The 72,089-nt window shown below is 46.2% G+C and overlaps 1 protein-coding gene across 2 annotated transcripts; it reads left to right on the top strand.

Annotated features, from left to right (window-relative positions):
• Positions 1-31,758: 31,758 nt before the first annotated feature.
• Positions 31,759-48,435, top strand: GPR19 (G protein-coupled receptor 19). Of its 2 annotated transcripts, XM_044277980.1 has the most exons (3): positions 31,759-32,051; positions 43,170-43,249; positions 45,949-48,435. In XM_044277980.1, the coding sequence occupies exon 3, from the start codon at positions 46,024-46,026 to the stop codon at positions 47,269-47,271; it is 1,248 nt and encodes a 415-aa protein (XP_044133915.1). In that variant the 5' UTR covers positions 31,759-32,051; positions 43,170-43,249; positions 45,949-46,023; the 3' UTR covers positions 47,272-48,435. The 2 variants fall into 2 exon arrangements, with proteins under 2 accessions (XP_044133915.1, XP_044133914.1); XM_044277979.1 differs by lacking the exon at positions 43,170-43,249.
• Positions 48,436-72,089: the final 23,654 nt, after the last annotated feature.

The following is a 72,089-nucleotide window of genomic DNA, read 5'->3' as shown; positions in this document are numbered from 1 at the left end:
GCTGGAGAAGGCTTTGCGCAGCAGTCAGACTCTACCATCATCAATCCAAGATCTTGGTGAAAAATTAATGCAACACTGGATGGAAATAAATCTTGTGACATTGCAGAAGCTTATCGAAACAATGCCACAGCGAATGCGTGCCGTAATCAAAGCTAAAGGCTTTTTTTTGGATAGGCAATGTATATAATGAAGGACATATGTATGTATGTTCTGCGATCACTCAAAAACGCAACCATCGATTTCAATGAAACTTGGTATACACATCCCTTGCTACCTGAAAAGAAATCTTGTGGGGTCACAGCTCTCTAGGACGTACCGTTCCTGAGAGATTCCCAAAAAATGACCTGCATTAGCCAATACAAGCCTGCAAGTCTTTCTTTTCATATCCCAACTGCTATTACACACGGTCACATGTCCCTTATCAGCCAATAGCAGCTTGCAGGCCCTTAGTCTCCACATACACACAGTTTTACTCCAGATTTCCATAACAACCCACCCATTTTTCTTCACTGCTGTAGGACAGCTTTAGGCTAGGGCTACACGACGACAATAAGTCGCACGACATGTAGAGCACCAATGTTGTGCAATTTTGGATGGATTTTTTGCAGTCGCAACATGTCACAGTGCGACACCATAGCGGAGCCTATCATTATAAAAGTTGTTCAGACAAAATGTTGCGTGACGTGTCGTCGTATAGCCCTAGTATTAAAGGGGCAGGGTGCTGTGGAGGTCACTGTTAAAGGGGCAGGGCGCTGTGGAGGGCACTGTTAAAGAGGCGTTCACTGTAGATGTTACTGTTAAGGGGGCTGTGGAGGTCACTGCTTTTAAATCAGATAAATTTTTATTATTTTGTAAAAATATCATTTTACAAAATTCTTGTGTCATATATTATGTTCAACACAGTGCAAAAATACTCATTGTACAAAGTAGGATAGTCAATAAGCAGGATCCTTAACATAAAGATCCAACAACCAACCCCCCCCCCCCCACACACACACACACACACTGTGAGACCTTGTTGTGAGTAGGAGTAGAGAAGCATAAACATGTGTAAGACCTATTATTTTTAGTAACGGACCATGACATCACCTATGCACTATAAAGCTTCAGCACACTAGGCTTAAACAAACACAATCAGCCCCATCTCTCCCCTCCCGGGCTAGCCCGAGAAGATCCTCAGACTAGATAGCCATGTACTACAAGCTCCAGATCTGTCAATCCAGGGGCCCCAAACGGTATCAAATTTTGACATGCTATTACGCTTCATGTATACTCCTCTTTCCAATCTCATGACTGTATTCATTCTGGTAATGAATTCCGATATGCTTGGGGGAAGCGGCTGTATCCATTTAGCAGCTAGGGTTTTACGTGCCTGATATAAGATTCTGTTGATTCCGATTGTAACATTTAGTGGCAAGTTATCCGAATCTAACATACCAAGCAAGCAAAACCTAGGATACAGTTTATAATTAGCGCTATAAATTTTGTTTAATAAATTGATTATATCTGTCCAATAGCCCTGTAGCGCACTGCAATGCCACAGCATATGGAGCAATCTTCTTTCCCACATTTCGGACACTTGGAGTAAGATCTACAGTATATCCCACCTTCCATAAGAAGTGGAGGTCACTGTTAAAGTGGCAGACACTGTGGAGGTCACTGTTAAGGGGCCACTATTAAAGTGGCAACTGCTGTGAAACTCGCTGTTAAAGGGGCGGGCTGCTGTGAAGGTCATAGTTAAGGGGATGGGCTGCTGTGGAGGTCTCATTTTAAAGTGGGGGGTCAGTGTTAAGGGGTGGGGACTGTGAAGTTCACTGTTAAGGGGGCGGGGTACTGTAGAGGCCACTGTTATGCGGGGATACTGTCGATATCATTTAACGACACACACAACCATTAAATGAAATACACCTGTGCAAAGCCGGGTCCTTTTGCTAGTATCTTTATAAAGTGGCCTGCTTGTAGAGTGTTGAACTCAATGGGGAGATTTATCAAAAGTAGTGCAAAGGAAAACTGGCTTAGTTGCCCCTAGGAACCAATAAGATTCCACCTTTCATTTCTTCAGAGCTCCTTTGGAAAATGAAAGATGGGATCTGATTGGTTGCTATGAACAACTCAGCCAGCTTTCCTTTACACCAATTTTAATAACTCTCCATCACCAGATTTTGGCCAAATATCTCTATGATTTTTATTTGTAGAATACATTTCTTCTTTAGTGAATGACTTGTATAATTGACATAAGTCATATATAACTTCTATTGCATATCAGATGTTTTAGGGGTAGGGGCAGATGGAAAATTAAAGTGGCCCTGGAAAAAAAAAAAACTAAAACTGTCCCCATGTTGTAGGCAGGTCCAAAGTGACAGAAGGCTGGGCAACATAACTAGGTTGGGCAGGCAATACCACAATGCGGCACAAAATAACACCCCAACAAAGACAAATGCCACCCCAACAAAATTCACAGCAAAAAACGGTACTATGGTATACGTTCCACACCTGAAAAAAGTATCACTGCCTTAAGGAACGTTAAAAAATAAAACAATAATTCTTTATTAGGTATCTTGATAAAACTCAAAGCGGGAAGGAATAAGCCTATATCAGTACAATAAGTCAAAAATGTCAAAAATACAATGATAACTGAGGCACCGAAGGGGGTATTTATCACTGCCGAGGTATTCAATCAAACAACCCCGCAGGTGTTCCCCTCCTATAATAATTGATCGAACCCCAGATAACTGATACTTTCACACTAGCGTTCGGGGCTCCGCTTGTGAGTTCTGTTTGAAGACTCTCACAAGCGGCCCCGAACGGATCCGTCCAGCCCTAATGCATTCTGAGCGGATGCGGATCCGCTCAGAATGCATCAGTCTGGCACCGTCTGTCCTCCGCTCCGCTCAGTAGGCGGACAGCGTTCGGGTGCCCGCCTGGCCGTGCGGAGGCAAACAGATCCGTTCAGAGTTACAATGGAAGTCAATGGGGGCGGATCCGTTCGAAGGTGACACAATATGGTGCATTTTTCAAACGGATCCGTCCCACCATTGACTTTCAATGTAAAGTCTGGACGGATCCGTCTGAATACAAATTGCACTTAGACTTTTTTAGTGAAATATAATGCAGACGGTTCCGTCTGAACGGATCCCATTGTTTGCATTATAGGAGCGGATCCGTCTGTACAGATACTAGACGGATCCGCTCCGAACGCAAGTGTGAAAGTAGCCTAAAATGTATAGCTATCTACAGTTGATCATCATCTTATACTGTATATCAAATGTAGCAGACTGAATAATATTTAATGTGACTGGTCCACTGTAGCGCTATTGGGCAAGTAACTAATCAGTCGCTACTATGTGTAAAAAATCAGCTGTAGATGCTACTGGAGTATCCAAAATTCGAGCATAGGGAATAGGCTATTTAATAGGCACCATTAACAAATGGCCTAGTGGTATCCCATTAGAGGTGCATATGTCCCAATCCCCTATTCACGCTCATACACCATATTTTATGGCTCCAGTAGCAATAGCGGCTGCTGCGCCCTCTTTTAAACACTGATGTAACTAACTGTGTATGTATAGCTCTACCCTAACATATGCTCTACGCGTTTCGCAATATAGGCTCATCAGGAGCTGCGGGTATCCAGAGCACAGACAAACACATACAACGCCATCTGCCTCGTGTGGTGAGGCGGCATCGGCGCTATGGTCGCAGTGACGCGGCCGCCGACATGCGCTGATTATAAGGAGGAAGACCCCTCCCACCTAAGCTAGCGAATAGGAGGCGCAGATAAGCCGTGATTCACCACCGCCCCCTATGCAAGCTCACTCTATGGGGCGATCATGCGAGTGTTAAAACACTCCATGTTAACAGGGACTGAAGTGGCGGTGTGTGGTAACCAAAGCAACAATATGGCATCAAAACAATAATGGTAAAAGAGGCTTAAAATCTATATCAAGGAGACTGAAGGTGCATAAATAGCAATGCTGGTTAAAGAGGCTTAATTCATACAAAAAGAAGGCGGCAAATGCATAAATGAAGGGGGTCCACATAAAGGAGATATGATGACCACCTTGGGGTATATCAATCTATATACATGATGGAAATGCATATACCCAGAGCAGAAGTATATACTAGGAGATGTTCAAGCATAGAGGGGAATCAAGAACTACCTGAGGGACAATGGTTCAGTGATATACATGTATGTATCAAAATGTCCCTGACATAGGAATGGACATACAGGGTTAATCAACAAGATTAACCCAAATGACCTGAACTTATCTTAAATAAAGCATACATAGGAAAGGTGCTCATTCAGGCCCTCCGGACACACAGTTCGCACTCTGAAAATCCACTGTGCCTCCTTCTGGAGTAATTTTTTTTATTAAAGTCACCTCCTCTTGGAGACCTTCTAACCACCTCTATACCCTGAACTAGGGATCGACCGATATTGATTTTTTAGGGCCGATACCGATAATTTGTGAACTTTCAGGCCGATAGCCGATAATTTATACCGATATTCTGGGAATTTTATTTTTTTTAAAAAATAAAAAATTCCCACAAATCTGCTGAAAATTAATGTTTATTGTTAATGTGTAGTTTTTTTTTGGTAAATCTTTCTTTTTCATTTATACTTAATATTTTTTTTTACTAACTTTTAGCCCCCTTAGGGATTAGAACCCTTGTCCTTTTCACCCTGATAGAGATCTATCAGGGTGAATAGGAGCTCACACTGTCCCTGCTGCTCTGTGCTTTGTGCACACAGCAGCATGGAGCTTACTATGACAGCCAGGGCTTCAATAGCGTCCTGGCTGCCATGGTAACCGTCAGCATTACACTGCTGGGGCTCCGATCGGAGGGAAGAGGGGATCCTGTGGAGGGGCGCACTGCGCCACCAATGCTTAATACTGGGGGGGGGGGGGGGCGCACTGCGCCACCAATGTCTAATGAAGATTAAAGGGGTTGTCCAAGTTATATTTCTTGATGACCCGGCACCCCCTCCGATCAGCTGTTTGAAGAGGAGACTCGCACGGTGTCAGCGCTGCCTCCTCTTCACTGTTTACCTTCTAGCCGTTGCATCTGCAGTGGTGAGCAGGTGTAATTACACCCAAGTCTTCCTATTGAAATGAATAGGAAGGCTTGGGTGTAATTACACCTGCTCACCACTGCAGATGCAACGGCTAGAAGGTAAACAGTGAAGAGGAGGCAGCGCTGACACCGTGGAGTCTCCTCTTCAAACAGCTGATTGGAGGGGGTGCCGGGTGTCGGACCCCCTCCGATCTGATATTGATGACCTATCCTGGGGATAGGTCATCAATAAATATAACTTGGACAACCCCTCTCTCATTTATTCATATACAGGAGGCGGGAGCTGGCTGCAGAATCACATAGCCGACTCCCGACCTCTATGAGCAGTAGCTGCGATCCGCGGCACCTGAGGGGTTAACTACCGCAGATCGCAGCTACCGCTCATAGAGGCCGGGAGCCGGCTATGTGATCCTGCAGCTCCCGCCTCCTGTATATGAATAAATGATAGATTAATCTTCATTGGTGGAGCAGTGGCCATAGCTCCTCCCCTCCTCCTGTCCCCTCTCTCCTCATTGGCGGCAGCAGCAGCAGCACAGGGGGAGGAGACGCTGCTTCCTTCTCCCCTGTGCTGCTAAGGGGAACACGGAGAGCGCTGTCAGCAGCGCGATCTGTGTTCCCCATACACTATCGGAATATCGGCAAAATAGATGCCGATACCGATAGTGTTCAAAATCCTGAATATCGGTCCGATAATATCGGTAAATCCGATAATCGGTCGATCCCTACCCTGAACCTTCACAACATCTGCATTGTTGTCCTGAACAGTGGCTATATGGCGTGCAATGGGGTATCTGAGCACTTGCGAATATCATTAAGGTGCTCGCCAATCCGTCTACGAAACTCACAACTAGTCTTTCCCACGTATTGTTTGCCGCATTTACGTGTGGCCAAATACACGATACCCCTAGTTTTGCAATTGATAAAAGATCTAATTGCAAACCTCCTCTGAGTAGTAGTGCTGGTAAAGCTATTTCCTACCCCAATGGCATTACACGCCACACAGTTCCCACATTGAAATGTACCCGTGAGATTCGTACTAAGCCAGGTGGTTGCCACTAGGGCTGCAGTAAACGAGTTTACGATTACTCTAGTAAATTAATAAGAAAAAATCTATTAATAGACTGTTTTCCTTTATAAAAACTCATAATACCCCCTGCCATCAGTCCCCAACACCCTTCGTTCCCCACTGTGCGATCATCCCAAGTGCATCAGTTCCCCCCAGTGTCATCAGCTCCACTATCCCCCAGTGCCATCAGCTCTCTCCCATCAAGTGCCATCAGCTCTCTCCCACCCAGTGCCTTTAGCACTCCCCACCCCGTGCCATTAGCTCTCCCCCACCCCATAGCCATCAGCTCTACTCCCCCAGTGTCATAATCTCTCCCCCCTTGTGCCATCAGCTCTCCCCCCTTGTGCCATCATCTCTCCCCCTTGTGCCAGCAGCTCTCCCCCCCATTGTACCATCAGCTCTCCCCCCATTGTGCCATCAGCTCCCCCCTTGTGCCATCATCTTTCCCCCACTTGTGCCATCACTTCCCCCCCTTGTGCTATCAGCTTTACTCCCCCAGTGCCATCATCTCTCCCCCATTGTGCGATCATCTCTCCCCCCTTGTGCCATCAGCTCTCCCCCCATTGTGCCATCAGCTCTCCCCCCATTGTGCCATCAGATTCCCCCCCCATTGTTCCATCAGCTCTCCCCCCATTGTGCCATTAGATCCCCCCCCATTGTGCCATCAGCTCTCCCCCCATTGTGCCATCAGCTCTCCCCCCATTGTGCCATCAGATTCCCCCCCCCCATTGTTCCATCAGCTCTCCCCCCATTGTGCCATTAGATCCCCCCCCCCATTGTGCCATCAGCTCTCCCCCTTGTCCCATCATCTCTCCCCCCTTGTGCCATAGTCTCTGCAGCCCTGCTCCTGCTGATACCCGGATTGCACAGCGTCATTGGTTGCTATGACGCTGTGCACTCCGGGCGCCCAGCCTTAGTCGCGCCCCCACCCCTTTGGTTTCACCAACTTACCTTTCCAGCAGGGGCGCCGCCGACACTCCATCGTTCCGTGCTGCTCTGCGCCTGACGTCACACAGCGTGCTGTGAAGTGTCCAGAGGCTCCCTGCTGAAAAGGTGAGTATTCCAAGCGCAGCGGGAGACCACGAAGCGGGAGTAATAGCAAGCGCTTCACTCCCGCTCCGTGGTCACATGACACAAACGAATCTTTGATGCAAAAAATTTGCATTGAGTATTTTTTGGTGTCAATTTAATCGAGTAATCGCTTCAGCCCTAGAGGAGCAGTAATGACCACAAGCTACACCTGAGACAAGAAGTGTGGTCATTACCAACAACAACACTGCAAGAAGTAAAAACAGACAGGCTGTCTGATGACCTAACGTGCAGCCAGTCTCTCAGATCTTCTAACCTCTGTCACAGGAGGGACCGTGACAGGTATGTGCGGCAGTCAAGAAGGAACACACTGTGTTCCAAGATAAATTGGAGGAGTTCCAGCACAAAATCATTGTGCAACCATAAATGAGTACCTCGCTGCCTCAAAACGGCCGCCACAGCTCCACATCCTTTGTCATGGGGTATGGAGCTGTATAGCGCCTCTACATCAAGACTGGCCAGCATGGTTCGGTTCTCTAGCTGAATACCCTCTAATTTCTTTATCACGTCCATTGAATCACACACATAAGACGGGAGAGCCAAGACTAATGGCTGAAGGATTTTATCCACATAGGTGCTAATGCCAGATCTGATCCTGATGTGGGACACCTTATTGAAGACAAATTGGCAATCACCTATTGCCGTGGACGTAACCTGAGAGATAGGCTGGTGCATAGCTTTCAACAATCTCCAGTGGCAACCACCTGGCTTAGTACGAATCTCACGGACGGGTACATTTCGATGTGGGAACCGTGTGGCGTGTAATGCCATTGGGGTAGGAAATAGCTTTACCAGCACTACTACTCAGAGGAGGTTTGCAATTATATCTTTTATCAATTGCAAAACTAGGGGTATCGTGTATTTTGCCACACGTACGTGCGGTAAACAATACGTGGGAAAGACTATTTGTGAGTTTCGTAGACGGATTGGCGAGCACCTTAATGATATTTGCAAGTGCTCAGATACCCCATTGCACGCCATATAGCCACTGTTCATGACAACAATGCAGATGTTGTGAAGGTTCAGGGTATAGAGGTGGTTAGAAGGTCTCCAAGAGGAGGTGACTTTGATAAAGAATTACTCCAGATGAGCACATTTCCTATGTATGCTTTATTTAAGATAAGTTCAGGTCATTTGGGTTAATCTTGTTGATTAACCCTGTATGTCCATTCCTATGTCAGGGACATTTTGATACATACATGTATATCACTGAACCATTGTCCCTCAGGTAGTTCTGCTTGAACATCTAGTATACAGTCGTGGCCAAAAGTTTTGAGAATGACACAAATATTAGTTTTCACAAAGCTTGCTGCTAAACTGCTTTTAGATCTTTGTTTCAGTTGTTTCTGTGATGTAGTGAAATATAATTACACGCACTTCATACGTTTCAAAGGCTTTTATCGACAATTAGTGGATGTATATAGTGGGCACTCAATATCTGGCACTACATATTGGGTCCAACATATTTATTCCAATAAAACAAAATAAGTATTAGCAATCAATTACATACATTAAAAGATATTAATCCCAATTATATATGACAATATACCAAATATTAAATATTAAAAATAAGTTGAAATATGATTCCTGGAGGTATTAATCACATAAATTTCATAAAAAATCTCATAAAACTTTTAAAAGCTTCCACATTTAAAAATAGTGCAATTGATACAGTATCGTAGATAAAGTGCGATATATGCAGTGCACTTGTTCAACGAACATTGAACAAGTGCACTGCATATATCGCTTTTTATCTACGATACTATATCAATTGCACTATTTTTAAATGTGGAAGCTTTTAAAAGTTTTATGAGATTTTTTATGAAATTTATGTGATTAATACCTCCAGGAATCATATTTCAACTTATTTTTAATATTTAATATTTGGTATATTGTCATATATAATTGGGATTAATATCTTTTAATGTATGTAATTGATTGCTAATACTTATTTTGTTTTATTGGAATAAATATGTTGGACCCAATATGTAGTGCCAGATATTGAGTGCCCACTATATACATCCACTTATTGCTATTCATTATTGTGGTTAGGGTGAACCACAACTTAGTGAGAGCACCTGTCTGTGCTAACAGGAGGGGTGAGCCACTATATACACCTTTTTTTATCGACAATTACATGACATTTATGCAAAGAGTCAGTATTTGCAGTGTTGGGCCTTCTTTTTCAGGACCTCTGCAATTCGAGTATGCTCTCAATCAACTTCTGGGCCAATTCCTGACTGATAGCAACCCATTCTTTCATAATCACTTCTTGGAGTTTGTCAGAATTAGTGGGTTTTTGTTTGTCCACCCGCCTCTTGAGGATTGACCACAAGTTCTCAATGGGATTAAGATCTAGGGAGTTTCCAGGCCATGGACCCAAAATGTCAACGTTTTGGTCCCCGAGCCACTTGGTTATCACTTTTGCCTTATGGCACGCTGCTCCATCATGCTGGAAAATGCATTGTTCTTCACCAAACTGTTGTTGGATTGTTGGAAGAAGTTGCTGTTGGAGGGTGTTTTGGTACCATTCTTTATTCATGGCTGTGTTTTTGGGCAAAATTGTGAGTGAGCCCACTTCCTTGGATGAGAAGCAACCCCACACATGAATGGTCTCAGGATGCTTTACTGTTGGCATGACACAGGACTGATGTTAGCGCTCACCCTTTCTTCTCCAGACAAGCCTTTTTCCTGATGCCCCAAACAATCGGAAAGAGGCTTCATCAGAGAATATGACTTTGCCCCAGTCCTCAGCAGTCCATTCACCATATTTTCTGCAGAAGATCAATCTGTCCCTGATGGGGTTTTTTTGGAGAGAAGTGGCTTCTTTGCTGCCCTTCTTGACACCAGGCCATCTTCCAAAAGTCTTCGCCTCACTGTGCAGGCAGATGCGCTCACACCTGCCTGCTGCCATTCCTGAACAAGCTCTGCACTGGTGGCACTCCGATCCCTCAGCTGAATCCTCTTTAGGAGACGATCCTGGCGCTTGCTGGACTTTCTTGGACGCCCTGAAGCCTTCTTAACAAGCATTGAACCTCTTTCCTTGAAGTTCTTGATGATCCTATAAATTGTTGATTGAGGTGCAATCTTAGTAGCCACAATATCCTTGCCTGTGAAGCCATTTTTATGCAACGCAATGATGGCTGCACGCGTTTCTTTGCAGGTCACCATGGTTAACAATGGAAGAAAAATGATTTCAAGCATCACCCTCCTTTTAACAGGTCAAGTCTGCCATTTTAACCCAATCAGCCTGACATAATGATCTCCAGCCTTGTGCTCGTCAACATTCTCACCTGAGTTAACAAGATGATTACTGAAATTATCTTCAGCAGGTCCTTTAATGACATCAATGAAATGCAGTGGAAAGGTTTTTTGGGTATTAAGTTAATTTTAATGGCAAAGAAGGACTATGCAATTCATCTGATCACTCTTCATAACATTCTGGAGTATATGCAAATTGCTATTATAAAAACTTAAGCAGCAACTTTTCCAATTTCCAATATTTATGTAATTCTCAAAACTTTTGGCCACGACTGTATACTTCTGCTCTGGGTATATGCATTTCCATCATGTATATAGATTGATATACCCCAAGGTGGTCATCATATCTCCTTTATGTGGACCCCCCTTCATTTATGTATTTTCCTCCTTCTTTTTGTATGAATTAAGCCTCTTTAACCAGCATTGCTATTTATGCACCTTCAGTCTCCTTGATATAGATTTTAAGCCTCTTTTACCATTATTGTTTTGATGCCATATTGTTGCTTTGGTTACCACACACCGCCACTTCAGTCCCTGTTAACATGGAGTGTTTTGACACTCGCATGATCGCCCCATAGAGTAAGCTTGCATAGGGGGCGGTGGTGAATCGCGGCTTATCTGCGCCTCCTATTCGCTAGCTTAGGTGGGAGGGGGCTTCCTCCTTATAATCAGCGCATGTCGGCGGCCGCGTCACTGCGACCCTAGCGCCGATGCCGCCTCACCACACGAGGCAGATGGCGTATGTGTTTGTCTGTGCTCTGGATACCCGCAGCTCCTGATGAGCCTATATGGCGAAACGCGTAGAGCATATGTTAGGGTAGAGCTATACATACACAGTTAGTTACATCAGTGTTTAAAAGAGGGCGCAACAGCCGCTATTGCTACTGGAGCCATAAAATATAGTGTATGAGCGTGAATAGGGGATTGGGACATATGCACCTCAAATGGGATACCACTAGGCCATTTGTTAATGGTGCCTGTTAAATAGCCTATACCCTATGCTTCGAATTTTGGATACTCAAGTAGCATCTACAGCTGATTTTTTTATACATAATAGCGACTGATTAGTTACTTGTCCAATAGCGCTACAGTGGACCAGTCACATTAAATATTATTCAGTCTGCTACATTGGATATACAGTATAAGATGATGATCAACTGTAGATAGCTATACATTTTAGTTATCTGGGGTCCGATAAATTATTATAGGAGGGGAACACCTGCAGGGTTGTTTGATTGATTACCTTGGCAGTGATAAATACCCCCTTCGGTGCCTCAGTTATCATTGTATTTTTGACATTTTTTAATTTGATATAGGCTTATTCCTTCCCGCTTTGAGTTTTATCAAGATACCTAATAAAGAATTATTGTTTTACTCTATTTTTCAACCACCCCAAAAAAGACAAATGCCAAAGTGCAGCACAATATACTGCCCCCTTATGTGCCGCTGGTCCCCAGTGAGTAGCCGTGTCTGTGACCGTGACCCATTGACGTAACACATGGATGACATGTCACCACTGTGGACAATCCCAATGGCTGCGGTGGTCATGTGACCTGCATTAAACAGGATGTTGACGCAGGTACACCCGGGCGCAGAAGGGGGAGCAATGGAACTGGGACACAGTGGCGGGAATCAGGTAAGTATGCTCACCTCTGCAAGTCCAGTATTGCTAGGTGGTGCTCTGAAAAAAAACTCTACCAAGGTGGACAACTCCTTTAAAATGTGCCTTTAGACTCTGGGAGACTTGGTCACTCTTACTTGCAATCCTTTGTTTCATAAGTCTTTTGTATATTGCAGGAGGATTGTCAAGTGAGATTTACTGGAGAATCAAAACTTAAGCTCTCTATATTATTTTAGAGCTGCCCATTCACATGGCAGCCGACCCTAAAACACTTGGGTTGGTAGTTGGAGAGCATTTAACTGGTCAAAACTGCACCAAATTACTCCTGAAAATTGCATGTATTACTGTACATGTCATTTACACTGTTAGCCATGTGGGGGCAGTGTTGCACTCTGTACTTGATCTATCTTTCTTGCTGATTTTTATTAATAGAAAAATAACATTTAACCCCGTAAATCACTGAAAACTCCAGATAATAGTAAATCACATTTATATTCTCTAATATTTCAGCCACACCAGCCACTAGATGAATGTTAGCTAACTATCTGATGTGTATGCATGTATACGGCAGATTTAGGCCCCTTTCACACGGGCGAGAATTCTGCTCGGGTGCAATGCGTGAGGTGAATGCATTGCACCCGCACTCAATCCGGACCCATTCACTTCAATGGGGCTGTACAGATGAACGGTGATTTTCACGCATCGCTTGTGCGTTGCGTGAAAATCGCAGCATATTCTATATTCTGTGTTTTTCACGCAACGTAGGCCCCATGGAAATGAATAGGGGTGCATGAAAATCGCAAACATCTGCAAGCAAGTGCGGACGCAGTGCGATTTTCACACATGGTTGCTAGGAGATGATAGGGATGAGCAACCCCGGACCCAATTAAAGTCTATTCACTGTATTATTTTCCCTTATAACATGGTTTGAAGGGAAAATAATAGCATTCTTAATACAGAATGCTTACTTAAATGCCGATTGAGGGGTTAAAAAAATAAAAATTCACCTCATCCACTTGATCGCGCACCCGGCATCGTTTTCTTTCTGACGTAATCGTGCTCACCACGCTGTGAGCGTGTTGATGTCAGCGCAGGTCCTGCTGAATGGAGATAGAAGGATCTTCTATCTTTATTCAGCAGGACCTGCGCTGATCCTTCTATCTCCATTCAGCAGGACCTGCGCTGATGTCACCACGTGGTGAGCGCGATTATATCAAAGGTCCTTTTGCAGGTCCTGAGAGAAGAAGAAAGAAGACAATGCCGGCTGCGCGATCAAGTGGATGAGGTGAGTTAATTTTTATTTTATTTTAACCCCTCAATCGACATTTTACTAAGCATTCTGTATTAAAAATGCTATTATTTTTCCCTTATAACCATGTTATAAGGGAAAATAATAAAATATACAGCGCGCCAAACCCAAACCCGAACTTCAGTGAAGAAGTCCGGGTTCAGGTCTGGGTACCACATTCAGTTTTTTATCACGCACATGCAAAACGCATTGCACCCGCGCGATAAAAACTGAACAACGCAAAGCAATCGCAGATAAAATAGCCTGTGCACACTCGGGCGGGTTTCCCACAATGCACACGTGACGCATCCGGAGCAAATCCAGGATGCCCGTGTGAAAGAGGCCTTAGGGAAAAGAACAGTCAGGCATGTTGGACTTCAACATGCCCATTTCCTTGTTCTTGCAGGAAATAAGCCACCACCAGAGGTGACTGACAGTAGTTTATTCTCCTTTCCTTTATCACAATGCTGCATGCTCGGCCCAACTGAGTATGCATGTGCATGGGGGAGTTGGGAAGAATAGCTGTTTGACTGACACCTTCTGAAAGTTTATGGACACCTTTAGAAGCAAAGAAAATTACAAGAGAAAGAAGAGGACACTTAACGATTTGTTAAATGAGTCCAGACCCAATACTCAATAGACAATTCCAAGTGAAGAGAAAGACAGGGCGCAAAGAAGGAATACAGATCAATGAGTATACGTGAAAAAATTAAAAAGTTACAAATCTGGGTACAGAAAGTGGTCAAACACTGTGGCAGGGTAAGGCTGCGCACATGGTTAGGAACAAAAGAAATTACCACAACCGGGCATATAAAGCCCCAAACTTAAGGGGTTTTGTGAGATATTTTTTTATTAATGACCTATCCTAAGGATAAGTCATCAATATCAGATCAGTGTGGGTCCGACAAACCCCGCAGATCAGCTGGTTGAAGAGAATACCATGCGCCATACCAGCGCAGCCTTCCCTTCATTGTTTACCTGATCAGCGGTGAGCCGGTCAATGGGACAGTTATTTCCTATACAGCCCTTTAAATGGGCTGTGCAGGATTAAAAAATAAATAAAATAAAAACATGGCTGCTTTCTTCCATAGACAGCACCATCCCTGTCTACAGGTTGTGTACGGTATTGCAGCTCTGACAAATTGACTCCAATTGAGCTGATGTTACCAGACACAGCCCATGGTCAGGTGGCACTGTTTTTGGTAGAATGTAGCCATGTTTTTCTGATCCTGGAAAACCCTTTTAATATAAAACTTGCAAATTTGGTCCCACAAATATAGCACCATAAGGAACGTACATGGGACAAACATTACAATATATATATATATATATATATATATAAAAAAAAAAAAGGGTCACAAAAACAGGTGTCCAGCAAGAGCATTCACAAGCATACCAGTTAACCAGCCTCAGGAGACCCCTAAATATGGTGATATATTTGGGAACAAATTTTTCACCATGGTTATGTTAAATTGTGTCTTCATTTCAGCATCAAAAGTATTGGAGGTATTATAGAACTGATCATGGGGTGTTACAGCATTTACTATTGTGGCCCCCTCAAGAATTCTGGCTTTATTCATCAAGCCCCCTGAGCTAGACGCCCCCTTTTACACAAAAATGTCCAACATTTTTGCCCATTTAGACAGGGCTTCTCTCTTTTCTAGAAAAAAAAAGTTGTCAGGGCGTGGGCGAGAGGTATGTGGTCCAAGAAATGTACTTGTATTTTACACTGCACGAGATTTGTAGATACCAGTTTTGTGTCAAGATCCATTCTGGATAGATTGGAGGTGTGGGCAGAGAAGTGGCAGATGAGGTTTAAAGGGTTTCTACCACTTCAGTTTCACCTATTTAGCTGTCAGACACTAGCGATCCGCTAGTGTCTGCTGTGCCCAACCATCCTAATATAATTGCTTTTGGGGCAGCCGTTTTGCTAAAAAAAGAACTTTTATTAATATGCTAATGAGCCTCTAGGTGCTATGGGGGCGTCAGTAGCACCTAGAGGCTCCGTCTACCTTCAGAAACTGCCGCCGCCCAGCGCCTCCCTCCAGCCCGCCCATCTCTTCCTGAATGCGATCCTCCTTGTGAGCGTATGTATTCTGCGCATGCGCAGTGAATGTCTGACCGCTTCCTTGCTCAGACATCTCCACTGCGCCTGCGCGATGACGCCATAGGCTCCGAGGAACAGGCGCAGTGGAGATGTCTGAGCAGGGAAGCTGTCAGACATTCACTGCGCATGCGCCGAATACAGGCGCTCACAAGGAGGATCGCATTCAGGAGGAGATGGGCGGGCTGGAGGGACGCGCTGGGCGGCGGCAGTTTCTGAAGGTAGACGGAGCCTCTAGGTGCTACTGACGCCCCCATAGCACCTAGAGGCTCATTAGCATATTAATAAAAGTTCTTTTTTTAGCAAAACGGCTGCCCCAAAAGCAATTATATTAGGATGGTTGGGCAGAGCAGACACTAGCGGATCGCTAGTGTCTGACAGCTAAATAGGTGAAACCGAAGTGGTAGAAACCCTTTAAGGCTACTTTCACACTTGCGGCAAAGTGATCCAGCAAGCAGTTCCGTCACCAGAACTGCCTGCCAGATCCAGTAATCTGCATGCAAATGGAAAGCATTTGTATACGGATCCGGATGCGGATCCATCTTACAAATACATTGCAAAAACGGATTCGTCTCTCCGTATGTCATCCGGAGAAACTGATCCATTATATATATTTTTCACATTTTTACCGGTCTGCGCAAGCGCAGGCCGAAAGGACAGATCCAGCATTGCGTTATATTTTATGCACTAATACATTTCAATGTAAATTAATGCCGGATCCGGAATTCCGGCAACTGATCCTGAATTTTGGACGGAGATATTACCGCAGCATGCTGCGGTATTTCCTCCGTCCAAAATGCCATTCAGTGACTGAACTGAAGACATCCTGATGCATCCTGAACGGATTTCTCTCCATTCAGAATGCTAGGGGATGAAATTGATGAGTTATTTTTCCCCTGTGACGGAATTCAGTGCCGGAAAAGAAAAACGCTAGTGTGAAAGTACCCTTACACTGACCAATGGAAGGTTATGCACATGGGAAGGAATAATGCAAGTCACCCGTACATACAAAATGGTAAAACACTGGGTAACACTGACATGGAAAAGGACCTAGGAATTTTGGTGAACAGCAAACTAAGCTGTAAAAACCAGTGTCAGGCAGCTGCTGCCAAGGCCAATAAGATAATGGGTTGCATCAAAATGGGCATAGATGCCCGTGATGAGAACATAGTCCTACCACTTCACAAATCACTAGTCAGACCACACATGGAGTACTGTGTACAGTTCTGGGCTCCTGTGAACAAGGCAGACATAGCAGAGCTGGAGAGGGTTCAGAGGAGGGTGCAGTGACCAGGAACGGGTACGCTGATGCCACTTATGCAGTGGGTCAGGATATGGGCGGATAATAGTTTGTAGTTTGTTTGTGATGCCAATTGCAGCGTGCGCAGGGTACTACCCCAGGGCCCTTTCAAGGTGTTATAACGCAATCCCAGATTAGGAATGCCAGAGTGGTGTAATGGCCTATAATGTCTCTGTAGAATGGTGGTAGTAGTGTCAACGGTGTCTCCTACCTGGGTACGTCTGGACTCCTGGCTCACTTGCAATAAATTTGAGTGTAGTGATAAAAGGAGTAATAGAGGAATTTTGCAGCAGAAATTATGTCCAGACCTTTAGATGAAGTTCAAACTTTTCTTTACTGAAGATAACTTGTATCCAAACAGTATACAGCTTTTGTCTCTGGTCCCAGCAGGTTTTAAAAATCATTGGCAGAAATAAATGCATCTGCTTTAATGTGAGCTTGCAGGATAATTCGTCTGCTTGTTAGCTCTGTAACTGGGGCAGGAACTAATCTTCTGCTTTGAACTGTACCTTCTGCTTTGTGGGGACAGACTAGCTGAGGAGGAATGGCTTCTCCTAGGTCTCTGGACTTGACTCACAGATATATTCTCAGGGGATGCTTTCTTCCTGGAACTGGAGGTTGTCTGCAACTTTCTGCTTTCTTTTCATTCAGATGACCTGCAGGGCTCTGACTGGGAATTTTATCAAGTCTAAGACCGAGACTTGGTCCTTGCTGTCTTCCCTATACAGGGGGCAAACTAGATCTGGTTCTAACAGTTTTTTTCCTCCCTTGCTGCAGGAAGATGGAAACCTCCTACTTCTATTTGGCAAGGGGCAGAATAGAACAGGATCGTTCCACTCTGAACGGCCATAACATTAAAACTATCTCTACCAATGATGCTGCCACCTGCTGGTGGACCTGTAAAATTGCAAGGAAAAAATTACATTTAACATGGTTTTACATGCACATTTGTGGAGACATAATACAAATTATATCAGATGACAATATAAAAGCTCTTAAAGGGCAGTAGCGGAGTAGAGGAGTGTAGTAACACAACTCTGGGGTGTTACATTCCCCCTTACTTTGAGTTAAGCCGCCCTCAGCTTATGCTTGGGATAAGGGGAATAAGCTCTGGGGTACCCAAATAAATACAAAGTGCTGCATGTAGTACACATAAAGACATACAAAGAAAAACATGAAACGGCTACCCTGAGGTTCCTGCCCGCATAAGTAGGGTGTCCTATGTAACAGATTCCCTCTCGGTATAACCAGTGAACCAAAGGTCTGCACAAAGCAATCGCTACTGACTAACTTTGAAGTGTTCTGGATCCTCTAAACACCAAAGAAAGCATGGGGGTGTCTTTACTCTGTAGTCCCAACATTATGTAATGAAATGCTCGCAAATGGAAGGATGGCTTTATCCTGTATTCCCTTCCCTGCACCAAAGTCAAAATATAAGGCTTATAGCACGATCACTATGGTTACTATGGGTAGCTAAAATAGCTCTAAGGTTGAGGCCTACACTTTAGGCAAAGGCACAGAAGGGGGAGGTATCAGCTTCTCCATGCGCTTCTGGCAATGTCACAGGAGGAGGGCATAATAATCCCATGAAACTCCTGGAAGACACCTCAGGATGGGAGCAATCCTGAACAAATAACAAACGGGAAGGAGGGGTCAAAAACTCGTCTAACCATTCCCGAAGCAGCGGGGTTACTGCGTGTAGTTACTAGACCTGTCAGGACTTACCACTTGGTCCTACCCTGGGTACCTATGGGCATATAACACCGGGTGTAGGCCATTAGTATTAAGTGTCCAGATAGGCAGTCCATGTGAATGGGGGAGAGACAAGAGCAATGGGGGAGAGACAAGAGCTCTAAAGCAAGGCACACAGAAGTAAGGTACTACATATCTGGCTAAGTGCAAAAGTAAGTGCAATTTCACAATAAGTGCATGAAGGTCACATTGCGACACCTGGAAAAGAATACACACAATGGGCATATGATACTTGAACGTTGCTTCACCTGTAAAGATTAGTGCAAAAATATCACAATAGAGATCACAAAGAGCTCAGGTACATGTTTGAGTCCTTTCTTTGGTCGCAAGCTTGTAATGTTGCATAACTTGTAGATATATTGGAAAGACAGTGCAAAAACATTATGCATTTATTAGTGCAATAATACGCTCAAATATAGCTTGGGTCCTTTTTCTTGAAGTGCTTTATGTAGAATCCTCTGGAAACAGGTAAAAGTCACTTGTAATCCACGGCAAACAATAGAGTTAATTGTAATCTAATGGAAGGTATAAAATGTCATATAAAAGCACATAAAATAGCAGCATAATGAGAACCATAGTCCCATGAGGCTCTCAAGTAACCTGAGAAAGGGGATAAAACAATGTAAAACTTGGAGGTAAAAGGGTTAAAGTAGTTGGGGGGAGTCCTCACAAACCATGTCCATCCTGGTGAAGAACAAACAAGGGCAACGCACACTGAACAAATGGCCAACAGCTCTTCACCCTTCAAGTATAGTCCAGGTTGTGGCTCCCATAAGTCCTTTATTTTAGTATGAAAAGGGCATTTAGAGAAGAACTTCCAAGTCCTCCTCGTTGCTGGAGCTACTAAAGCTCTTTAGGGGGCATGCTTGCCTTTGATAACTCAGCTTTGCGGCTGTAGTGGTGCGCCACTGCCCTCTTGTGGTGTCTTTTGGTAATGGCTGGGCAGTCAGCCTGGTGAATGCAGCTGTAACATGCTGTAAGCCGGGATCCCTAGCCGATGCAGAGGTGGATAATACCTCCGGCTGAAGGGGCTCTGGCAGACAAACCGAGGGTGCCTGCGGTAGCTTCCAAGGCAAAATGTAGGGTTGCATCCTGGGGTTGAAGGTCAGGACAAAATTATATATTTGGCCCACCCGTAGTGTTGGGGGTGCGGCCAGATCAGGGATGAGGGGCTCTGGTTCTGGCTGGGCCCGTTCCCTGAACCGCATCCGGCCGTCTATGGTCTCCTATAGACAACGGGCTCTCCCTGCAGAGCCTGGGTCCTCCTGCCATGACTCTCGGGTTAAGGCAGAGGATAACGGTTTGGTGAGTAGAGTCACTCCTGCGGCAAAGGGGCCTTGAAGGGACCGCATTGGAGTGTACTCCACTTGATAGCCCACATACAGGCTGTGTCAGGCCTGCTGCAAGTATGGGGCGCTTAACGGAGCGACAGCCCACAAATATTTCAGCTCCAGAATAGTTGTCCTGGAGGAAGCCCACTACTCGCTGTACCTGTGAACCAGAGGACGGTCCCTGTCCATCTGGTCAGCTTAGGGTCGCCAGGCTGGGGGTCATCTAAGACTTGTTTAACCCATTCCTTTATGGCAGTCTTATATTCCCACGGGGTCTGGGCATGACCGGTAATCTGTAGCTGGACCTCTGGATTAATCTGGCCTGGGGCTATCTCTTTTGGGCAACGGAGTGGAAATTCCAGCCGCCTCCGCCGCACCAGCAAGCGTGCAGAGCAGGGCCGGTTTGGACCTAGTAGCAGTGTCGGGACCCACTGGGCGCGGTGCAGGGGCAGCTATGAGCTGGACAGGGGCGTCAGGGAGCGAGACTGCTACTACCCGTTGTCACGGCCGGGCAGCCGGTTTCGGTGCTTCTTGCTGGTGCGCTGGGACCTCTGTGGTAGGTGACGTCTTCGCAGCTGTCTCTGAAGCTGTAGTCCGCTCTGCAAAAGTCGCAGCTTGCCTATGGGCCAGGACGTCAGTCGATGGTACGGACGGTAAGGTGGTTGATGTAGTCGTCTCTTCCAGTGTCTTGACAGGGGTGGCAGCCATCTTGGGTGCAGATTCAGCCACCGCGGGGCCTCCTGGATCGTAGCCAGCATCGATGGACCATTCTTCCAGACCAGCTGGGACACGCGGATCTCCGGTGGGTACTGTTCGTAGACTTGCTCCCCGTTGACGAGCATCTCTCCCCTGAAGTGCCGATGCGCACTGTGTAGCGCTTTCTGGCACCGCAATAAAGCAACAAAGTCAATTCTCAGGGTTTTGGAACAGTTCTTGGATCTTGCAGTAAGGGATAGGCATACAATGCAATCCTGTTGTAGCAGTGTTAGGCACACAATTTAATCCTGTTCGTGACGCCACTTTTGCAGTGACCAGGAACGGGTATGCTGACGCCACTTATGCTTCATCAAGATCCCGCGCGTGCGCACTAGGTTGGATGACTGGGATGGGCTGTAATAGGGCAGTCAGTGGAGGTTCGAGCGAAGTGCGCCAGCCATTCGCTATACAAGGCCATTGCCAGTAGTCCGCATGGCCGCATCAGGATATACCTAGTGCGCACGCGCGGGATCTTGATGAAGCGAGCGGTGGTTAGAGAAGCAGTGATGACGTGAGGTAGGCGGATCACATGAAAGGGAGGGCTCAGAAGGCGGCGTTGGGCATCTAAACGAGATGGATGCAGCCAGGCACCTTTCTCCATGAGACGTCCCCTTGGAAACATTTTAAAGTGATTGACAGGTGATATAAATCGCTTTTTTATGAATATAGAGCCACAGGAGCATTAGATAAACCCACTTTAGGATTCTGTGTTTTACAAGGGACATCGCCATATGTTTAGCTTATAGGGCTCATTTCTGATGACAGAATCCCTTTAAAGGACTTCACCAAATAATATATAATGAAATCCAAGATAGAGGATTGCCGAGATTCTACTAATGGCAGCTCTGAGGACAGTAGATGTAGTACTGTACTGTACCTGAGAGAGGCGCTAATAGACAGCCATTTAGCAAAGGGTTCTTCAGCAATATAGTACAAAATGATCGGCTCTTAATAAAGTTAGAGGGAGTTTGGAATTTGAAGTGACTTTCTTCTTGTAACATGCATCCTGATAAATAAAAAATTGATGTTTGAAAAAAAAAAAAGATCGGCTCTACTCTACCCTACTACTACTTGATTTGACTGTGTTCACTGTGGCCAAACACAGGCATTTCACAGGTTTTCTATAAATTAAATACAATGGAATCTGAGAATGCATTGTATAAATAATCATTAATTTGTATAAATAGTGGAATTATTACATAAATACTTATCCTGTATTTTACTCAGGAACTGCACTCACTATTCTGCTGGTGCAGTCACTGTGTACATATATTACTTATCCTGTACTGATCCTGAGTTACATCCTGTATTATACTCCAGAGCTGCACTCACTATTCTGCTGGTGCAGTCACTGTGTACATACATTACTTATCCTGTACTGATCCTGAGTAACATCCTGTATTATACTTCAGAGCTGCACTCACTATTCTGCTGGTGGAAACACTGTGTACATACATTACATTACTTATCCTGTGCAGATCCGGAGTTACATCCTGTATTATACTCCAGAGCTGCACTCACTATTCTGCTGGTGGAGACACTGTGTACATACATTACATTACTTATCCTGTACAGATCCGGAGTTTTACATCAAGACACGGAGGCTCATATTGCTATCTCCTTCTTTACTTTCCACCAATAGCAGCAAAGAAGAAATTTACATAATCATAACAATAAAGGACCCTCCCCTGACAGATCCTATAATAAGCAGTGTCCTCTTCAGTAACTTCCTCTTTCTTTGCTGCTCCACCAAAGATAAGTGGTTTTTCTGTGTCTTATGACGGTTTATTGCTTGTTTGATGTGTCACAGTGAGTTTTATTAACCTGTGATTTATTGCTACTCGCTTAGGCGCTCATAGATTGCTGCCTGTAGTTGCATGTTTTCTTCCCCTCGTTTTATTATTGCGCTTACTGGCCGTTTGTTCCCCTAACGCATGCGTTTCTCCTTTGGGGGTCTCCCCCCCCCACCTTTTGTCTCCCCCATTTCTCCCTGTGCTCATCCCCTGCTTCTTCTAATCGCTTTACCTGCGATCCTCTGCTCGGTTGGTATAGTGTTGTTACGGGTCCCGCTTGCGCTTCCCGCGGCTCCGAGATCTCGCGAGATCTCGGCGGCCATCTTGGGGAGCTCCCGCCCGTACTCTCGCGGGATTTCAGACGTCGTTCCCTTCCTGGTTGTTCGGATGGTCGGTCGGCATCTGCTTCTGCTCCTGCTCCGATTCGGCGGCGTCTGGGGTGACTAACCCCTGTTAGGTTAGGTGCTCTTTATCAGTTTCTCTAGCCATCTTATATTAGACCTCCCTATTAGGTTCGGCTTTCCGGTCATATTATAAATAATTTTCAAAAGCCCATATAATGTCTTCTGATCGCTCCCCCTCTGGGTCTCATCCCCCCCCATCCACTGGAGACCCCAGTATTCCAGCAATGAGTGCGCAGGCCCTAGAGCTTCAACGCTCGGTCTCCAGCGCTATAATTGAGGCAATGGGATCCATGTCCTCTATGATATCTCAAACCATCTCTCAGGCCCTAGCTGCCCATGCCCCTGGCCCCTCTGCTCAATCGCCTGTGCTTACTAGCCCGCAGCCTACCATTGTTGAACCTCCTGCACCCCAGGAGACCATGATTGGTGTGATCCAAGCCACCCGTGATAGCGCGCTTAGATCGCGCAAAAGAGCCTTGCCGCGCCAGGCAGAACGTGCGCGAACGTGGAAATGTGCTAGAGCACAAACTAGCGATGTGGATTCGGATATTGAATCCGATATGGAGGCTTACGCGGAGGCGAGCGGCCACTCTGAAGGGGAGATTGAGATGGAATATGAGTTGCCAGGTACCGCTGGCCCTAGGCCGTCCACCTCTGGGTCCGTGGGCGCGTCCGCCACTGCCCCTAACACGGCTTCTACCCTGATGGATCCCTCAGGCAACCCGTTATTTGATCCTGATGCCCTCCACCACCCTAGGTCGGCTGAGTGGCTGCCGGTGGCTCATGTGAGCGATTACCTTGAACATTGGGTGCGCCGTCCTCTGAGTAAAGAGGCGCGCAGTAAACTCTGATCTGAATGCCCCAGACCATTGATCCCAAATAAGGTCTGTGAAACGCCATCTGTGGATCCAAAAATGACACCGTTTTTGGCTAAAACTGGCTGGAATCCCCGTAAGGGGCTAGATTCCGCGCTTAAGAGTTGTCAGGATAAACTCCTTGACATCTTTGGGCCCCTCGCCAAAATATTTGAGATGGCCGAATCGGCCAGAGCTGACGGCTCTCCGGTAGATCCGGAGGAGCTTACGGGCTGGATTCAGAGGGCTATTTGTATTGCGGGCAGCTCCAACTCCTCCCTGGCCATTGAACGGCGTAAAGCCATACTGTTTAAGATTGACCCAAAATTGGCCAACCTGGCACTCACTGAGGCAGGGAAGGACGCACGAGGTCTGCTCTTCGGGGATTCCTTCATTAAGGACCTCAGCAGATATGTGGGAGCATTTACTGCCCTGGACAAGGCCCAGTCCTCAATGCGTAGGGTCTTTCAGGGACGGGTCTCCACTAGGGCCGGCAGTAGTAGGGGCCGTCTGTCCGGCCGTTCCAGTTTCCAGGCCCGCTGTTCGGGCAGAGGCTCCTTCAACCAGCGACCACCCTTCCAGGACCAAAGGAATCCTCCTCCGTTCTTCCCGGCCAGAGGCGGCCAATGGCGTTCGAGGTCTGTTCGAGGAAACCCCAATTTCCGAAAGTCCTTCGTTAAGTCTTTCCCCAATGGGGACTTCTTTGGTTCCTTGTGTAGGGGGCAGACTCCGTCTTTGTTTCCACGTTTGGTCCAACATTACATCAGACCCGTGGGTCCTGACCACTGTACAGGGGTTCCATATAGAACTCACGGGATCGCCAAGCCTCATCCCTTCTCCCCCACCACTGCCCCTAGCCCTACCAGACAGAGAGCTCGTGGACGATAGAAAGGGCCCCTCCCACCCAGAGGGGCGTCCTCAGCAACATCTTCCTGGTTCAGAAGAAAGGTGGGCAAATGCGTCCGGTGATAAATCTCCGGGCCCTGAATTCCGTGGTGCGCTATCGCCACTTCAAGATGGAGGGTATTCACCTCCTTCGGGATTTGCTGGTCCCAGGGGACTGGATGGTGAAACTGGACCTCAAAGATGCCTATCTGACAGTCCCAATTGCCGCTTCGTCCAGGGATCTCCTGCGTTTCTGGTGGAAGGGCGAAGTGTGGCGCTTCACTTGCCTCCCGTTCGGCCTCTCGTCGGCGCCATGGTGCTTTACCAAGCTCCTGCACCCGGTCGTTGCCTGGGTGCGGAGTCGGGGTGTACGTCTGGTCATCTATTTGGACGACATCCTCATTTTGCATCAATGTCGGACGGCGCTGCTTCAGCACCTTCGCTGGACATCGGACCTCCTTTCGGCTCTTGGTTTTCTACTGAACCCCGAGAAGTCCTGCCTCACCTCATCTCGACGGATGGAATTCCTGGGCTTCACGGTGGACTCGGTTGCGGAATCTCTCAGTCTCCCATCAGAGAAGTTGCGGACGATCCGCAAGGAATTGAGACATGCCCTTTCAGCAACGTCCCTGTCCCTGCGTCACCTGGCTCGCATTATTGGCCTGTTGGCCTCCTCCATCCAGGCGGTGTTTCCAGCCCCCCTCCATTATCGGGCCCTCCAGCGCCTGAAGATTGCTCACCTCCGTTCCGGGGCCTCGTTCGCGGACATGGTGTTTCTGGATCAAGAGGCTCGGGAGGAACTTCGTTGGTGGATAGGCAACTTGGAAGCCTGGAACGGCAGAGCGATCTTCGGATTTCAACCAGAATTCACGATAGAGTCGGACGCGAGTCTCCAGGGCTGGGGTGCCCACTGCGAAGGTGTCTCCACAGGGGGTCGGTGGTCGGAGACCGAGAGCCATCTTCACATCAACGCTCTGGAACTCCTGGCGGGCTCGTTTGCCATCCGCAGTTTCTCCAATGGCATTGCGCATGCATGCATCCGACTACGCATGGACAATGTGTCGGCGGTTCGCTATGTCAATCACCTGGGCGGCACCCAATCGGCTACCTTGGCTCGACTGGCGAAAGAGTTCTGGTCCTACTGTCTTTCCAGGGACATCATGGTGCAGGCGGAGTACCTTCCGGGTCTACACAACGTCCGGGCGGATCGGAGTTCCCGATGCTCTACGGACGGCAGCGACTGGAGGCTAGCACCGGAGATGTTCTCCACGATCTCGGATACCTGGGGTCCTTGCGCCATAGACCTCTTCGCGTCGCGGCTCAATACTCACCTTCCCAGGTTCTTCAGCTGGCGCCCGGATCCGGAGGCGGTGGATGCGTTTCTCCAGGACTGGTCATCGGCTCTACACTACGCGTTTCCACCCTTTGCCATGATTCCGAGGATGCTGCTGCAGGCTCGTCGTCAAGTTGCGGAATTGGTGGTGGTGATCCCCTTCTGGGGGACTCAAGCATGGTACCCGATCCTCCTGGAACTCCTGACGGACGTGCCTCTCCTCCTTCCGGGTCGGACGGATCTCCTCCAGGGCCCTCTGGGTGCTCCTCACCCCCTGCTGCTCGACGGCTCCCTTCAGCTTCTGGCGTGCCGGATCTCCGGACTCCCGGAGAGGTCGAGGGCATTTCGGAGGCAACTAGACGCCTCCTGGACAACGCTTGGGCTCCCGGCACCCGGAAATCTTACCGGGCAGCTTGGGGTTCTTGGGTTAGCTGGTGCGTGGAACGAAACCTTGATCCCGTTTCGGCGCCTGTGACCCATTTACTGCAGTTCCTTACATCCCTTTTTGAGGCGGGAAAGGCTTATCGGACCATTAATTTGTTCCGTTCAGCGATTTCTTCTACTCATCAAGGTTTTGATGGCGTGCCGGCGGGTCAACACCCTTCGGTGTCACGCCTACTACGTGGATCGCGCTTGGCTCGGCCTCCTCGGCCACGCTTCACCACTACGTGGGACGTCTCCCTGGTCCTCTCTTTTCTCTCTGCGTGGCCTGAGAACACGGCTCTTTCTCTCCGGCAACTGTCTGCCAAGTTGTTGACCCTCTTTTGTCTCATTTCTTTTAAGAGGGTTTCCGATGTCAGGGCTTTGGATCATGACGCTAGGTCCTTTTCTCCCGAGGGCGTCACATTTAACATTACGCGGCGCACTAAGACTAATATTCGGTCTGTCTCTTATCCCTGTTTCCCATCTTCCCCGGTTTTTCAGCTGGCGTCCGGATCCGGAGGCATTAGCAGTGGATGCGTTTCTTTAAGATTGGTCGGTATCCCGCCTGTACGCGTTTCCTCCTTTCTCGATGATTCCGAGGACACTCTTGCAGGTGATTCGTCATCGGGCGGACCTGGTTCTGGTGGTCCCATTCTGGGGGTCTCAGGTCTGGTTCCCCTCGTTGCTGAGGATTCTAGTGGAGGTTCCTGTTCTTCTCCCGACCCGGTCGGATCTCCTCCGCAACCCTCTGGGTCAACAACTCCCCCTACTACTGGACGGATCCCTGCGGCTGCTGGCATGCCGGATCTCCGGACACCTGGATCGTTCGAGGGAGTTTCGGCAGCAACTCGACAGCTATTGGACAGTGCATGGGCTCCCGGCACCAGGAAGTCGTACCGGGCAGCCTGGAGAAATTGGGCTAACTGGTGCGTGGAACGGGACTTGGATCCCGTTTCGGCTCCTGTAGGCCACTTGCTAGAATTTCTCACCTCTCTCTTTGAGGCGGGGAAGGCATATCGGACCATTAACCTCTTCAGGTCCGCTATTTCTTCTACCCACGCGGGCTTCGAGGGCGTCGCGGCTGGCCAACATCCTTCGGTGTCTCGCCTCTTAAGGGGGGCTCGTTTGTCTCGTCCCCCGCGGCCTCGTTTTTCTACTACATGGGACGTTTCCCTGGTCCTTACCTTCTTGGCCTCTTGGCCCGGGAATTCTGACCTCACACTTAGGCAGTTGTCAGCGAAATTGTTGGCGTTATTTTGCCTTATTTCATGCAAGAGGGTCTCGGATGTGAGGGCGCTTGATCATGATGCACGTTCCTTTACCCCGGAGGGGGTTACCTTTAACATCTCGCGTCGCACCAAGACTAGCATCCGTTTCGTATCCTACCCCAGTTTTCCTTCCTCTCCGGTCTTATGTCCCGTGGCGTGCCTTAAGGAATACGAGTCCAGGACTCTGGCGCATCGGTCCCCGGCCAGTTCTCAGTTGTTCATTTCTATGCGTCATCGTTTTGGACCGGTTTCTAGCCCTACGCTAGCACGCTGGCTTAAATGGGTCATGTCGTTGGCGGGTGTTGACGTTTCTGTCTTCACGGCCCATTCTGCGCGTGGGGCCTCTGCCACCGCCTTGGCGGTTTCGGGGGCCAGATTGGAGGATGTTATGCGTCTGGCTGATTGGTCCAATGTTACCACGTTCAGGGAGTTCTATTTCCGTCCTCCACCTAATTTGTTTTCTTCAATCATAGACTGGCTTTGAACTTGCAATACGAAGCCTCCGTGTCTTGCTGTAAAACTAAATGATTTTCCTATTTCATGACGTAAAGTCATAGTTTTATTAAAGACACGGAGGCGAGTATTGCCCACCCTATTCCCTCCCTTGGGGTTTTTATTACAGGGGTCATGTGTCATTGCCTCTAGGTATTATTGACCTTTTGTGTTGTTGTATTTAGGTTTTATTGTCCTAATGTTTCTTTCATTGCCATTGTATTGCATGTTATTTATTACAATTCTTATTGTTTTCTGTCCCTTGTCGCCTGTTGAGTCAGTGGCGTAAATGGCGTCCGGACATTCTGTCCTGATATGTTTGTTTCACCTAGGCCTATGGTCTGTTTTATTTTCCAGGATGAAGTCGTTACGTGACAAGATGCCGTCTTACCGGTGGATGTGTTCTACAGTTTAGCCAGGTTGGCTAGTTGATTGCGCTTCATGGGCGTTGGACTTTCCGTTCCAGTTAAAGTTCGGAGTTATCGTTGGGATGTTCGGGATGTCAGCACCAGAGTTTCAAAGAAAGAGGAAGTTACAGAGGAAGAGCGGCCTATTATAGGGGCCAGTGGGGAGGGACCTTGGTTGCTATGGTTCCTTGTATGTAAATTTTTTCTCTTTGCTGCTATTGGTGGTTCAGTAAAGAAGGAGATAGCAATACTCGCCTCCGTGTCTTTAATAAAACTATGACTTTACGTCATGAAATAGGAAAATCATTTAGTTACATCCTGTATTATACTCCAGATCTGCACTCACTATTCTGCTGGTGGAGTCACTGTGTACACACATTACTTATCCAGTACTGATCCTGAGTTACAGCCAGCATTATACTCCAGAGCTGCACTCACTATTCTGCTGGTGGAGTCAATGTGTACATACATTGCTTATCCTGTACTGATCCTGAGTTACATCTTGTATTATACTCCAGAGCTGCACTCACTATTCTGCTGGTGAAGTCACTGTGTACATACATTACTTATCCTGTACTGATCCTGAGTTACATCCTGTATTATACTCCAGAGCTATACTCACTATTCTGCTGGTGGAGTCACTGTGTACATACATTGCTTATACTGTACTGATCCTGAAGTACATCCTGTATTATACTCCAGAGCTTCACTCACTATTCTGCTGGTGGAGTCACTGTGTACATACATTGCTTATACTGTACTGATCCTGAGTTACATCCTGTATTATACTCCAGAGCTGCACTCACTATTCTGCTGATGGAGTCACTGTGTACATACATTACTTATCCTTTACTGATCCTGAGTTACATCCTGTATTATACTCCAGAGCTATACTCACTATTCTGCTGGTGGAGTCACTGTGTACATACATTGCTTATACTGTACTGATCCTGAAGTACATCCTGTATTATACTCCAGAGCTTCACTCACTATTCTGCTGGTGGAGTCACTGTGTACATACATTGCTTATACTGTACTGATCCTGAGTTACATCCTGTATTATACGCCAGAGCTGCACTCACTATTCTGCTGATGGAGTCACTGTGTACATACATTACTTATCCTTTACTGATCCTGAGTTACAGCCTGTATTATACTCAAGATCTGCACTCACTATTCTGCTGGTGGAGTCACTGTGTACATACATTACTTATCCTGTACTGATCCTGAGTTACATCTTGTATTATACTCCAGAGCTGCACTCACTATTCTGCTGGTGGAGTCACTGTGTACATACATTACTTATCCTGTACTGATCCTGAGTTACATCCTGTATTATACTCCAGAGCTGTACTCACTATTCTGCTGGTGGAGACACTGTGTACATACATTGCTTATCCTGTACTGATCCTGAGTTACATCCTGTATTATACTCCAGAGCTGCACTCACTATTCTGCTGGTGGAGTCACTGTGTACATACATTGCTTATACTGTACTGATCCTGAGTTACAGCCTGTATTATACTCCAGAGCTGCACTCACTATTCTGCTGGTGGAGTCACTGTGTACATACATTGCTTATCCTGTACTGATCCTGAGTTACATCCTGTATTATACTCCAGAGCTGCACTCACTATTCTGCTGGTGGAGTCACTGTGTACATACATTGCTTATCCTGTACTGATCCTGAGTTACATCTTGTATTATACTCCAGAGCTGCACTCACTATTCTGCTGGTGGAGTCACTGTGTACATACATTACTTATCCTGTACTGATCCTGAGTTACATCCTGTATTATACTCCAGAGCTATACTCACTATTCTGCTGGTGGAGTCACTGTGTACATACATTGCTTATACTGTACTGATCCTGAAGTACATCCTGTATTATACTCCAGAGCTTCACTCACTATTCTGCTGGTGGAGTCACTGTGTACATACATTGCTTATACTGTACTGATCCTGAGTTACATCCTGTATTATACTCCAGAGCTGCACTCACTATTCTGCTGATGGAGTCACTGTGTACATACATTACTTATCCTTTACTGATCCTGAGTTACAGCCTGTATTATACTCCAGAGCTGCACTCACTATTCTGCTGGTGGAGTCAATGTGTACATACATTGCTTATCCTGTACTGATCCTGAGTTACATCTTGTATTATACTCCAGAGCTGCACTCACTATTCTGCTGGTTGAGTCACTGTGTACATACATTACTTATCCTGTACTGATCCTGAGTTACATCCTGTATTATACTCCAGAGCTGTACTCACTATTCTGCTGGTGGAGACACTGTGTACATACATTGCTTATGCTGTACTGATCCTGAGTTACATCCTGTACTATACTCCAGAGCTGCACTCACTATTCTGCTGGTGGAGACACTGTGTACATACATTACTTATCCTGTACTGATCCTGAGTTACAGCCTGTATTATACTCCAGAGCTGTACTCACTATTCTGCTGGTGGAGTCGCTGTGTACATACATTACTTATCCTGTACTGATCCTAAGTTACATCCTGTATTATACTCCAGGGCTGTACTCACTATTCTGCTGGTGGAGTCACTGTGTACATACATTACTTATCCTGTACTGATCCTGAGTTACATCCCGTATTTGGGTACTTTCACACTAGCTCTTTTTGATTCCGGCAGGCAGTTCTGGCAAGCCATGTACAAACGGAAAGCTTTTTTTTCCGGATTCGTTAGTGATTCGGATCCGGTATTTAAATTTTTCAAAGATCAAAAGCCCGGCGCACGCGCACACTGGAAAATCGGATCCGGCGATGTGGCAGTTTCCGGAACACTTGGTACCAGTTCCGACATTAATACATCTCTATGGAAATTAATGCCGGATCCAGCAAGTGCGGTATTGTTCTGGGATTTTGACCGGAAAAAATACCACAAGTCAAATACCGCACAAAGGGACGGAACTGAAGACATCCTGATGCAAACTGAACAGATTGCTTTCCATTCAGAATGCATTAGGACAAAACAAATGCTTTTTTCCCCGGTATTGAGACCCTTTACCGGATTTCAATACCGGAAAAGAATAACGCTATGTGAAAGTACCCTTGTACTCCAGAGCTGCACTCATTATTCTTCTGGTTGTTGTCAACATCATAAAGCTAATGGAAGACACTCCTCTAACAGCTGGGCTCCTATAATGCAGTGTTTTCTACAAGGGGTGTCACCCCCAATTGTCATCCACAAATGACGTCACAGGAGGGGCATGAATTAAAGTCCACATAGAAATAGACGGGCAGTGTGTGAGGTAGGAGAGACGCAATGAGGAGGCGGCGGCGGTCTGGGGGGAGCACATGAATCACCCCCTCCCCCTCGCTGTGTGATCAGACGGGGAGGCCGGGGCTTTGTTGCGGTGGTGGCCGAGCGTATACCGCCGCTTCTCCCGCGGACAGGACACGATGGCTCGGCCGTGAAGGGGCGCAGCCCGGGGGACCCCGTCTTCTCCCCCCGGCTGGAGGATGCTGAGTAACAGGCTGCCCATACAAGAGCGCACAGACCTCACAGCTGTGGGCCGGTAAGTGCACATGTATGTAGCATCGGAGGAGGCTCTTATTGGGGCACTACACTGCCCCCCACCCCAGGAGACCCCCACTGTGCAGGCGCTGCATGGCCTGCTAGAAAGCAGAGGAGGGGGCAGACATGAATGACTGATGGGGGCAGTAATGTGTGATATATAAATGATTGGGGGGGCAGGAATACAGTAAGGGGGCAGTAATGGGTGGTATATAAATGATTGGGGGGGGGCAGGTATATAGTAAGGGGGCAGGAATGGATGATATATAAATGATTGGGGGGGCAGGTATATAGTAAGGGGGCAGGAATGGATGGTATATAAATGATTGGGGGGGGCAGGTATATGGTAAGGGGGCAGTAATGGGTGATGTATAAATGATTGGGGGGGCAGGTATACAGTAAGGGGGCAGGAATGGATGATATATAAATGATTGGGGGGGGCAGGAATAAATACAGGGGGGCAGGTATATAGTAAGGGGGCAGTAATAAATTAAGGGGGCAGTAATGGGTGACATATAAATGATTGGGGGGCAGGAATAAATACAGGGGGCAGGTATATAGTAAGGGGGCAGTAATGGGTGATATATAAATGATTGGGGGGCAGGAATAAATACAGGGGGCAGGTATATAGTAAGGGGGCAGGAATGGATGATATATAAATGATTGGGGGGGGGCAGGTATATAGTAAGGGGGCAGGAATAGATGATATATAAATGATTGGGGGGGCAGGAATAAATACAGGGGGGCAGGGCCAGGTATATAGTAAGGGGGCAGGAATAAATACATGGGTGCAGGTATATATTAAGGGGGCAGTAATGGGTGATATATAAATGATTGGGGGGGGCAGGAATAAATATAGGGGCAGGTATATAGTAAGGGGGCAGGAATGGATGATATATAAATGATTGGGGGGGGGCAGGTATACAGTAAGGGGGCAGGAATGGATGATATATAAATGATTGGGGGGGGGCAGGTATACAGTAAGGGGGCAGGAATGGATGATATATAAATGATTGGGGGGGGCAGGAATAAATACAGGGGGGCAGGTATATAGTAAGGGGGCAGTAATAAATTAAGGGGGCAGTAATGGGTGACATATAAATGATTGGGGGGCAGGAATAAATACAGGGGGCAGGTATATAGTAAGGGGGCAGGAATGGATGATATATAAATGATTGGGGGGGGGCAGGTATATAGTAAGGGGGCAGGAATAGATGATATATAAATGATTGGGGGGGCAGGAATAAATACAGGGGGGCAGGGCCAGGTATATAGTAAGGGGGCAGGAATAAATACATGGGTGCAGGTATATATTAAGGGGGCAGTAATGGGTGATATATAAATGATTGGGGGGGGGCAGTATTAAATATAGGGGCAGGTATATAGTAAGGGGGCAGGAATGGATGGTATATAAATGATTGGGGGGGCAGGTATATAGTAAGGGGGCAGGAATGGATGGTATATAAATGATTGTGGAGGGCAGGTATAGATAATACAAGAAATACAGATGGAAATAATATTGGGGTTAATCAATGATCTGTGGGAGGCAGGAATATATAATATAAACATTATGGGGAGCAGTTATAGATAATACAAGATGTACAGATGTGAATAATATTGGGGGCGATGAATGATGTATAGGGGTGCAGACATGGTTTATAGGGAGGCAGAATAGATGATACAAAGAATATGTACAGTATAAGGGGGTCATAAAGAAATGACTATGGGGTGTAGTAATGGAATATACAAAGAATGGCGCCTGTTAATAGGAATTATTATACAGACATGGATTATAGAGCCGGTGCAGGAATGGATAGTATTGGGGTACAGACAGGTGTAATACACAGAGTACAGCAGCCAATGCCTGGATGATGAGGCTCGGGTACAGAGAAAATGTGGGCCGCCAGCTGCTAGAGGCATTCTGTATGTGCTGGAGGGGGGCATGAGGCGGCTCTGGGTGGTTGTTACTTTTGGGGATCTTTTGTAATACTGACTACAATTCCATACATCTACAGGCAGGTACTGCTTGCCTGGTTTGTTACATTGTATCCGGTGTAGACCATCTTTCTCTTGTCAGTTTGCTACAAGGTATCAGCAGGTCAAATGTTTCATTCTGGATTGTCTACTCTGGATACAAAATTTCTAGAAAGCTGCAAAAATTCTCTTTATACTATGATTACGTTTTTTCCCCATCTAACACATCCTTTACTCACGATATAAGGGAATGAGTGTCTGCTGTGGGTCCAAAAGTTGGGACCCTCAGTGATTGTGAGAATGGAGGTCCCCGAAGTCCCTTATGTGAATGGAGCAGCAGTTTGCATGACCACTGCCTCATTCACTCCTGTGGGACTGCAGAGTACAGAATGGGCACCATCTCTGACGGTCTCCACTCTATTCCCATAGGGATCTCCAGACTCCCACTCTCATGATTGCCGGGGGCCCAAGGATTTGACGTATGCCCTATGCTGTGGATACGGTATTAGTGTTTGTTGGAAAACCCTTTTATGGGTTTTCTTGGAGCACGATATTGATTACCTATCCTCAGGATAAAGCCTCATTCACACATCAGTGATTGGAGACTGCACAGACATGAGGTATAAGGGAAAGGTCTGCACCTGTTCTGTGTTTAGAGACGCACCTGGTTTTGGCTCAAAATCACTGACTAAATACAGATGTGTGAATGAGGCTTGGGGCTCATTCACACGACCGTGGTTTGGTTCTGCATTCAAGCTGCTTTTTTGCGGCTCGGGTGCGGACCTATTTGCTTCAATGGGGCCACAAAAGATGCGGACAGCACTCCGTGTTCTGTTCGCATCCGTTGCTCCGTTCTGTGGTCCTGCAAAAATTATAAATGAGTTTTGTGGACAAGAATAGGCATTTCTATAATGGGCCGTCTGTTCCGTTCCGCAAATTGCCGAAGGCACACGGGCGGCATCCGTGTTTTGCGGACCGCAAAATGCGGCACGGTCGTGTGAATGAGCCCTAAAGTCGTCAATGGGTGGCAGTCTGACTTCCGGCGCCCCTCCCATCAGCTGTTTGAAGAGACCACTGCACTCTGGTGAGCACCACAACCTCTGCATCCATCCTGAGGATAACACTAAACGAAGTAGACTGCAGCATGTCCTCGAGGGATTCTTTATTCAGAATGGGTCCATAAAAATTACAAAGTGCCAAAAACAGTGCAACGTTTTGACTCTAACATATAACAAGCTTGCACTGTTCTTGGCTTTATTGTACATTTTTCTGGCCCCATTCTGAATAAATAATCCTTGGAGGACGTGCTGTATAGATGGAGTGATCGCTAGGGAGCTATGGTTGCTGACAGGCTGAGGCATTCCAGAGGGAAGTCTGAAAGGGATGTTGGTGCTGCTTTTAGGCTACTTTCACACTAGCATGTAAGATTTTCCGCTATTGAGATCCGTCGTAGGGTGAATAGGACTTTACACTCTCCCTGTTGCTATGTGCTTTGTACACACAGCAGCAGGGAGCTTACCATGGGAGCCAGGGCTTCAGTAACGTCCTGGCTGTAAGCCCCGGGACTTTACTGCTGGGGCTCCGATCACAACTGCCACTGCACCACCAATGAGGAGGGCGGAGGGGACCCTGTGGCCACTGCCACCACTGATTATGATACTGGGGTGGTTGGGGGGGGCACACTGCGCCACCAATGAGGAGGAGGGGAGGGGACCCTGTGGCCACTGCCACCAATGAATATACTACTGGGGGGGGGCACACTGCACCACCAATGAGGAGGGCGGAGGGGACCCTGTGGCCACTGCCACCAATGATTATAATACTAGGGTGGTTGGGGGGGGGGGAGGCGCACTGCGCCACCAATGAGGAGGAGGGGAGGGGACCCTGTGGCCACTGCCACCAATGATTATAATACTGGGGTGGTTGGGGGGGGGGGGGCACACTGCGCCACCAATGATATTAACCCCTTAGTGACCTCACACATTTTTAAAAATCGCATTCCAAGAGCTATAACTTTATTAGTTTTTTTAATCAATGTACTTGTATGAGGTCTTATTTTTTGCAGGACAAGTTATAGTTTTTAATGCCCTATATTGGGTACATGTAATGAGACAGTTGTTTAGACAAAAGCCCCTTTGTTTACGTCAGTAAAAAGGCGTATTAGTGGTCACTAAGGGGTCAAAACTGGGGTGGGGGAATGAACTTATGGATTCAGACAGTTTTACGGGGAAAGGGGGTTTGATACAGTTTGTGAACTTGAGGTTTTTTTTTGTTGTTGTTTTTTGAGTGCCTTGTCATTTCAAAGAGATCATAGGGGTTAATTTGTACAATTGGGATTCTGTCGGCTTAATTAATACAACCTCTCCCCCCATCATCCATACGGTCCCCAAGGTCGCATAATGACCATGGCTCTCTGCAGCATTCAGGCTGCACCATGGTAACTGGGACGTCAGAGATGCTGATCATACGGAGAGAACAGGACATTTCCTCCCTGGGTGCCTGAGCTCCTGCACCGCACAACACACTAGATTGGGATGAGGGTCTGACGATCCTACTGAGCTGGATTTATTGCATTCTTGAAGGCTTTTGTCATGTTTACCAAAAATCAAGAAATCCCCAGTAAATATAAGTCCTTAAAGCGGTTGTCCAGCTTTTGCAGCTGCCTTACTGGACCTGTGGAGCAAAGTCTTTACCTGCTGCTGGGTTGTGGTCCCTGCTTGTCAACTTCTAGACTGGACAGGAGTCGCAAGTGCCGCTGCAGCCAACAACTGGCTCCAGCGGTGATGTGTGCCCAAGACAAACATCCCAGGGTCACAAGACTCTTGGGGGACTTGTCATCTCATTGGCTGCAGCGGCACACGTGACTCCCGTCCACTTGACAAGCGGGGGGATTGGCACACCAAGACAGCAGCGGTGGATGGAATGAACCAGAACCCAGCAGAGGTGAGCATGCCAGAAAGGCTACCAAAACTGGACAACCCTTGCTCTTTTGCTAAGTGGTTAAAATTCGGATTGAGCTTACAATGGCATATTCTCAGTTGCTGCATCTACAGTGGTTGTCATCCAACCTTCCTAGGTTCCTAAATGGCAGATCTTACTCGCTGCATAGTAAGGTAGTGGCGTGGGATGTTTTTTGGCTGTGGATACACGGTGATGAGCATTGTGTGACCTAAGATCGCTGTGTAGCACAGTAGTCTCAAAACATAATGGAACTGAATGAGGTTGCAGCATGACCCCAGAATCGCCAAAATCCAATACTGCTGGATTATTATTTTTTTGTAATTTTGAGGTTGCATCCACTTGCAATTTGTGTGCGACCCGATTCAGCTCCATTATGTATTGAGGCTGCAGTGCTACGCATCACAGCCAAAGTTGCCATGCAGCCCCAGTCTTTGGGCTTAGTCACACATATGAGTCATGTCGGTGTGCAGTACGGGGCCCATTTATCAAACAGGAGTATTTTATTTGTCTTTCTTTTGCTGAGTATTTATTAGAATCCTCACAGCTGTTGATGAAGTAGACTCGGTGTATTGTTATTAGTCTGACCTCGGGTGGTTGTTTTTTAGTTAGGTTCATATTCGCTTAGGGTACTTGCACACTAGCTTTAGAACAGTGGTTCTCAACCTTTCTAAAGCCGTGACCCCTTAATACAGTTCCTCATGTTGAGGGGACCCCCAACCATTACATTTTTTTTCCTTGCTACGTCATAACTAATTTTGCTACTGTTATAAATTGTAATGTAAATATCTGATATGCAGGATGTATGCGTCTATTACAAGGTGTTAGGTAGTTCTGTAATTGGCGCTGTGTTGTGGGGGATCTGTGGAGGACGCTGTTATGTGGGGGGGACCCGTGGAGGACGCTGTTATGTGGGGGGGGACCCGTGGAGGACGCTGTTATGTGGGGGGGGACCCGTGGAGGACGCTGTTATGTGGGGGGGGGACCCGTGGAGGACGCTGTTATGTGGGGGGGGGACCCGTGGAGGACGCTGTTATGTGGGGGGGGACCCGTGGAGGACGCTGTTATGTGGGGGGGGACCCGTGGAGGACGCTGTTATGTGGGGGGGGGACCCGTGGAGGACGCTGTTATGTGGGGGGGGGACCCGTGGAGGACGCTGTTATGTGGGGGGGGACCCGTGGAGGACGCTGTTATGTGGGGGGGGACCCGTGGAGGACGCTGTTATGTGGGGGGGGACCCGTGGAGGACGCTGTTATGTGGGGGGGGACCCGTGGAGGACGCTGTTATAGGGAATGTGTGCTATGACACATAGGGCCATGAGGGGGGCCAGCATAAGACATATAGCATCTTATGCTGGTCCCCTTCATGGCCCTATGTGTCCCCTCATGTGTCCTAAACTGCGCACATAACTGTCTTTGCGTGTAAAGTATGTTACTCCTGTGTGAAATAATCTCTCTCCTATTTGTAGCGTTATACTACCCTACCTCGTGAGATTTCCCTACCTCCTGACTTCCTGTCGCACTGCATGCGCAGTGTCCCGGTGTGAAGCTGAACTCCGCTGAGATTTTCCATAAACTGTCGGTTTGCGCATGCGCAGATCGTCAAAACTCAGGAACGCCTCCTCACGTCATTAGCACTGCGACGGGAAGTCAGGAGGTAGGGAAATCTCACGAAGTAGGGTAATGTAACGCTACAATCGTGCAGCCCTAATAGGAAGCCTCAGGCGACCCCCCCCCCACCCCCCGGAAAGGGCCGATCGACCCCCAAAGGGGTTGCGACCCCTAGGTTGAGAACCGCTGCTTTAGAAGAATCCAGCAGGCAGTTCCGGAACTGCCTGCCGGATCCGGAAATCCGTATGCAAACGGATATAATTTGTTTCCGGAACCGGCTGACAAATGCATTGAAAAACCGGATCTGTTTCTCCGGTGTCAGCTGAAAAAACGGATCCGGTATTTATTTTTTTCCACAGTTTTAAAGGTCTGTGCATGCGCAGACCGTAAAAAAACTGTTGCGTCAATGCAGCAATTTCATGAACACTTGGTACCAGATCCGGCATTAATACATTTAAATTAAAATTAATGCTTAATCCGGCAAGTGTTCCTCCAGAATTTTGGCTGAAGAAAATACTGCAGCATGCTGTGGTATTTTCTCCGGCCAAATACCATAAAAGGGACGGAACGGAAGACATCCTGATGCATACTGAACGGATTGCGTTCTATTCAGAATGCATTAGGATAAAACATATGCAGTTTTTTTCCCCTGTATTGAGCGCCTGTGACGGAACTCAATACCGGAAAACTTTAACGCTATGGTGAAAGTAGCCTAAGGCCTCATGCACACGACCGTTGTGTGCATCCGTGGCCGTTGTGCCGTTTTTTTTCACGGACCCGTTGACTTTCAATGGGTCCGTGGAAAAATCGGAAAATGCACCGTTTGGCAGCCGCATCCGTGAGCCGTGTTTCCTGGCCGTGAAAAAAATATGACCTGTCCTATTTTTTTCACGGCCAACGGTTCACTGGCCCATTCAAGTCAATGGGTCCGTGAAAGAACACGGATGCACACAAGATTGGCATCCGTGTCCGTGATCCGTGGCCGTAGGTTTTAGTTTCATACAGACGGAGGCCTCCTGCACACGAACGTTTTTTTACACGGTCCGCAAAAACAGGGTCCGTAGGTCCGTGATCCGTGCCCGTTTTTTCTTCCGTGGGTCTTCCGTGATTTTTGGAGGATCCACGGACATGAAAAATGAAAAAAAAATCTAAGTCAAGTTTGCCATTAAAATGATAGGAAAAAACGGACACGGATCACGGACACGGATCACGGACACGGATGACAATCTTGTGTGCATCCGTGATTTTCACGGACCCATTGACTTGAATGGGTCCGTGAACCGTTGGCCGCGAAAAAAATAGGACAGGTCATATTTTTTTCACGGCCAGGAAACACGGCTCACGGATGCGGCTGCCAAACGGTGCAGTTTCCGATTTTTCCACGGACCCATTGAAAGTCAATGGGTCCGCGAAAAAAACGGAAAACGGCACAACGGCCACGGCTGCACACAACGGTCGTGTGCAGGAGGCCGGATCCGAAGATCCGTCTGCATAAAAGCTTTTTCAGAGCTGAGTTTTCACTTCGTGAAAACTCAGATCCGACAGTATATTCTAACACAGAAGCGTTCCCATGGTGATGGGACGCTTCTAGTTAGAATACACTACAAACTGTGTACAAGACTGCCCCCTGCTGCCTGGCAGCACCCGATCTCTTACAGGGGGATATGATAGTGCGGCACCTGAAGGGGTTAATTGTACTATCATATCCCCCTGTAAGAGATCAGGGCTGCCAGGCAGCAGGGGGCAGACCCCCCCCCCCCCCTCCCCAGTTTGAATATCATTGTGCGGCCCCCCCCTCCCCTGTTAACTCGTTGGTGGCCAGTGTGCGCACCCCCCTCCCTCCCTCCCTCTATTGTTTTAATACATTGGGGCCAGTGTGCGCGCGCCCCCCCAACCCCCCCCCCTCCCTCCCTCTATTGTTTTAATACATTGGGGCCAGTGTGCGCACCCCCCCCCCCCCTCCCTCCCTCCCTCTATTGTAATAATAGCATTGGGGCCAGTGTGCGCACACCCCCCCCCCCCCCCCCCCGATCATCGGTGGCAGCGGAGTAGAAGATTTTCATACTTACCTGGCTGCTGGCTGCTGCGATGTCTGCGTCCGGCCGGGAGCTCCTCCTACTGGTAAGTGACAGCAATGCGCCGCACAGACCTGTCACTTACCAGTAGGAGGAGCTCCCGACCGGACACAGAGATCGCAGCAGCCAGCAGCCAGGTAAGTATGAATCTTCTACTCCGCTGCCACCGATGATCGGGGGGGGGGGGGGGGGGCACACTGGCCCCAATGCTATTATTACAATAGAGGGAGGGAGGGGGGGGGGGGGGGTTGGGGGGGCGCGCACACTGGCCCCAATGCTATTATTACAATAGAGGGAGGGAGGGAGGGGGGTGCACACACTGGCCACCAACGAGTTAACAACAGGGGAGGGGGGGCCCACTGGCCACCAATGAGTTAAAAACAGGGGGGGGGGGGGTCTGCCCCCTGCTGCCTGGCAGCACCTGCCAGGCAGCAGGGGACAGTCATGTACACAGTTTTTTTGTATATTCTAACCTGAAGCGTCTCCATCACCATGGGAACGCCTCTGTGTTAGAATATACTGTCGGAAATGAGTTTCACGATGTAGCTCATATCCGACAGTATATTCTAACATAGAGGCGTTCCCATGGTGATGGGGACGCTACAAGTTAAAATATACCATCGGATTGGAGAAAAATCCAATCCGATGGTATAACAGAACTCCAGACTTTACATTGAAAGTCAATGGGGACGGATCCGTTTGAAATGGCACCATATTGTGTCAACATCAAACGGATCCGTCCCCATTGACTTGCATTGTAATTCAGGACGGAGCCAAAAGCACGGCCAGGCGGACACCAAAATGACTTTTTTTTCATGTCCGTGGATCCTCCAAAAATCAAGGAAGACCCACGGACGGAAAAACGATCACGGACCAACGGAACCCCGTTTTGCGGACCGTGAAAAAAAACGTCCGTGTGCATGAGGCCTAAGACTGGTCTAATTTATTTGAGCATGAGAAAAGTCTCATGTCTCCAGGAAAAAAGTCACATCGCCACTGAAAACGGATAAGGAAAGTACGCCAGCTCTCGGGTGCAGTGGGAATTACACAATTTCAGTAGTAAATGCAAATTTAAAAAAATAAGACCGTCTAAAACAGCATTTTTACGCCTAAAACAGGCACAAAAACTTTATCAAGGGCTTCTGCACACAAACATCATTTTGGTCCGCATTTTTGCGGGTCGGATAAAGACCCAGTCACTTCAGTAGGGCTGCAAAAGATGCGGACAGCATGGGGGTGTGCTGTCTGCATCCGTATGTCCGTTCTGCAGCCCTGCAAAAACAAAAAAACATGTCCTGTTCTTGTCCGTTTTACGGACAAGTATAGGACTGTTCTATTAGGGGCCGGACGTTCCACAAAATGTGGAAAGCATACGGCCGGCATCCATATTTTGCGGACCTTAAAAAAAACGGCAGTGCCTGTGTGCATGAGCCCTAAATGTGCCCCTATGTGTTCTCCACTAGCAACATATGGATCCGTTAAATTCTACATGTGGTTCAGATGTGCTTTTCTTTTTTCCGGGGTATGTATCTTTGGTTTGTTTTGCAGACAGATTGTGTCCATTCTATTCAACGGGCCAAATTAAAACCATGGAGATCATACAGATGCCATCCGTCTGAGGTCTGCTTTTCACTGATCCACTGGAAAGATAATGGGGGGGAAAAAAAAACATCAACCGTGATGAAAAAACTGAGTGAGATGTGTCCTCAACTGGGATCATTGCTGATGCAAAATTCAAATGCAAAATGGTTTAAGTTTTTGCACCTGTGTGAATAAGCCCTTATGCCACTTTCACACGGGCGAGAATTCCGTGCGGGTGCAATGCGTGAGGTGAACGCATTGCACCCACACTGAATCCGGACCCATTCACTTCAATGGGGCTGTGCACATGAGCGGTGATTTTTTATTTAATATTTTTTTTTCACACATCACTTGTGCGTTGCGTGAAAATCGCAGCATGATCTATATTGAGTTTTTCACGCAACGCAGGCCCCATAGAAGTGAATGGACCTGCGTGAAAATCGCCAGTATCCACAAGCAAGTGCGAATGCGGTGCGATTTTCACGCATGGTTGCTAGGTGACGATCGGGATGGGGAATGCAAATAATAGCATTCTTAATACAGAATGCTAAGTAAATTAGGGATGGAGGGGTTAAAAAAATAAAAATAAAAAATTAAACTCACCTCATACACTTGTTCGCGAAGCTCGGCTCTTCTTCTTTTGAGGACCTGGGAGGAAAAGTACCTTTTGGTGACGTCACTGCGCTCATCACGTGGATGGACCATAAGATGAGCGCAGTGACGTCACCAAAGGTACTTTCCCTCCCAGGTCCTCAAAGAAGAAGAAAGAAGACGAGCCGGGTTTCGCGAACAAGTGCTTGAGGTGAGTCTAATTATTTTTTTTTTAACCCCTCCATCCCTAATTTACTTAGCATTCTGTATTAAGAATGCTATTATTTTCCCTTATAACCATATAATGGGCCTCCCTGTTCCATTCCACAGATTGCGGAAGGCACAGGGGCGCCATCCGTTTTGCGGACCGCAAAAACAGCACTGTCGTGTGCATGAGCCCTTAGAGAAAGGTGAGAAAAATAACAAATTTGAGTATTCAGGAGGCCTGACATCAGGAGAGGGAAACGGAGGAAGAAAGGAGTGTTTATGATTGTGAAAAGAAGGAAAAAGACAACTTCAAGGGATCACGAGAGACTGGCAGCTTTGTCATGGTTACGTTATACTTTTTCCAGTCACTAAATGTATTCTGGACGGTGCCCTAATGACCCACTCTCCACCACCTAACCTACTGTCTGATGACTCCTTTTCCATTTTTTCCACGCTTGGGGCCACCACATTTTTGTTGTGGGAAGTAATTATAGGAATGTGTGGATACTCAGTCATCGGAAGCTGGTTCATACATTTTACCTGTACTGATACATTGTAGTAAACCCTCAGGAGAGAAACATGCACTGCTGAAATCGCCATTATTAATCTATTTGCCGACAGTGATCTCTGCTTGCTGACAGTGAATTGCTAAATTCCTGTTTACATCGGGCCCGACAATCAGATCGAATACTCCTCACTGCTGAGAAATTGTACCACTTGTATCCAGTAGGTAAATCCACTGTCTGCAGAAGGATTTGTCTTTAAAGCTCGTCAGTATCTGGATGTAAAGGAGAATGCTCCCATTCACTCACAGCAAGCAGAGATCTTGACACTAGTAGAAAATAACAGCCTATTTGAATGTGGCAAAACTTTTCATTATACAATGATGAAAGGGGTTGCCAAAGGTTTTTATATATTGATGGCCTATCCTCAGGAATGTGAGGATAAGTGAATAAAAGCAGCACTGCTGTAACCAGTTCTGTCCACTACACACGCTACTTGGTAAGGGTACTTTCACACTTTCACGGCAGAGGATTCCAGCGGGCAGTTCCGTAGCCGAAACTGCCTGCCAGATCCGGACACAAACCGATGCATTTGTGAGACGGATCCGGATGTGTATCCTTCTCACAAATGCATTGCAATACCGGATCCGTTTTGCCAGAACACTTGGGGCCGGATCCAGCATTAATGCATTTCAATGGAAATTAATGCCGGATCCGGCATTCCGGCAAGTGTTCAGGATTTTTGGCCGGAGAGAAAACTGCAGCATGCTGCGGTATTTTCTCTGGCCAAAAAATGTAAGAGGGACTGAACTGATGCATCCTGAACGGATTGCTCTCCATTCAGAATGCATTAGGATAAAACTGATCAGTTTTTTTTTCCAGGTATTGAGCCCCTAGGATGGAATTCAATACCGGAAAACAAAAACGCTAGTGTGAAAGTACCCTAACCACTGATTGGTGGACTATGCAAGGTGCCCCACTGATCAGATATAGATGGTTTATCCTGATGGTAGGCCAGCAATATACAGATCTCAGACAACTCCTTTAAATGTCATTCTCCTTCAAATTCAGAAATCTCCTTGTGTAGTCCTTATGTGGCTATTCAATATACCATTCAGCCATACCTTTAAAGGGGTTCTCCGAGAATTAAGAAAATACGTAAATATTACTTAATTATAACTATATTCCCGAATACCTTTCATTAATTATAATGGCTGGTTTTGTCTAGGGAGCAACCATCAGGGTAAATAAAATGTCTGCTGTCCTATTAGTACACACAAAACCTGTCCTAACAACACAGGAGGACAAGTTACTTCACAACACTGAGCTAAAGAGCTGCCTCATCCTCCTCTCTACGCTATGATATTTAGCTGAATCTTTGTGGGAATGGAGTTCATGAGGAGACATGAAGTACAAAGAGGATGGACAGGACAGACTGTGGTAATGTGGGGCTGTGGTAATGGAGACTGTACACAAGTTCTGCTACTCATCAGCCACATCTGCTCATGAACTCAATTCCAACAGAGATTCAGCTAAACGGACAAGAATAGGACATGACTCATAATTTTTGCGGAGCCACGGAATGGAGCAACGGATGCGGACAGCACACAGTGCTGTCCACATCTTTTGCGGACCCATTGAAATGAATAGTTCCGTATACGGAATCAAAATACGGCCCGTATACGGAACACAAAAAACGTTGTGTGCATGAGCCCTAAGGGTACTTTCACACTAGCATTGTTTGAATCCCACTAGCGTTGTTTGAATCCGGCGGGCAATTCCGTCGCCAGAACTGCTCGCCGGATCCAGAAAAAACTTGTGAAAACGGATTACATTTGAATCCTGATCAGGATTCTGATCACTATGAAAAAAATGCATTGGAAAAAACTGATCCGCCATTTATGGAAATTTTTCGGGTTTAACATGCAAAAGCTGGATCCGGTTTGACGGAACACACGGCGCCGGATCCTGCATTAATGCAAATCAATGGGAAAAATGCTGGATCCGGTGTTCTGGATTTTTGGCCGGAGGTAAAAATACAACATGCTACAGCTTTATGAAAAGCCTGATCAGTAAAAAAGACTGAACTGGATGCATCCTGAATGGATCGCTCTCCATTCAGAATGCACGTGGATAAAACTAATCGGTTCTTTTCCGGATTTGAGCCCCTAGGACGAAACTCAGCGCCGGAAAAGAAAAACGCTAGTGTGAAAGTACCCTAAGGCTACTGTTCCCATGTGATTGATTCCAATGTTTTCATCTACTGAATGTTCATCACTACCCCCCTCACAATACCCCATTCACTCTATCCCTCATTGACACTTTTGATCCATCTTATCTTGCTAATATTGGTCCTTGTACCTATGGTGCCCCTAATCTCCTCCTCTTTTGTTCTCCAGAATTCCATCTTGGTGTCATCTTCGAAATCTTTTCACCTTCAGAAATTTCTAAAGCCCCTACATCTGTGGATAAAGATGGTGTTTGCCCATGGAATGGATGTCCAGAGGCCTCGGCTCATCCTACCTACCCTCCTCTATCCGATGCCAAATAATAGTCTGACCACCTGTCCAATCTCAGCTGGAGAACCATGGATCCCAGGACTTTACAAAGACAGCACCATGGGGCAGAGGAACATTACTGGTCCAGTCCAACTTCTATTTCCTGGGGAGGTAGCAACGGCTGGTTTGATCTTTGGGATTATATGGATCCTCTCAGTGTTTGGCAACGCTTTGGTTTGTCTCGTCATTCACCGGAGCCGTCGGACCCAGTCAACAACTAATTACTTTGTGGTGTCTCTGGCATGTGCAGATTTGCTGCTTAGCCTTGGTAGCGCCCCTTTCACACTATTACAAATCACGTCTGGTCGATGGGCATTGGGCAGCGCCATGTGTAAATTGGCACGTTATTTCCACTACCTGACACCAGGAGTCCAGATCTATGTACTTCTGTCAATCTGCCTTGATCGTTTCTACACCATCTTGTATCCTCTGAGCTTTAAGGTCTCTAGGGAAAAAGCTAAAAGGATGATTGTGGCTTCGTGGCTCTTCGATGCCGCCTTTGTTTCTCCAGCATTCTTCTTTTATGATGTTGTGGACGGACACTGCAACTTCTTCCCACCTCCGTCCTGGGATGGGGCAGTGTATGGTGTGGCCCATCTTCTGGTGGGCTTCCTTGTGCCCTCTACTCTCATCCTCCTCTTTTACCAGAAAGTAGTGAAATATATTTGGCGCATTGGCACTGACAGGCTGAGTGTCAGACGCACCATGAACATTGTGCCCAGAACCAAAGTCAAAACAATCAAAATGTTCTTGATGTTAAATACAATATTCCTGGTATCATGGTTGCCCTTCTATGTTGTGCAGTTGTGGCATCCGGAAGAGAGTGACCAGCGCCAGTGCTGCCTTGCCTATCTAGCAGTTTCCTGGCTCTCCTTCGGTTCCTCGGCTGCCAAGCCAACCCTGTACTCTGTATATAATGCCAACTTCCGACGTGGCATGAAGGAGACCTTTTGTATGTCATCCATGAAGTGTTATCGGAGCAATGCTTACACTATCACCACCAGTTCCCGCATGGCAAAAAGGAACTACGTTGGCATATGTGAAATGCCCATCCCGGGCAAAACTGCAGTCAAGGAATCAGTTTATGATTCATTTGATCGGGAAGCTAAAGAGAAAAAACTGGCTTGGCCCATCGATTCCAACCCTCCGAACACATTTGTGTAATTGTTCCTTTCCTGTACCAAACAAGATACCAATACAATGCCTGCAGTTCTGTGCTTGACACAGAAATGCCAAAACTGGAGATCAACTCCCAGAGTGGCAATTATTGGACTCCAGGTCTTACTGGGTTATATTTTTGTTTATTTAATAAAATAAAAAAGGAAATAATATAATAAGTATTTTAAGTGAAGCAATATTTATTTTATCACACTTGGAAAATTGAAAGAGAAAAGAAAAATTGACTTCTGAAAATTCCGGATTTTGGTTCTGTAAATAAAATATATCTGAGTATAGGAAGTCACATACAGACCCAAGGTTTTTCCACGGCTCGGTCTGGTCTGCATTACAGTGTTGCATTGTAGTCTCATTTGCTGTTGTCACGGTAACATTGTATCATGTTTATTTTTGGTGCAATATATCGGAAAGGAGCCCCTAGGAAATGAAATGACTGTTCTTTTGTAGTAAACAACCTGCTGTCATAATTGTCGTGGTCAGTCTAGATTTCTGGAAAGAACGTCGCCTGACCAGAATGAGAGCGAGAGGCAACGTCCTGTTCAGATCTCCCTGTTCCTTGTCTTGTAAGATCATCACTTGTTTACAAAAGGGCTAAATTTCAACAAAATAATCCATACCATTAGACAGATTCTTGCCATAGTTTAACTCGGTTCTTTTGTGTTTTTTATTTTAGTTTATACTTTATTTTTTAAATCATTCTATGTGTTTATCGGATAATAGGATGCTCCAAGGTTAGGTGGAAGAACATAATTAACATGATTGTGATAATTAAAGGGCTTGTCCAGGGTTCTGCTGATAATGGTATGGCTACATGCCGACGCTGGCCGCGGCCAGGAACGCAGGGGGATCAAAGTGTAGCAGTGACCCCATAGGAATTAATGGGATTGCAGCACGACTCGCATGTTTGCTTTGATCCTAACACGCGAGTCACAAAAAAATCCAACACTCACCGAGGCACTGTGGCCTTCTCACAGCTTAGCCTAGGCCAGTGATGCCACGTTCATTGGTCACGTGGCCTATGTGCATCTCAGTCCCATTAATCAGATACTAATGACCTATTCTGAAGATAGATCATCAGTATGAAGGGGCATTCACATGACCGTACCTATTTTGCGGTCCTCAAAACACACATACCGGCCGCGTGCATCACATATTTTCTCCTTACTTGGGCATCGTACTATGTAACAAATGCCTATTCTTGTGCACAAAAATGACAAGAATAGAACATGTTCTATTTTTGTTTGCGGGCTGTGGTACAGGCATACGGATGTGGACAGCGCACAACATGTTGTCTGCATCTTTTGTCTCAATGGGTACAGTCATGTGAAGCCTCCTAAAACACATGGAAAACCCCTGTAAATGGGTTTTCCACAATCGTAAGTGATGGCATTTTGCTAGACCCGTGCTGTGGTCCTGAACGCTGGTGGTCACAGCAATCACAAACTGATTGCATATCCTAACAATATGGAATCAATGTCTTTAAAGAGGACCTCAACCTTTACTGAAAGCACCTTCAGTTTGCATTGGCTCTGCCCTGCCTTACCAGCATGCATAGTATGGATCCCATATACTTTCTATGGATCCGTATTCCGAATGCTAGAAAAGCAGAGCAGAAGCCGATCCAAGCCGAAGGTGCAGCGCGCTCTGAGAAACACTGCTGCATCTTCCATGTTTTCAGTAATGCCCCTTGTAAACGAGCGTGAGCTGAGTAGGTCCGGATGCGTTCAGTGAAAAATGTGCGATTTCGCAAGCAAGTTCATTCAGTTTTGCCTGAGATTGCGTACTGTTTTTATCTCGCGGGTGCAGTGCGATTTAATGCGTTTTACACGCCCGTGATAAAAAATTGAAGGTATACAAAGAACATCTCTTAGCAACCATCCGTGAAAAACGCATCGCATCCGCACTTGCTTGCGGATGCGATTTTTCACGCAGCCCCATTCACACTTCTATGGGGCCTGCGTTGCGTGAAAATTGCAGAATATAGAACATGCTGTGATTTTTTTTTTTTCACGCAATGCACAAGTGATGCGTGAAAACCAACGCTCATGTACACAGACCCATTGAAATGAATGGGTCCGGACGGGCGCAATGCGTTCGCATTGCACCAGCGCGGAATACTTGCTTGTGTGAAAGGGGCCTAAAGGTTTAAGTCCCCTTTAGTTAAAGTTTCATAAAATATTCCCCAACCTTCTTAGGTTTCTGTTGCTTACTATTTTCAAGGTCTCTGCTTCTTGTCAATGAGTAGATCTAGTCCTCACACAACTGGGGGCTTTGTTATGGTGGCAGACACGCTGCTGATTTTGAGCTGTGGAATTGTGCGCAGAAAATCTACAACTTATACAGTGGCAATAAAGTGGATGATATTTTTTAAAATCTCATTCACACACCTGCGATTTTATATCTGCATCTCCATTTATGATGCAGATTTCAGCCTTTGCAATGCAGAGGGTGAAATTTACGCCAAATTATAGGCAACATCCATGTATAGCTCATGCGAATTTTAATGCAGATTTTCTACACTGAAATATGTCCTATGTGAACATATCCTTATACTGTATCAATGTAGATGATCCTCGGTACGCCGATCACAAGAGTAGCACAGATCTCCCTCCTGCTCTGATTCTTAAAGCGTATCCATCTGGAGTCCACGTGGTTTAGCTCGCAGACGGGTATGTCACTAGAAGGTGCTGGGCCTGATGCCAAACTTGTGAATGAACCCCTTCCATTAAAGGGGTTGTCTAATTAAATTAAATTGTGTCACTAAGCTTTCAAAAAGCTCAATCTGTCAAAGCTGCATATCAAAGTTTTGGATCACTGGGGGCTCTAAGTGCTGAGACCCCCACGATTGCTAGAATGAGGGTAGCGTGCGCTCTCTCCTCTCTGCAGGAGATGGGCTCAGTAGACTGACTCAAGTCTATGGGACCATATTTATTCTGTCTCCCAAGACAAGATCCCTAAATCAGACCCCAGATCAGATGAAAAAAAGAAAATCAAAACAAGCGTATACTTATCTCTTCTTGCTTCTCTTGTCTTTGGTGCCCAGCACACAGGTCTCGATACCTGATGCAAGAAGGTCTGTGGGACCCCTGGACTAAGGGGTCTGGTTGCTACTGCCATAATCCTTAGTTATGCCACTGTTCATACATGATTGTCTAGACTGCACACAGTTGTAACAAACCCTCAGAATGAGAGAAGTATTAGGGCAAAGCAAGTTTCTAGCCTTTTGGATGTACACAAGAATTCCCAGAGAATCAGAAATACAAAATATATGAGAGTTGTAGAATGCCTTTAAATTGCATTTTAAAGGGAACCGGTCATCACCTTCATGCTGCCCATACTAACGGCAGCATAAAGTAGAGACAGGTGCGTTGATTTCAGCGGTCTGTCATTTATAAGTTAAAAGTAAGTGGTTGCCGAGAACCAACATCACAATCCTTGCAGACCGGGCCTGGAGAAGAGTCACTGCCACCTGAGAAGAGTCCTGGTTATTCATGACTTCCTGCTCTCCCGCCCACCTGCTGGTGACTGACCGTCTTCTACCTAGTTTTCTCCCTTTCTCTCTAGGAGAGAACTGCCAATCATCAGCAGGTGGGCGAGGAGAGCAGGAGATTATGAATAACCAGGACTCTTCTCAGGTAGATGTGACTCTTCTCAGGTAGATGTGACTCTTCGAGGCCTGGCCTGCAGTGATTATGATGCTGGTCCTCAGCAAACACTTAATTTTAGGTCATGACTCATGAGTGACACACTGCTGAAATCAGCGTTTCTGTCACTATTGTATGCTGCCCACAGTGAGGTCAGTGAAAAGTTCATGATAGGTTCTCTTTAAAGTGGTTTTATGGATGGAGAAAACTTGTATTAAAAAGGGCCAGAAGGGGTTATAAAATAAAAAATTACAGTGACAATATGGTTCTGATCCTGCTCTAGTCTCTGGTACTCCTCACCTCCTGGTCCTGGATTGACACAAAGGAATTGACTGGAAATGCCTTCTTAGCCAGTTGCTGGCAGAGTCGGGTCACTGTGGCGACCACTCATTGGCACTAGTGGGCATTTCTAGCCATTTCCTGTGTCAAGCAGTGGGAACTAAAGCCGCATTTCAAAAAGGCATTGGCAGGGGATCGGCTAGCAATAATTCTTTTTTTTTAATTTGTAAAGGGGTTTTCCAGGATAGATAATCAGTATGTGTTTGAATGAGGTCCAACGCCTGGCTCCTTGCCACTGTTTGAAGAGGCTGTGGTGGTCCGGTAAGCACCACAGCCTCTTTCTAGGCCAGGGATGTCACGTTCATTGCTCACATGGCCAATGTGCGGCTCAGTCCAATTCAAGTGAATTGGCCTGGGCTGTAATACCTCGTACAGCTGTCAGACAGTTTTACAGAGCCGTCGGAGCACCTCACACTCTTCAGAAGGATGATCTGGAGTGGTTCTGGGAGTTGGGCCATCAATATTAAACTTCCTGAAAATCCTCTTCTGGATCTTTTTAAAATACATTTTATCACTCCACCCCCACCCAAAAAAAACAACCTTTAAAGTAATGGTGTAAAATGCCTGATACACAGAACTTATTCTGACATGATGTTGTAACCCATACATGACTGCACAGCCCTCTGTTGTTTTCTCAGTCAATTTATTTTTCACAAACTTATATCTCATCTCAAAAGCATCCCCCATGACTGTAGCCATCTGCCTTTTTTTTTTTTTTTTTTTTATAAAAATGCATCCAATAAATATATAGTGTATAGCTATCCTTTTTTTTTTCTGAATTATTTTTAGGGGATGTGGGGTTGGAAAAGCCTCTTTGTCTGGTATATGATACTCGGTGTTTATGGCAGAGACCATTTGGTGGCAGCTGGAGTGTGTGGGTGGGGTTCTATGGAAATCTATAGCACAGTCCTATTTTTACCTTTTTGTGAATCTGAATAAAAGTCTGAGCCCATGTAGTGAGAGAGAGAGATAGATAGATAGATAGATAGATATATTTTAGGGAAATTCATTGTTTTTCTCAATTAGCTGATATTGGCTATATACTGTCTTACCAAATACCATATTTTTTTTTTTCCCTAAATGACATACCTAGGTTGTAGAGGAGGAAAATAAGAAAAAAAAATATATTTTTCATTAGACCTCAGATCAGACCGCCAGTCGGACCCCTAATGTTAATCAGACCACACCTCAGACCGCCAATGTTCATAAGACCCCTAAACAGACCTACAGACCAGAGCCCCAATATGAATAGGACCTCCAATTCAGACCTCAGATCAGCCCCTCATGTTAATAAGAGCAGACAAAAAAAAAAAATCATCTTACCTTAAGATAAGAGAATATATATATTCTGTATATACTGTACTAAAATTTTAGACTGCAAAGTAAAAATACTTTAAAAATAAAAGTGTATTTTTATCAATTAACAAAATGCAATAAAAATCTAAATCCAATCAATATTGGGTGTGACCGCCCTTTGCCTTCAGAACAGCATCAATTCTTCTTTGTTCACTTGTACACAGTTTTCGAAGGAACGCAGTGGGCAGGGGCGGACACAGACAGCAGAGAGACCCTGTGCAAAGAATGTGCGCCCCCTTCCTCCCCCAGGCAAAATTCTCAACATATCCTATTCTGTCCTAACAGTACTTATAGCAATACAAAACATACAGGTAAGGCTACTTTCACACTAGCGTTCGTCGGTCCGCTCGTGAGCTCCGTTTGAAGGAGCTCACGAGCGGACCCGAACGCTTCCGTCCAGCCCTGATGCAGTCTGAATGGATGCAGATCCGCTCAGACTGCATCAGTCTGGCGGCGTTCAGCCTCCGCTCCGCTCGCCTCCGCACGGACAGGCGGACAGCTGAACGCTGCTTGCAGCGTTCGGGTGTCCGCCTGGCCGTGCGGAGGCGTACGGATCCGTCCAGACTTACAATGTAAGTCAATGGGGACGGATCCGTTTGAAGATGCCACAATATGGCTCAATCTTCAAGCGGATCCGTCCCCCATTGACTTTACATTGAAAGTCTGGACGGATCCGTCCGAGGCTATTTTCACACTTAGCTTTTATATGCTAATATAATGCACACGGATCCGTTCTGAACGGAGCCTCCGTCTGCATTATTATGATCGGATCCGTTCAGAACGGATCCGATCGAACGCTAGTGTGAAAGTAGCCTAAGGCAACTTTCACACCTGTGGCACTATGGTCCGGCCACCTGATCCGGCAGAGAATGCATGGAATTGGCCGGACACAAACTCGGGCATGCAGCGGTTTGTGTCCCTCTGATTCTCTGCATTTATGCTAGATTGTGGCCAATCTCTGCCAGACCCCATTATAGTTAATGTGGCCGGCGGGCATTCTGTCTGCATTCAGCAGCATTCCGGCAGGCTGTTCTCTGCTGGAAGGGCCTGCCAGAATCACTAACTCAGATGAGAAGGTAGCCTAATACAGGTCCACATACCTCTTACATCCAGTGATGTCTCATTGAATGTAGATGTTCTCTGTCCTCATCTTCTCAATTCAGACCAGACCGCCATGATGATTTCTTTCAGCCATCTCTTCTCTCTGCAGAGTTTGACAGACAGACATCTTAGTTTTCTAGTTTTCCATCATTCTCCCACCTTCTGAACACCCCATCTTGCCACCTCTAATACTGTGCCTGCTGTGCTCCCTATACTAGTTACACACAGATAGTTCCCCTTTAATAATTACTGGCACACAGTGTCCTAAAAAAATAACTGCCCCCAGGAAACAGTGTCCCCTAATAGTGTGAACATAATGTTCCCCAAAAATAATTGTGCTAAGCTGATACTGTGCCAGGGTGCCCCCCACAGTAACAGTGCTCCCCAAAGTCCCTCCAATTGAAATAATTATCTACCAGACAACACGTAGTAGTAATAGTGCCCCTACAGTAATAATGTCCCCACTGTGTCCCAGAAGTAATAATGCTCCCATAGTGCTCATACTAGTATTCAAGTTCCTCATAGTCCCTCAACTGTAAAAAGGCCCACCATAATGCCCCCGGTAGTAATAATTCTCTTTATAATGTGTAACAGTAGAAAAATGCCCCTTATAATGTGCGCCAGTACATAAAAATGCCCTGTTGTGTGGCAGTATAAAAAATACCTCCTCTTAGTGCCCCCTGTAGAGCCAATGTCCCCATAGTACCCTAATAATGTGTGCCAATGCCCCTACTGTGTGCCCAAAAAAACTCTTAGTGCCCCCAGTTGAGCCAAGGTCCCCATAATGCCCTATAATTTTGTGCCAGTATAAAATACTCCTATATCGTGTGCCTCCCCTTGTCCCCATGGTGCCTTACAATGTGCCAGTATAAAATGCCCCCCATATGTGTGCCAGTATATAAGATAGGGTCCCCATAGTGCTCCTCCCCCTCCATAGTCCCCCCCCCCATGTGTGCCAGTATATAAAATAGGGCCCCCATAGTGCCCCCCCATGTGTGTCAGTATTTAAAATAGGGCCCCCATAGTGCCCCCCATGTGTGCCAGTACATAAAATAGGGCCCCCAGTAGATACCCCCATGAGTGCCTGATAGGACCACTAGTTAAGTGTAAATAATAAAAATAAACTCACAAACTTACCTCCTTGCCGCTTTCAGTAATGCGATGCAGGCCTCTTCCGGACTGTGTCCCGCGCTGTACGGCTCAGTCATTGCGCCGGCCTCTGATAGGCTGCAGGCCTAGTGCCTGTAGCCTATAAGAGGACTGGGGAAGGGAGATGCCTCTCCCCTGCCCCGCGGCAGCATCCATCTGTATCGCTGTCCTAAGGACAGCAATACAGATGAATATAGAGAGATGAGCGCTTCAACAAAGGAAACGCTCATCTCCCCTTGCCACTGGTAAGAAGTGGCCCCTTCCTACACTGGGCCCCTGTGCAGTCCGTCCCTGGCGATGGGGAGTTTATTACAAACATCTTTGCGCATTAACCACAGATCTTCTGTGGATGTAGGCTTGCTCAAATCCTTTTGTCTCTTCATGTAATCCCAGACAGACTCGATAATGTTGAGACCAGGGCTCTGTAGGAGCCATATCATCAATTCCAGGACTCCTTGTTTTTAATGACATTGGCTGTATGTTTGGGGTTGTTGTCCTGCTGCAGATTACACTTGGAGACAATATGACCCGATATGCGACGTAATAGCACATCACATGTCGGGAAGGGGTTAATGATGTCCTCATTGCTGAGAAATACAGGCAAATACTTATACATACTATCAAAATATAAAAGTATTAATCCCATACGGAAAAAAGGTGAAACGAAAAAAAAGGGTCAACATGGCTGATTTTCCATTTTTTTGGGTTGCTTCTCCTCCCACAAAAAAAATTAAATAAAAAGTGAGCAAAAAGCTGTACACGCTACAGAATGGTATCAATGAAAAGTACACATCGCCCCGCAAAAAATGAGCCCTCATAAAGCTCCGCACACATAACTACAAAAAAGTTATAGGGGTCAGAAATTTTACAGCAAAAAAACTTTAGTCTTTAATTTTTTTTCAGCATCAAAACGCAAGGAAAAGTATACATATGTGGTATCACCAGATTCGTACTGACCTGGAGAATAAAGATCACAAGTCAGTTTTACTGCATAATGAACGCTGTAAAAAAACAACAACAAAAAAAAAAGTAAAACTGTGGCAAAATTGCGTTTTTTTCCCAATTCCACCACCTTTGAAATTGTATTTCCTACTTCCCACTACATTCTATGCAATATTAAATGGTGGCTTTGGAAATTACAACTTCTCACAAACAATAAGCCCTCATACGACTATGTGAACGGAAAAATAAAAAAAGTTATGGCTCTGGGAAGGCAGGGAGCGAAAACGCAAAGTCAAAAAAAATCTCCGGGGTAGAAAGGGTTAATCCTGACCAAATCCTCAATGCAATATTCTGGAACGTAGCCCTAATCTTGCAAGGAGCCTCCACTGTGCCTCATTGCCTGCAGACACGCATTATTGTATAACTCTTTCACATTTTTCACATTTTGATTAGGTTACATGCACACGAACGTTGTTTGTTTCCGTGTCTGTTCAGTTTTTTTTGCGGATAGGATGCCGACCATTTCAATGGGTCCTCAAAAATTGCGGACAGCATACTATGTGCTGTCCGCATCAGTATGTCCGTTCCGTAGCCCCGCAAAAAAAAATTTGAGCATGTCCTATTCTTGTCCGTTTTAGGTATTGTTACAATGGATCCGCAAAAAAAAACGGATGGCATATGGATGTCATCCGTTTTTGTTTTGTTCTTTTGTGGATCCCCAATTTGCGGACCGCAAAACCCATATGGTTGTGTGCATGTAGCTTTAATCAGTTCAGAGAACTGGCTGCCATTTTTCTGAAACCCAGTTGTGGAAACAAAACCAAACTATGTGTACAGTATACATACGAGACACTGACATCTGAGAACACAGCCTATCCATTCACTAGAGATCAGTGGTGACATCACTGAGAATGCAGCCTATCCATTCTCTAGAAATCAGTGGTGACATCACTGAGAATGCAGCCTATCCATTCACTAGAGAGCAGTGGTGACATCACCGAGAATGGAGCCTATCCATTCACTAGAAAGCAGTGGTGACATCACTGAGAATGCAGCCTATACATTCACTAGAAAGCAGTGATGACATCACTGAGAATGCAGCCTATCCATTCACTAGAGATCAGTGGTGACATCATTGAGAATGCAGCCTATCCATTCACTAGAGAGCAGTGGTGACATCACAGAGAATGCAGCCTATCCATTCACTAGAAAGCAGTGGTGACTTCACTGAGAATTCAGCCTATCCATTCACTAGAGATCAGTGGTGACATCACTGAGAATGCAGCCTATCCTTTCACTAGAGAGCAGTGGTGACATCACAGAGAATGCAGCCTATCCATTCACTAGAGAGCAGTGGTGACATCACTGAGGATGCAGCTTGTCTATTCACTAGAGAGCAGTGGTGACATCACAGAGAATGCAGCCTATCCATTCACTAGAAAGCAGTGGTGACATCACTGAGAATGCAGCCTATCCATTCACTAGAGAGCAGTGGTGACATCACTGAGGATGCATCCTATACATTCACTAGAAAGCAGTGGTGACATCACTGAGAATGCAGCCTATACATTCACTAGAAAGCAGTGGTGACATCACTGAGAATGCAGCCTATCCATTCACTAGAGAGCAGTGGTGACATCACTGAGAATGCAGCCTATCCATTCACTAGAGAGCAGTGGTGACATCACTGAGAATGCAGCCTATACATTCACTAGAAAGCAGTGGTGACATCACGGAGAATGCAACCTATCCATTCACTAGAAATCAATGGTGACATCAATCACAATGCAGAGTACCCGTTTGCTACAGAGCAGTGGTGACATCGCTGAGAATGCAGCCTATCCATTCACTAGAGATGAGTGGTGACATCACTCAGAATGCAGACTACCCTTTGCTACAGAGCAGTGGTGACATCACAGAAAATGCAGCTTGTCTATTCACTTGAGGGCTCATGCACACAAATGTATTTTCTTTCTGTGGCCGTTCCATATTTTTTTTTTTTTTGCGGCCTGTATGCGGAACCATTCACTTCAATGGGTCTGCAAAAAAAAAACGGAAACCAGTCCGTGTCTGTATGTCCGCTTGGCTGTTCCGCAAAAAAGTAGTGCTTGTCCTATTATTGTCTGCAAATCACGGTCCGTGGCTCTATTCAAGTCAATGGGACCACGAAAAATATGGAACGCCACCGCATTTCATCCGTTTTTTTTAGGATCCGTTCTGTGGATTCTTAGGCCAGGCCCACAATAGCCATGGGCTTTCAGTTTGTAAATAAAAATTTGCAGACAGGTAGCAGGCCACAGCAAAGCTTTCACAATGACCCGTTTGGATGTAGAGGAGCTGATTTTGTTAATTCAAGAACGGCCAGAGCTTTGGGATACCCGGTCTGATCTCTACTACCATGACCGGGTATGGAAAGACAGGTCTTGGGTGGAGGTGACGCGCACCATCTTCGGCTCCGAATGGGAAGGATGCCCAAATAGCAAACGTGCAGGCCTTGGTAAGCCAACCCTTGCAGATCTTCAATGTTTGCATATATAGCAGAATGTATAGTTGATGTTTAGAAATGATTTAGCAATCAGCGGCATTCCATATCATGGCCACCAACATAGTGTTATTATCAGCATGTGTTTATGAGTATGTTTCAGCCCCAGCAACTGTCATGTAATGTCCTAAATGATTTCTCTATGTGCCACCACAGTGTGACCCATCTGTAAACTGTGTCTGCGGGTATTGCATCATGTAAAGTCTGATAGCAGCCATGTGCTTTCTATTCACTGCATGTTCTCTCATCTGCTAATTGATGGCTGCATTAGTTCTGGGTGCCTGTTTGAGGTTATGACGTTCCTCCTGTCCCTCTGTAAGCACATTTAAAGGTTCAAACTGTTCTTGTCATTATAACTAAACACTATTATTAACTAGTTATGTGCCATAATGTGGAATGAAGTTACAATAAGTTTGTGTGGATTTTGTGTACTTGAATAAGCACGCAGTAAGTTAATTATGTACTTTATGTTCTTTTTAGTTTACAGTCAACAAAGTGAAAACACGTTGGCAGTCCTGCCGTGACCAGTACCGCAGGGAACAAATGCTATTAAAGGGCCACACTGGGGACGGTGCCCTTAAAAAACAAACAAAAAAAAAACATATTTATACACTGCACAGTTGCAGTTTCTTTCTCCAGTTCTGGAGCTAAGAAGGAACAGTGCCTTGCAAAAGTATTAACATGGATTGTTTGAGGATTTGCATCATGTAATTTACAGAACATGCCGACAACTCTGAAGATGTTTGTTTTTATTGTGAAGAAAACAACAATTAGGACAAAATAACAGAAAATGTCAATTTGCATAACTATTCACCCCCCTAAAGTCAGTACTTTGTAGAGCCACCTTTTGCGGCAATCACAGCTTTGGGTAAGTCTCTATGAGCTTGCCACATCTTACCACTGGCATTTGTGCCCATTCCTCCTTGCAAAACTGCTCCAGCTCCTTCAGGTTGGATGTTTGCGCTTGTGAACAGCAATCTTTAAGTCTGACCACAGATTTTCTATTGGATTGAGATCTGGGCTTTGACTCGGCCGTTCCAACACATTTACATGTTTCCCCTTGAACCACTCAGGTGTTGCTTTAGCCGTGTGTTTGGGGTCATTGTCCTGCTGGAAGGTGAACCTCCGTCCTAGCCTCACATCACGCAGGTTTTGCTCAAGAATATCCTTGTATTTAGCACCATCCATCTTTCCCTCAACTCTGACCAGTTTCCCAGTCCCATCCCCACAGCATGATACTGCCACCACCATGTTTTACTGTGGGGATGGTGTTCTTTGCTTTGGGTGATGTGATGTGTTGGGTTTGCGCCAGACATAACGTTTTCTTTGGCCGAAAAGTTCAATTTTTGTCTCATCAGACCAGAGCACCTTCCTCCATACATTTTGGGAGTCTCCCACATGCCTTTTTGCAAACTCACAATGTGCCTTTTTGTTTTCAGCTGAAAGTAATGGCTTTCTTCTGGCCACTCTGCCATAAAGCCCAACTCTGTGGAGCGTACGGCTTATTGTCGTCCTATGTACAGATACTCCAGTCTCTGCTGTGGAACACTGCAGCTCCTCCAGGGTTACCTTCGGTCTCTGTGCTGCCTCTCGGATTAATGCCCTCCTTGCCCCGTCCGTGAGTTTTGGTGGGCGGCCGTCTCTTGGCAGGTTTGCTGTTGTGCCATGTTCTTTCCATTTGGTTATGATAGATTTGATGGTGCTCTTGGGGATCGTCAAATATTTTAATATTTTCTTATCACCTAACCCTGATATGTACTTCTCAACAACATTGTCCCTTACTTGTTTGGAGAGTTCCTTGGTCTTCATGGAAGTGTTTGGTTAGTGATGCCTCTTGCTTAGGTGTTGCAGCCTTTGGGGCCTTTCAAAAAAGGTGTGTATATGTAATAACAGATTATGTGACACTTAGATTGCACACAGGTGACATCATTTCACTATTATGTGACTTCTGAAGGTAAATTTGTTGCACCAGAGCTTTTTATGGGCTTCCTAACAAAGGGGGTGAATACATACGCACATGCCAATTTGCAGTTTTCTATTTCTAAACAATAGTTTTATTTATATATTTTTCTCATTTCACTTCACCGACTTAGGCTATTGTGTTCTGATCCATCACATAGAATTCAGATTAACAAAACATTGAACTTAAGGCTGTAATGTAACAAAATACGAAAAAAGTCAAGGGGGTGAATACTTTTGCAAGGCACTGTAAGTTAAATTGTGTTTTTATTATTGTATAATGCAATATAATTGTGAACATACAGTATGTGTATATGCACATAATGTAATTCCCTATGTTTGTGTATTTTGACACTCTTTAAACCTTTGTCTTTCTCCTTTTAGTACTGTGGACAACCTTCATCCTGAGGCTGCCGGAGAGTCCTCCTCAAACACAGATGAACCAGCAGGGCCCCACTCCCCAGCGGCCCATTTGTCAGAGGGACAAGGAATCCCAGCCCAGGAGCCCGAACGCCAGGCGCAAACAGAAGAGGCCGCCAATCCCGAGCCACCAGAAAATGTGCCATCCAGCCCAGAGCCACTCCAGCCTAGGCCACGGGTGAGAAGGGGTGGGAGGCAACGGCCCACAGAGTCTGGAGAGACTCATGCACATATAGATCACCATGTGCTCGAGTATCTCCAGAAAAAAAAGATGAATCAAAGGAGGAGCGCCTTCTAAAAGCCTTTGCTCCTTTTATATAAAAAATATTTTCATGATAAGCAAACAATATTTGCTAATGTCGTGACATCCGTCATCAACATAATGGACACCAACATGGATCCTTTGGAGTTGTTGATATGTGTGGACCAACTTAAATATCGGGCACTGGCAGGAGATATACACCCCCAACCAGGTCCGAGTACAGCTAGTCAAGGGCAAAGTCAGGCAGGTTTTTCCCAGCCTTTTAGTCAAGAATGGCCTTATTATGGGCGTCCAGTTGTTTCGGGGCCCCATCATTCTTTTGGCCCACCAGGGGAAATGGGTGCGCCTCCAAGGCATGGACAAGGCCCTTTTACAAGGGAGCTGTTTGATTTATAATTTTATTAAATTTGTGTTTTATATTGTAATATATTTGTCTGGTGAAAAGGCTGAAGTAAAAGCCATATTTATTTTATTTTTCTTATATTATAAATACTGTTCTTTACACTAAATCCTTTATTGCCTACTGTAATTATTCAACTTGTAGTTTTTTTTTTTACAAAGAACATTGTATGAGACTTTTTATAACATAACATAAACACATTATTTTTATTAGCACATACACTCGTACATTTAAACATTTATAATATTTCTTTCCATTTCCGGGATTTAAGGACATCGATGGTTTGCTACTTCTCATCCGGACAATATGACCTGAAAAAACATAAATATGACAAATTAGTAATACATAAGCACACTTTTCTAATTTATGGGACTGGATAACGTATACAATTTAACTTTTCTACATGATAAAGTTCATACAAGCAGATTACGAAGAGACTTTTAGTAGCTCTATTGCTTCCTATGCTGTATGGTTATTATAAACTACATTTCCAAGGTATAAACAACACCCTGCTCTCCATCAGTGCTGGTAGTGCCTTCACACTAGATGATAAAGCACAGGCGTCTTTAGTGGCCGGGACCGTTGGAGCGCATATGAGCCATCGTTCTTTCATCTAGTGTTCGCGCACTACGACCACTCATGTATTGGTGGCTGGTCGTTACCAATGAAAACAAACATATGATATGATGTAGAAAATAAGGCTGCCATCAAAGGAAACAATATGGTTAAAGGGAGTCTGTCACCTCCATATGGCCATATACAGTGCTTACATGGCTCTGTAAGACACCTATACAGGATTGTAACTGTACCTTTGTCTTTTCTTTAGACTTGCACAAGCAGGAAAAACCAAGTTTAATTCATATGCAAATAGGCACTAAATAGGCAAAAAGTGCCCAGGGGCGGTGTTCAGTGTGTAGGTGCCCAGGCTGCTCTGCCTTCTTTTCACTTTACTCCTCCCCAGCCTCTGCCTTTGCCCGCCCTCCAAGACTCTTGCCTCATCGATAGGTCCAGGCGAGGGCATGCACACTAGGTGAAGCGATGCAGTGCCCTCAATGGGCATCACTGTGTGCATGCCCCAGCCCGGCGAAGCAGTGCACAGGCGTGGGATCTTGGCCGGACCTAGCGATGACGTAAAGGACTTGGGGGGCGGGCAAAGGAAGAGGCTGGGGAGGAGTAAAGTGAAAAGAAGGCAGAGCAGCCTGGGCACCTACACACCCGACGTCGCCCCTGGGCACTTGCGAGTGCTCATTTGCATATGAATTAAACTTTGTTTTTCCTGCTTGTGCAAGTCTAAGGAAAAGAACAAAGGTACAATTACAATCCTGTATAGGTGTGCTACAGAGCCATGTAAGCACTGTATATGGCCATATGGAGGTGACAGACTCCCTTTAATAACAATACCTTAGTAACAGGCTTATATGAAGTTTAAGTTACAAATCAATGTTATTTGCAGAAGTCTAAAAAACCCTTTAATTCAAACATTTACTGAGGTATTAGAGGGGATATATTTTCAAATATATGGTCACTTTATTGTCACATGTTCTTATGGCCAATATACTGGCAACACGAGATGAAATGATTACATTGACCATGTTATTTGCCTACTATATACCCCAGCCCACAAGCCCACGTCAAGGGTCCTCGTTGTCTTCTATCTAGCAAATAAGAAAAAAATAAGGACCTGACTAAAAATAAAAAATAAACTAAGATGCCCAGAGTCCAGCATTCATCAATGTCTGCCACGAACTGCATCCATTTGCAATGGCAATGTCCCCTCAGGGCTGGAGAAATAGTCGGCATACATTTCCCGAACAGCCATGCCAGCTGTTCCAGGTCGTCTATGATCATATTCAACAGAGATTTTGGTCTACTCCAGGGTCTGAAGGAGCATCATGAATCCTGACGAAGTTGTGCAGGATCCCACATGCTTGAATAACCAGGGTGGCATTGTCCGGTGACATCTGTAAGTATTCCAAACGCACACTCGACATCCCGACGGGCTCTTGTCAGCCGATAGTTGAATATACGCCTGCTGTCATCCATGTCGCGTGTGGGAAAGGGTCGCATGACATGGGGTGTCAAAGCAAACCCTTCATCAGCCACTATTACAAACGGAGCCGGTGGTCCTGCAGATCCTGGCAGCCGTCTGGGCTCTGGGAGGGCAAGTTGGTTGGCTTGAAGCCGATCACCCATTCTAGAAGCACCGAAAATGCGGGCATCTGCGGTGCTCCCATAGGCCCCGATATCAACAATGATAAACTTGTAGGTACTGTCAGCCAAAGCTAAAAACACTACGGAAAAATATTGTTTATAATTTTAGAACCGCAAACCTGAGTGAGGCGGCTTCTTCACACGGATGTGTTTGCCATCCATTGCCCCAATGCAGTTTGGGAACTGCGCATCACGTTCGAAGCCCTCAGCGATTCGCATCCAATCATCTACCTTGCACTCTGGCATCACCGTGTCCTGGAGTTGCTGCCAAATGACTTGACACGTTTGAGGAACAATCCGAGAAATGGTTGAGACGCCCAGCAGGAACTCAAAATGCAGTGAAGCAAATGAATTGCCGGTTGCCAGGAATCTAAAAGTGTAAAAATGTAAAATTAAAATTATATTACAATTGCATTTGACTATATCATAGACATCAGGAAATGTATTGAAAATGACACTATAAAAGATAACAGAAATACACAAACTAATGTAGGAAACCTACCTCAACGTCACGATGAGCCGTTCCTATGGTGAAATGCGCCTCATATTTGTGTCCTGATATGTGATTCCAGGACGCAGAACCGCTAACAAAATGTCTAAACCCGTGAAATTTCTCAGGATGCTGTCGCAGATCCATGTGCAGCATGTATAAGTGGCCCTTCCTGCGTCGCTGAGAGACAATTGGGTGAACCCAATGCCTCCTCCTCAGTTCCTCGGTCCGCATAGTTGGCTGCCGTCCGAAATTCCGAGAAATAAGCCAGCACAAGAGAACCTCTTCCTCCGAATCGTCAGACATGATCCAACAGATAGCAGGAGCTAGAAAACTATGCCAGCCAAGCACAGCTGAAGAAAATACCGTCAAGGCAATCACATGACCATCTTATATAGGGGGTGTGAAAAACGGGAAGTGGCTAAAATTTGTAACTCTTTCTTGGCTCATTCTTTCGTCCGTATACGATCCGTAAAAAAACGTAACACGTATGGAAACCATACGGATATGTTTTGTGACATAATGGAACGGATGCGGACTCAAAACAGGAAAAAAACAACAACTCAGATACGGAACAGTGAAAAACGGACTGCAAAACAACAACTGTTGTGTGAATGAGCCCTGAGACTAATAACATCACTAAGCAGCCCCAGAGTCTGCCAGTTATTCCCAGAAGGACCCTTTGTGCACTAGGCCAGCAATGATTTCCTGATCATCGGTGTAACGACAAGATGCATGTACCACATACTGCCATTTCATACATGTGCAGAAAATGAGAATATAGAACAATTATGTATTTGTAACTTGGTATAAACATGAAGCTTGTAAACTGAGTGCAGATTGTTTCCAGGATACGAGACTATCACATGTGTATCTTCCATTCACTCTGCTGCACAGTTGCTGGGAAACAGTACATGCGCCAGTCAATGATTAAAAAGAAAAAAAAAGGGATAAAATCTAATGGATGGGGTTCTTACAGTATAATCATTCACATGTTGTGGAAATGTATCCTAATGTTACAGATCAGTGCAGAGGTGCAACTCCAGAAGTGCTCTCTAGTGAATGGACTGGCTGCACTCTCAGTGATGTCACGGCTGCTCTCTAGTGAATGGATAGGCTGCACTCTCAGTGATGTCACGGCTGCTCTCTAGTGAATGGATAGGCTGCATTCTCAGTAATGATGTCACAGCTGCTCTCTAGTGAACGGATAGGCTGCATTCTCTGTGATGTCACCACTGCTCTCTAGTGAATGGACTGGCTGCACTCTCAGTGATGTCACGGCTGCTCTCTAGTGAATGGATAGGCTGCACTCTCAGTGATGTCACGGCTGCTCTCTAGTGAATGGATAGGCTGCATTCTCAGTAATGATGTCACAGCTGCTCTCTAGTGAACGGATAGGCTGCATTCTCTGTGATGTCACCACTGCTCTCTAGTGAATGGATAGGCTGCACTCTCAGTGATGTCACGGCTGCTCTCTAGTGAATGGATAGGCTGCACTCTCAGTGATGTCACGGCTGCTCTCTAGTGAATGGATAGGCTGCATTCTCAGTAATGATGTCACAGCTGCTCTCTAGTGAATGGATAGGCTGCATTCTCAGTAATGATGTCACAGCTGCTCTCTAGTGAATGGATAGGCTGCATTCTCAGTAATGATGTCACAGCTGCTCTCTAGTGAACGGATAGGCTGCATTCTCAGTGATGATGTCACGGCTGCTCTCTAGCGAATGGATAGGCTGCATTCTCAGTGATGATGTCACGGCTGCTCTCTAGTGAACGGATAGGCTACATTCTCAGTGATGATGTCACGGCTGCTCTCTAGTGAATGGATAGGCTGCATTCTCAGTAATGATGTCACAGCTGCTCTCTAGTGAACGGATAGGCTGCATTCTCAGTGATGATGTCACGGCTGCTCTCTAGTGAATGGACAGGCTGCATTCTCAGTGATGATGTCACAGCTGCTCTTTAGTGAATGGATAGGCTGCATTCTCAGTGATGTCACGGCTGCTCTCTAGTGAACGGATAGCCTGCATTCTCAGTGATGATGTCACGGCTGCTCTCTAGTGAATGGATAGGCTGCATTCTCAGTGATGATGTCACGGCTGCTCTCTAGTGAATGGATAGGCTGCATTCTCAGTGATGTCACGGCTGCTCTATAGTGAATGGATAGGCTGCATTCTCAGTAATGATGTCACAGCTGCTCTCTAGTGAACGGATAGGCTGCATTCTCAGTGATGATGTCACGGCTGCTCTCTAGTGAATGGACAGGCTGCATTCTCAGTGATGTCACCACTGATCTCTAGTGAATGGACTGGCTGCACTCTCAGTGATGTCACGGCTGCTCTCTAGTGAACGGATAGGCTACATTCTCAGTGATGATGTCACGGCTGCTCTCTAGTGAACGGATAGGCTGCATTCTCAGTGATGATGTCATGGCTGCTCTCTAGTGAACGAATAGGCTGCATTCTCAGTGATGATGTCACGGCTGCTCTCTAGTGAATGGACAGGCTGCATTCTCAGTGATGATGTCACAGCTGCTCTTTAGTGAATGGATAGGCTGCATCTCAGTGATGATGTCACAGCTGCTCTTTAGTGAATGGATAGGCTGCATTCTCAGTGATGATGTCACGGCTGCTCTCTAGTGAATGGATAGGCTGCATTCATAGTGATGATGTCACGGCTGCTCTCTAGTGAACGGATAGGCTGCATTCTCAGTGATGTCACGGCTGCTCTCTAGTGAATGGATAGGCTGCATTCTCAGTGATGATGTCATGGCTGCTCTCTAGTGAACGAATAGGCTGCATTCTCAGTGATGATGTCACGGCTGCTCTCTAGTGAATGGACAGGCTGCATTCTCAGTGATGATGTCACAGCTGCTCTTTAGTGAATGGATAGGCTGCATTCTCAGTGATGATGTCACAGCTGCTCTTTAGTGAATGGATAGGCTGCATTCTCAGTGATGATGTCACAGCTGCTCTCTAGTGAATGGATAGGCTGCATTCTCAGTGATGATGTCACGAATGCTCTCTAGTGAATGGATAGGCTGCACTCTCAGTGATGTCACAGCTGCTCTCTAGTGAATGGATAGGCTGCATTCATAGTGATGATGTCACGGCTGCTCTTTAGTGAATGGATAGGCTGCATTCTCAGTGATGATGTCACGGCTGCTCTCTAGTGAATGCGTAGGCTGCATTCTCAGTGATGATGTCATGGCTGCTCTCTAGTGAATGGATAGGCTGAATTCTCAGTGATGATGTCACGGCTGCTCTCTAGTGAATGCGTAGCCTGCATTCTCAGTGATGATGTCACGGCTGCTCTCTAGAGAATGGATAGGCTGCATTCTCAGTGATGATGTCACGGCTGCTCTCTAGTGAATGGATAGGCTGCACTCTCAGTGATGTCACGGTTGCTCTCTAGTGAATGGATAGGCTGCATTCTCAGTGATGATGTCACGGCTGCTCTCTAGTGAATGGATAGGCTGCATTCTCAATGATGATGTCACGGCTGCTCTCTAGTGAATGGATAGGCTGCATTCTCAGTGATGATGTCACAGCTGCTCTTTAGTGAATGGATAGGCTGCATTCTCAGTGATGATGTCACGGCTGCTCTCTAGTGAATGCGTAGGCTGCATTCTCAGTGATGATGTCACGGCTGCTCTCTAGTGAATGGATAGGCTGCATTCTCAGTGATGATGTCACGGCTGCTCTCTAGTGAATGCGTAGGCTGCATTCTCAGTGATGATGTCACGGCTGCTCTCTAGAGAATGGATAGGCTGCATTCTCAGTGATGATGTCACAGCTGCTCTCTAGTGAATGGATAGGCTGCACTCTCAGTGATGTCACTGCTGCTTTCTAGTGAATGGATAGGCTGCATTCATAGTGATGATGTCACGGCTGCTCTCTAGTGAATGGATAGGCTGCATTCTCAGTGATGATGTCACAGCTGCTCTCTAGTGAACGGATAGGCTGCATTCTCAGTGATGATGTCACGGCTGCTCTCTAGTGAATGGATAGGCTGCATTCTCAGTGATAATGTCACAGCTGCTCTTTAGTGAATGGATAGGCTGCATTCTCAGTGATGATGTCACGGCTGCTCTCTAGTGAATGCGTAGGCTGCATTCTCAATGATGATGTCACGGCTGCTCTCTAGTGAATGGATAGGCTGCATTCTCAGTGATGATGTCACGGCTGCTCTTTAGTGAATGGATAGGCTGCATTCTCAGTGATGATGTCACGGCTGCTCTCTAGTGAATGCGTAGGCTGCATTCTCAGTGATGATGTCACGGCTGCTCTCTAGTGAATGGATAGGCTGCATTCTCAGTGATGATGTCACGGCTGCTCTCTAGTGACTGGATAGGCTGCATTCTCAGTGATGTTGCCACTGCTTTCTAGTGAATAGATAGGCTGCATTCTCCATGATGTCACCACTGATCTCTAGTGAATGGATAGGCTGCATTCTCTGTAATGTCACCACTGCTCTCTAGTGAATGGATAGGCTCCATTCTCTGTGATGTCACCACTGTTCTCTAGTGAATGGATAGGCTGCATTCTCTGTGATGTCACCACTGCTCTCTAATGAATGGATAGGCTGCATTCTTAGTGATGTCACCACTGCTCTCTAGTGAAAGGATAGGCTGCATTCTCTGTGATGTCACCACTGTTCTCTAGTGAATGGATAGGCTGCATTCTCTGTGATGTCACCACTGCTCTCTAATGAATGGATAGGCTGCATTCTTAGTGATGTCACCGCTGCTCTCTAGTGAAAGGATAGGCTGCATTCTCAGTGATGTCACCACTGCTCTCTAGTGAATGGATAGGCTGCATTCTCTGTGATGTCACTGCTGATCTCTAGTAAATGAATAGGTTGCATTCTCATTGACATCACCCCTGCTTTCTATGGAATGGATAGACTGCATTCTCTGTGATGTCACTAAGACCCCCGCTGATCAGCTGATTGAGAAAAAAACAGCGCTCGCAGTAGCTGATTGGTGGGGTTCCCAGGTGCTGGATGACCACTGATCAAATACTGATGACCTATCTGGAAGCTAGGTTATCAGTTCAAAAATCTCAGAAAAGCCCATTTATCCTTTGCTGGAACAATTTAATTGCTAGAGTTAAAATGTGAATTTCATTTTAGTCTATAAAGCTCCAAAATCTCAGCATGTAGGAAATAGCTACAGCGATTTTAAAGAGATACTCAAGTTACCTAATGCATTCACTATGGAAAGTGACATCAGAATGATTTTTGGTAGTGTGGGAAAAGTGTTGGTGTAGCCCTAGCCTAAACCCAGAGAGCCCAGGCCCTGAAGACTTGCAAGTCGAGCGCTTGTTTGTCGATTGAACTGATTCTGTCTAATAAGCGTCTCTTCCTGCAGTAGTGAGAAGCAGATCACTTTTCTCCGGGGGCTGTTAATTCCTTCCCGTCTGCGCTGTGCCTGGCGCTCTGATTTAATTAAATCCAGAGTTGGCTTATTGATAGTCATTTCTCTATCTATAATTGCCAATTAGTCTGTGTTGTGGGTGCAGCAGATTCCCGCCGGGGAGAGTGAAGTATGCACAAAGTGCTAGAGCTTGCAGGAGTCACTGTCACACAATAAGCACCCCTGGGGTTTCTGCTTACGCAATACATTATATATAGCACCACCATATTCCGCAGCGCTTTACAATGCAAAGGGTTCATCTGCAAAACAAAAGACATTACAACGTAACTGGCTAATATACAACTGAAACACTGGGAAGTGAGGGCCCTGCTTGCAAGAGCTTACAATAGGGCAGAGCATTCCAGAGAGTGGGTGCAGCTCGAGAAAAGTCTTGAAGACGGGAGTGAGAGGTACGAATTATGGAGGTTATTAATCTTAGGTCGCTAACAGAACGGAGAGCACGAGTAGGGTGGTAGATGGAGATGAGGGAGGAGATGTATAGAGGTGCAGCACTGTGGAGAGCTTTGTGGGTGAGAAGTTTGAACTGTATTCTGTGGTGGATGGGCAACCAGTGAAGTGACTGGCACAGGCTAGTAGCATCAGTATAGCTGGTGGACAGATAGATGAGCCTGGCTGCAGCATTTAGGACAGACTGAAGGGGGGGGGGGATTTAGTGAGAGGGAGACCGATTAGAAATGAATTACAGTAGTCAGGACGACAATGAATCAAGGCAACAATAAGAGTTTTGGTCATTTCCACTGTAAAAAAAAAAAAAAAGACGTATTCTGGCGATATTCTTGACAAAAGCGTGTAAGTGATTGGATGTGGGGAACAAAGGAAAGACAAACATGACCCCAAGACAGGGGGCGTGTTGCCCAGGAGTTATGATAGTGGCACATACCGATATTGAAATATCAAGTTTAGGTGAGTTACTAGATAGTAAAGCACATTAGTTCAGTTTTTGAGAGATTTAGCTTTAAATACAGAGAGGACATGATGTTACAGACAGCTGCCAGACAATTACTGGTGTTTTGGAGTAAAACCACAAACCAGTAAATAAAAATAAAAATAGGTAAACATATACATTTAGGTAACTCACTTCACAGGGGGAGATAGTCTTAGGGCCCTTTCACCCTTGCGTTGTCCGGATCCGGCGTGTACTCCACTTGCTGGAATTACACGCCGGATCCGGAAAAACGCAAGTGTACTGAAAGCATTTGAAGACGGATCCGTTTTCAAAATGCGTTCAGTGTTACTATGGCACCCAGGACGCTATTAAAGTCCTGGTTGCCATAGTAGGAGCAGGGAGCGAGGGAGCAGTATACTTACAGTCCGTGCGGCTCACGGGGCGCTCCAGAATGACGTCAGAGCGCTCCATGCGCATGGATGACGTGTTCCATGTGATCACGTGATCCATGCGCTTGGGGCGCCCTGACCTCACTCTGGAGCGCCCCGGGAGCCGCACGGATGGTAAGTATGCTGCTCCCCCGCTACACTTTACCATGGCTGCCAGGACTTTAGCGTCCTTGCAGCCATGGTAACCATTCAGAAAAAGCTAAACGTCGGGTCCGGCAATGCGCCGAAACGACGTTTAGCTTAAGGCCGGATCCGGATCAATGCTTTTCAATGGGCATTAATTCCGGATCCGGCCTTGCGGCAAGTGTTCAGGATTTTTGGCCGGAGCAAAAAGCGCAGCATGCTTCGGTATTTTCTCCGGCCAAAAAACGTTCCGTTCCGGAACTGAAGACATCCTGATGCATCCTGAACGGATTTCTCTCCATTCAGAATGCATTAGGATAATCCTGGATTCTTCCGGCATAGAGCCCCGACGACGGAACTCTATGCCGGATCCGGACAACGCAAGTGTAAAAGGGCCCTAAGGCAGGGATGCCCAACCTGCGGCCCTCAAGCTGTTGTAAAACAACTTCCATCATGCCCTGCTGTAGGCTGATAGCTGTAGGCTGTCTGGGAATGCTGGGAGTTGTAGTTTTGCTACAGCTGGAGGGCCGCAGGTTGAGCATCCTTGGTCTAAAGAATAAGCATAAAACACCCAAAGGCTAAACTCCCCCGGCCAGGATCGCTTGTAGAATCACAAGAACAAACCGCAGTCACCACAGGAAGAGCTTCTGGAGTAATCCTTTTATTAGAATCAAGACTCAACGCGTTTTGGGCGCTGGGCAGATACCTCCTTCCTCAGGAGCAATTAATATGCATAGGTACAAAATATTATATTCTATATTTTGTACCTATGCATATTAATTGCTCCTGAGGAAAGGGGGTATCTGCCCAGCCCCCGAATTGCGTTGAGCCTTGATTCTAATAAAAGGATTACTCCAGAAGCTCTTCCTGTGGTGACTGCGGTTTGTTCTTGTGATTCTACAAGCGATCCTGGCCGGGGGAGTTTAGCCTTTGGGTGTTTTATGGTTATCCCCTTAGACTATCTCCCCCTGTGAAGTGAGTTACCTATATGTATATGTTTACCTACTGGTTTGTGGTTTTAATTTACCTTTATATGCTGCTATATACTGAGGTCTAAACCCACTATTAACTATTTGTTGATACATACAAACTGTTC

The sequence above is a fragment of the Bufo gargarizans genome, chromosome 2 (assembly GCF_014858855.1).
Source record: "Bufo gargarizans isolate SCDJY-AF-19 chromosome 2, ASM1485885v1, whole genome shotgun sequence".
Lineage (NCBI taxonomy): Eukaryota > Metazoa > Chordata > Amphibia > Anura > Bufonidae > Bufo > Bufo gargarizans.
This window is presented reverse-complemented; position numbering and strand designations above follow the sequence as displayed.

Bases quoted from the DNA above. Each gene is read 5' to 3' on its own strand.
- GPR19 (XM_044277979.1), top strand. From the start codon at position 46,024: ATGGTGTTTGCCCATGGAATGGATGTCCAGAGGCCTCGGCTCATCCTA.